The sequence below is a fragment of the Mauremys mutica genome, chromosome 2, assembly GCF_020497125.1.
Source record: "Mauremys mutica isolate MM-2020 ecotype Southern chromosome 2, ASM2049712v1, whole genome shotgun sequence".
Taxonomy (NCBI): domain Eukaryota; kingdom Metazoa; phylum Chordata; order Testudines; family Geoemydidae; genus Mauremys; species Mauremys mutica.
The window spans coordinates 43,412,595-43,484,683 of record NC_059073.1 but is presented as its reverse complement, the minus strand read 5'-3'; positions in this window follow the sequence as shown (position 1 = coordinate 43,484,683).

Sequence of the window (72,089 nt, the reverse complement as noted above, 5' to 3'; positions counted from 1 at the left end):
GAGCTGCATCCAAACAAGCAGGAATGGTAATGGCTGTCAATAGAGCTCTTGACAATATCTTTAAAGTGAAAGAACTGAGTAAACATTTGTTGCATGTTCTCTGTTAGATGTCTATTAAAGTTTTATCCATCTCTTCCACAGCTGCACAGTAATGGACAGAGCAGGCATTCATGATATATATGTTTACTGCCTTTAGTCTGGGAGATGCCACTATAATGCTTCTAAATCTGTTTGATGTGTAAGATTAAATAAGACATCAATGTTCAGCAAACTTTGCGGACTTCGCAAATACCCAGGTACACCAGCATTGTTTATCATATGCTGTACTAATTTTTATTGACACTGTGGGGAGATGATCCTTTAAAATAGAGGCTTACTGTTTTTGCATCAGCTGGAGTAATTTTTTAATGTTAAACTAAAACCTTTAAAAAGGCCTCTCTTAAATGTTGATTATACAGTCAAATTAAATGACAGATTTCCCTTCCCTCCCCCACCCAAACTCAAATCCCTTTTTGTTTCCTCTCTGGAAAAAAATATTAGCACAGTTTAAAATAATTGTAGGATAAGATCTAAAATTGAAAATAGACTTGGAATTCTTTTAAATGACACTGCCCTAATAGTCTGGGAAATACACAAATGAGATGTCAACTCCCGATAAGCATCAGCCAGATTTACAGAGGCGATTTGCATAAGAAACATTTACAAATGTGGAAAGACAGCATTTCATATTATATATACTGTGAGTAGAGCGATCACTTGATCTTAAATTTAAAAAAAATAGCAAACTCTCGCTTTTCATGGGCTCTGCAAAAAGATGGATGCTGCCGTTAATTACCAGCATTCTAACCTATTTAAAATTGACTAAGGTGCTATAAAAGTTTGCTTTTTTGAGAAATCTCTTTTTTACAAATCAATCTGGTCTAAAGTGGTTTGAGCATGGGACAATAAGCCAAGAACTCCTGAGTTTTGATGCTGACTCTGTCACTGTCTTGCTGTGTGGTCTTGGCAATCCCTAAACCCAGACCGGCTCTCTGGTTTTCATTCATCCAAACCTGAAAGGGGTCTATTTTTTACATTTGGATGTGGCCAAAACCTTGGCAAATCATCGGTTCTCCCGAGATTTCTGCCACCTTTGGGCCTTGACCTGATGGTAACAGCTGATCTTCAGAGTGCAGCTTGTGAGTTCTCAGAATCATCTTAACCTCAGCCCTAGATCTGATTCACCCTTGACATTGAACTCTATCCCAAATGTGAATGAGAGCTGAATACCAACACCTCGGCCCACCTTTCCTATCCAGCCAGAGTTTGGGATGAAAACTGTGTACAGCTTGTTGGTTTGATACAGATTTAACTGCAAACCAGACAAAATGTAGGAACTGTGGAGAATTTCCTATTTGTTCAAAAATAGGCCTGCACCGAACCTCTGCAAACTGAAATTGTTGAATTTTCCAGTTCTTCTCTGCAACTCCTAGGGAAAAGCCACCCAAAAAAAAAAGTTGAAATGTTTTACTTACAAACCCCCCTATACAGTACACTAGAAGTGAAGTGAGCTAGAACATCTCAGTGTTTAGAAAGAGGGGAAATATGTTCACTTTGAAGTTTTCCTCAGGGGTGAGAGTTAGTATAATAAAAATATGTGCAATAAGTTTAATAAAGTGTCAATTTTGACTTTATCCAAAGGTAATAGCCATGTTTTCTCATTACTGCAGGAGCTGAGCTCTGCCACAATGAACAGGGAGACAGTTATGCAAATAAAAATAGGTCTCACCCTTGTCCATCATGCAGTACAGCAATTGAAATCAAGGATATACTTTCTCTCTACTTCTGTTCTCTGTGGTTACTGAACTTTTAGCACATATAATGAAGAATCATCCCTCACAAAGCACTTAAGGGTTAGTCATATATCACAGGATTTCCCACTATATCCTATTTTTATTACTAACTCATCCTGCTTTTATTTCATTTTTTTTTACTACGCACAATTAATGACAACGAGAACTTGTCTGGATGTAAAGTTAATGTTAAATTCTGAAGTGGTGCCGATGATTGAAGGAAGACTATTTCCTGCTAACTTACATTTAAAACTACCAAATATATCAATTATGTGCCTTTTCACATGCCAATCCATGGCTCTTCACTTGATATATGATATTAATTGCATCTCTTTGCTGAAGGGGAATCACATCAGAATTTGGCTACAGGAAACTAGTCTTTGCACTTTAAGGTGAAACTAAAACTGTATTTTAAAACAAATCATCACCTTGAATTATGTTTGTCAAACATTTCCTTTTGGAGACTGCTTCAAACATTGTCATAATTAACGTAGCTATGTGCAAGTTAGCCAAACTTAAGTAGTAAGAGCCAATTTACTTATTCTTTGTACTGAGGCTTTTCTTTGTAATAAGCTTCATGGCTGGGCTTGTTCTCACTCACTGCTGTGTAGCTTGTAAGTTAGCAGTAGAGTGAAATTGGTGTCCAGTGTGCCTAACCAGAAGTGTCAAGCACCAAAAATCTGGCCTTTCATTTGCCTTCAGGAAAGAGATCATGTTGCTATGAATCCAAATCATGATTTATTTATACAATGTACAGCAACTCTCACAATTAAAGAAAACCCCACAAGTGATTTGCTCCCTTTTTTCCCTCCCTTTTAAAGCGCACCAACTTTGTGGTATCACTGCAGCAACTCATGAATAATGTATGAAATGAAAATACCTCCTGCAGAGAGACTATATAGACAGTGCTTTGCAGTTGTCGTATCTCTGTACTATTTGCATCTCACTAAAATATATCTAGAGAAGCCTTACAGGACTAAAAGTGTGCCTCTGCCTTTCTACTTCTGGACAAGATTTTAGAGCTACCAAACTTTAAAAACATCCTAGCCCTTAATAATTTGCTTTATGCTTTATATAAAACCCAAAGCTTGATGTACAATTCTATAAGACAAATAACAGGATTGAAAATTAAAATTGGCAGCAAAGATTCTTTTCCAGTTTACTCTTTAGTGAAGATCATGAAGTAATTTTTTTCCTGGGTGAATCAATATATGTTCCAGAGATGAGGGGACAGACCCACCACTGAAATAAGGTAAGAGCAATTCCATTGCTGTCAGTGGAATTGTGCCCACTTTCTCCAACAGTGAATTTGACTCAGGAGTATGTCACTGCAGGAAAGGTCTAGTTCCCATTATTATTGAGTTTTAAATTCAGAGCAAATTAAATAGCCAGCCAATTTGCATCTTAAAGGATGATTTGGAACATAAGTAGAAGGGAGATCAGAGAAACTTGATGTAACAAGTCCTTTGAAAGTTTCTTAATGTCAGTGAATAAAAAGAACTTATAAATCAATACACGACTTTTCTAGACACCAATATGAAGTCGTTAAATTAGGAGTGATATGCTGCAAAGCTGGCATATTTGCAAGAATTCAAGCTATTGCATTCTGGTTACTTTGTATCTGGGAAAAGATACAGTTGCATGCTCTGTAAAGCAAAAACTTACAATACTCTTACATCAACAAAACAAGAGCGTTCACAAGAGGTTCCAAATCATTCCATCAGAGTAACAATTTCGTCCTGACAGTGTCGCACAAATGGCTTAGACAAAACCCTCTCTCCCTGTGTTTAGGTAGGCTAGGGAGGTGCCTGAGCTTTCTTGAACTGGGTACCGAAAGCTTTATTTTGTTACTGCTTGGCTGAGGAAGAGTGGACAGTACCCACTACTGTCTTCCTGTGTAATGCATGAAAATAAAAAAATCTGCCAGACAGACCAAGGGGTCTCAACATTTTCCTTTCTGAGGCCCCCCCATGAAGATTTAGACCCCCCCCCATCTGGGATGCCACCTGATGTACTGGGGTTTAACTGAGACTCTCCTGCTCCACCAGCCTGGATTCCCGCTCCCTGTTTTGCTCTCCGGCCTCTTGCAACACACACCACAGGTAGGGCCACACCCAGCTGCAAACGGACTGAAGTCAGCTCTGTGTGAGAGGGCTCCCCCAGCACTCACGTGCACACCCCTTTTGGGTGATAAACCCAAAAATATATTGTCTTGCACTGTATAGAAAAATCTCATAAAAAACTACCAAAGCTCATAAAAATTCACCCTCTTCCTCACTGTGAAGAGAGATGTGCATGACTTCTTGCCCCCCCATTAGAAATTACATAAACTGGGTTTAATAATAAATAAAACAAATTTTATTAACTATAAAAGGCAGATGTTAAGTGCTTACAGAGATAGCAAACAGAACTAAGCAGATTATTAAGCAAATGAAATAAAACTCACTAACTAAGCTTGATTCACTAAAGAAACTGGCTACAAATAGTAATTTCTCACCCTAAATATTGTCTGATTACAGAAAGTCTTGAAAGGCAACTGCACTGGCCTGCAGCTTGAGACTTCAGGTATATTACTCACAAGCCAGACACCCTTCCAGCTTGGGCTCAACCTTCCCCCCCCCCCCAGTTCAGTTCTTGCTTCAAGGTATTTTTCAGTGTCTCTTTGGGTGGGGAGGCAGAGGAGAACCTCAATGATGTCTCTCCCTGGTCTTATATAGCTTTTGGGTATGGCGGGAACCCTTTGTCTTCCAGTGGAAAAACACTGGCATTCCAAGGGGTGGGGGTCCAGTATCAGATGACCCAGACCCATGTCTCTGCAGGGCTCTGGCAGCCATTACTCTCAGGCTGCCTGGAGCACCCACAGGAAGACTAAGCCCTTTCACAGTCCATTGTCTTTGCTAATGGGCCATAAGCCCTATCTGGCTTTTCATTGTTATACCAGCAGGGGTAGTTGTGGGTGACACCCGGGGTGAAAGTAGAAATAGGGACTTACCAGTACGGGGCTGGGTTGGGGCTGGCTCTGGCCCCTGGAAGGGGCGGGGCCTCGGGCAGAAGGGGTGGGGATGGAGGGGGGTCAGAGACAGCCCTGGCCCGCCCTGTACTGGGGTAGCAGCAGTAGCCGGGGGCTTCCGCAGCAGTTTAAAGGGCCCAGGGATTGGCTGCCGCTACCCCCCTGGGCCCTTTAAACCTCTGCTGGAGCCCCCGGCTGCTGCTGCTGCTGCTACCCCAGGGCTCTGGCAGCAGGGCTCCGGGGGCTATTTAAAGGGCCCAGGACTCCCCTGCTTCTACTGCCCCGGCCCTTTAAATAGGCCCCGGAGCTCTGGGGTAGCGGCAGCAGGGCTCTGGCAGCTCTTTAAAGGGCCCAGGGCAGTAGAGGCAGCGGGAGCCTCAGCCCTTTAAATAACCCCCGGAGCCCCACCACCGCTACCCCAGGGCTCCGGCAGTGGGGCTCTGGCAGCAATTTAAAGGGCTGGGGCTCCAGCTGCTGCTGGGAGCCTCCGGCCCTTTCAATTGCTTCCTGGGGAAGCCGGTCCGCCCTAGCTTCAGTATAACTGCAGGTTTTGTTGAGAAAATGTTTCACGTTGCATTTCTAGTTGGCAATGTATTAAAACAAGACTTAGATCTTGAATACGCATAGCCGGTATAGCTGTATTGGCTGCCATATTCAGATGGCCAAACTATTAGTCCTTGTCTCCACAAAAACTTGCACTAGTTTAAATTAAACCAGTGTAACTTTCTTGTGTAGACAAGCCCTTAGACAAAGTGCCTTCTAGTTGGATGTTTGCAGCCTATGGAACTGTCTGGACATTTACAGAAAAGAAAAGTATGTGTTTGATCTAGGAACATTGTCTGATAATACTGGCTATGTCTGCACTGCACATTCCCTATGGCGATGTGTAGAGTAGATACACTAGATGCCCCCCAGCACAGATATAAATAACAGCATAGATGGTGAGGCACTACTTAGGTGAGTATAGTAAAGACACTCCTGAACCCTGTGGGTGTGGCCTCTAAATGGCTCCCCTTTCTACACTACTGTTTTTAGCAGTGTAGCATCTTGTTGCCTTCCCACTGCTGGTGCATTGATGCATCTATACACTGCAATGTGGATGCAACCTGCTTTTCACTGTGGCATATAGCTACACATACCCTATGTGCCGCAGATAGTCATGTGCAGTGTAGACGTAGCCACTGAGACAACTGTATTATTCACAAATAGCAAACAAACAGTTTCTGGCAGCGCTGAGCATAGAGTCATTGAAGAGGGATCACATGACATGAGAGGAACAGGAGAATTTTTTCAAAGCTTCTCTTCCCACCCTATTTATCTAAACCCTTTACGAAAACGTATTGTAATGTGAGCAGCCAAACAAATGTGTGTCCAGATGCCCTGCATTTCAAAGGTACCGAAATGATGCATTAAATGAGCCAGTAAAGTGTAATTAGTTAGGACTGGAGAAGAGCTGACAGCTTTGTGTGGTTTCAAGAGGACGCACTTACAACTGTCTATGCAACATATGAAATGGAAAAGCTTTGCAGAGCTCAGGGAGAATATCTAGACAGTATTTGCTGCATGAAGAGCGACCCGCTCTAACTCTCAATGGCAAATATGAACTTACTGGCTGCGTGCCAAGGGATTTATTTTTTCAGTTGGAGAGGTGCCGTTTTCACTCCCCATGTGGGCATAGTGACAGCAATTGTCCCTTCCATTAGTTGTAAGAGAAATGGTGTCATCACTGTCATAATAGATCATCTGTTAAAAATATAGACAGTACAGACAGTACAGAGGTTGGCCCCTCCTAATCTGAATAATTTACCTCACCAACATTTCTCTTTTGGCACTATGGAATCAGTCTCCCATGACCGACTTCACATCCAGGGAAGTTTGGCAATTGGACACCATCATTCAAGATTGGCCCATAATTTAGATTTTGTGAAACAAGTTTTAAAAAAGCCTAACCCAGTAAAATACTTGCATTGTTGTTTTGAAACAGCAAAGTTTTTAAAGAGACAAGGTAGGTGAGGTGGTAATTTTTTTTGGGACCAATTTCTGTTCTAATATCCTGGGACCAGCACAGCTACAACAACACAGCAAACAAAGTTTTTAAAGAAACTTTTCCCTGCCACCTAAATAACACCCCATCCTGCACAAAGGAAAACTCCTCAAACACACTGGGCTGAGAAGACCTCGTCAATCAGAAGACTCAGGAGAGTTGCCAAGTACAGTGAAACCTTCTTAGTTTTACTGTATGACAGTTCATGATGTTTATAGCAAAGTACAAGGAAAGTACTATATAGTTCTAAGGCAGCAGTGAGCGAGCTGCATTTCTGGTTATAGCAAAAAGATATTCTGGGCAAGAACTGATTGAGCTTGTTAATGGGTATTATAGTGGTCTGCACTCTTTGGATTCTGTGAGAATAGACATTGAACATGGAAAAGAGGTATTAAAAGGCACAGTAGTCTTCACTTTCAAACACTGGCCTACATAGGATTGCCACCTTGGTAACTGCTGGTAACTGGACCCTTGAGGGCCTGCCCCTGCCCCGCATCTTCCCTTGAGGCCATGCCCCTTGTCTGCCTTTTCCCCCCAGACCCCACCCCCATTGTTCACTCCTATTCCCCCCTCCTCCCATTGCATATTGGATCATCTCCACCTCTCTTCCCCCCCCCCCCACCAACTGGGCTCCCTCTGCTTCGGCGCTGGGATGGGAGCTGCTGCAGCTTGGCAAGGAGCCTTCCTGCAGGCAGGAGGTGGCTCCAGCTGAGCAGGGACTGGCATGAATTAATGGCCTGGCACCTTCTCCCACTCTACGGTAACCAGAATTTTGGTGTCTGGTCAGTACATCTGGCCAGACACTGCTAGGTTCCCTTTTCGACTGGACTTTCCAGTTGAAAACCAGGCACCTAGCAGCTCTAAATGGCACCCAGACACAGAAGCCAAAACTGAACTGACCGGATAAAACCCAGATGGGTGACAACCCTAGGCCTATATTGACATGTACATAAGAATATAAGAATGGCCATATTGGGTCAGACCAAAGGTCCATCCAGCCCAGTATCCTGTCTGCCAACAGTGGCCAATGCCAGGTGCCCCAGAGGCAGTGAACCTAACAGGTAATGAGCAAGTGATCTCTCTCCTGCCATCCATCTCCACCTTCTGACAAACAGAGGCTAGGGACACCATTCCTTACCCATCCTGGCTAATAGCCCTAATAGCTAATAGCCTTAACCTTCATGAAAAGTTCTCTTTTAAACCATGTTATAGTCCTAGCCTTCACAACCTTCCCAGGCAAGGAGTTCCACAGGTTAACTGTGTGCTGTGTGAAGAAGAACTTCCTTTTATTTGTTTTAAACCTGCTGCCCATTAATTTCATTTGGTGGCCCCTTGTTCTGATATTATGGGAATAAGTAAATAACTTTTCCTTATTCACTTTCTCTACACCACTCATGATTTTATATACCTCTATCATATCCCCCCTTAGTCTCCTCTTTTCCAAGTTGAAAAGTCTTAGCCTCTTTAATCTCTCCTCATATGGGACCTATTCCAAACCCCTAATCATTTTAGTTGCCCTTCTCTGAACTTTTTCTAATGCCAGTATATCTTTTTTGAGATGAGGAGTCCACATCTGTACTCAGTATTCAAGATGTGGGCATACCATGGATTTATATAAAGGCAATAAGATATTCTCCGTCTTATTCTCTATCCCTTTTTGAATGATTCCTAAGTTCCTGTTTGTTTTTTTGACTGCCGCTGCACACTGCATGGATGTCTTCAGAGAACTATCCATGATGACTTCAAGATAAGATATAAATAAGATCTCTTTTCTGATTAGTTGTAGCTAAATTAGCCCCAATCATATTGTATGGATAGTTGGGGTTATCTTTTCCAATATGCATTACTTTACATTTATCCACATTAAATTTCATTTGCCATTTTGTTGCCCAATCACTTAGTTTTGTGAGATCGTTTTGAAGTTCTCCACAGTCTGCTTTGGTCTTAACTATCTTGAGCAGTTTATTATCGTCTGCAAACTTTGCCACCTCACTGTTTATCCCTTTCTTCAGATCATTTATGAATAAGTTGAATAGAATTGGTTCTAGGACTGACCCTTGGGGAACCCACTAGTTACCCCTCTCCATTCTGAAAATTTATCGTTTATTCCTACCCTTTGTTCCCTGACTTTTAACCAGTTCTCAGTCCATGAAAGGATCTTCCCTTTTATCCCCTGACACCTTAATTTACATAACAGCCTTTGGTGAGGGACCTTGTCAAAGGCTTTCTGGAAATCTAAGTACACTATGTCCACTGGATCCCCCTTGTCCATATATTTGTTGACTCCTTTAAAGAACTCTAATAGATTAGTAAGACATGATTTCCCTTTACAGAAACCTTGTTGACTTTTGCCCAACAATTTATGTTCTTCTATGTGCCTGACAATTTTATTCTTTACTATTGTTTCAACTAATTTGCCCACTACTGACATTAGACTTACCAGGCTGTAATTGCCGGGATCACCTCTAGAGCCCTTTCTAAATATTGATGTTACATTAGCTATCTTCCAGTTATTGGGTACAGAAGCTGATTTAAAGGACAGGTTACAAACCATAGTTAATAGTTCCGCCATTTGAGTTCTTTCAGAACTCTTGGGTGAATGCCATCTGGTCCCTGGGACAAAAGAGATGTAGTTACAAAGGCCACCAATTGCACAACTTTCAATGATTCTAAAACATCAAAATGTTGTATTTTTAATAAATATAATTAGCTCTTCTCAACTGCAACAAAATGGAGCCACCATCGATGGACTGATTTCTTGGAAGTGTCAATGTAGAGAGAATGTAGCAGCAAACACAGAGACATTTGTAGGAGAAGCAATTAAATGGGTCTTTGAGGCTGGCACCACAGACCGAGAGAGGGGAGTTGTGAGCAGAGACAAGAGGAGATATTAAGGGAAGAGAAAACAGTTTATTTGTACATTTGATGTATTTCACCAAAGCTATAGACTCTGATATTCTGTTTAAGTTGAATAGGTTCCTATCCTGTATTTCTCCTTTTCACTTTAAAATCAAGATGGCGTTGTGCACTATAAAACAGTGTTTGACAACAGCCACATAGTCATATAGACTGGTAGGATGATACCTTCACCTACTGCCTTTTATGAGAGTTTCCTTTTGACCGCAATGTTGGCTTTGTTTCCCAATCAAGTATATTTAGCATCAGCTACATATAAGCTTTAAAACTGAATACTCACTTGAGCAATACTGACACCAATATGAAAATAGGAGAGCAACTAAAGTGAGTGATTATAGTGTTTCATATTTTAGGACCTGATTCTGCTTTGGCAGAAACAGACACATGGGATCTAATCATGTGAGAACCTGCAAGGTGCTGAGTAGCGCTAGATTACATTTTTGTGGCAAAAAATACAATTTTTCAGGGCACAAAAACTATCTGTGAATTTAGGTCAAATTTGGCAAAAACTTTTGGCTGAAAAAAATTGAAAAATGTGGCATGGTTTTTTTGGCTATTTTGAAATGAAATATTTTGGCTTTTTGTTGTGATGTGGCATTTCCTTTTGAAATTAGTTAACTTTTTAAAAAGGGGGGTGAAAATGACCCCAGAAGAAATGAAAAATGGGGAAAAAAATCATTTTAGCTTAAATGAGATGTTTTGTTTGGCATGAATCAGAAAATGTTTGGTAGTTTTTTGTTTTGGCGAGAAAAACTGAAAAAATTCACTTTGGGTTCAAACCAAACCCACAATTCTTTGATTTTTTTTGGTGTGGCCCCTAAATAAAAAAATCAGTTGTTCACTCCCCTCTAGTGCTGAGTACCTCCAGCATCCAATACAGCTCTTCAGGCAGGAACTGGCCATAGTATGTGTTTTTACACAGTTACCACAACAGGGCCCCAATTTGGTTGGATCCTCTTATAAGATAACTAGTAATAATCCTTAAACCACAGCACCCAAACCCCACCCTTCCTCTAACGCAGGCCTCCAGAATTCAGTAGTTCTCAAAATCCTTGAAATATTCAAAACTTTTGAAGTACCCAACTGGTTTCCTTTAAACTATTCTTTGTTTTGTTTTGTATCAGAAGCATTTACTGAGCTCTACAAAACAAGCTAATGTTGAACTTTCTCACATTATTCTTGCTTCAATTATCCTTGTGCAATTTTTCTGAATAAACCAGATGGGGAAGTTTGTAGAGAGATATCAAGTGCTCTCCCTCTTCTCTCTCTTTGTGTGTAAAGTTTATAATTTTTACAGACACACACAAATCCTAGCTCTTAACTAAACTAAACTAAAATACTTCAGGGAAGAAGCCACAACTATTTTGTATGTCTATGAGGCACCTAACACAATTTTGGGTACTGTAACATTATTAAATGTGTGTGTGTGTGTGTGTAAATTCCACTCATAAAATTTAACATGAATGTAATGTTGATGAAGGAGAAAGCATACAAAGGATAAAATTGACTGATCAACCTTAACTGTGGCTATGTGTATAAATTTGTCAAATAATAGTCTTTCATACAAAAAATGATTTATTATAATCATATTTATATGTACCATGTTATGATATAGCCTATGCTTATAAATTGAAATGAAAATTTGAGGTTAATCCTATTTTCCTAGTTTGACTTCAGTGAAAGTTTTGCCTATGGGAACATTAGCTGAGTAACAGCCTCGGGATAAGTCCTTTTATTTTTAAAGAAAAACAAAATGAAGCGTGTGATCCAAGGGGGCGCAGGCTCGTGAGGCAGTCTCTAGTGTGTAGTTCAGCACCCTGAAACCAAAACCCTCTGGCAACACAAGCACCGGCTTGCAGGCCTCTGCAGGCCTCATTCTCTCTGTGCAGACTAGTGATAGTTGTACACTGACCCCATAGTCCTCAGAGCGCTCCCTGCAATGTCCAGACCTTAACCACGAACATTCACAGAAGTTATCAGGTGTTCTAACCCCAAGGGGTCAGAGTACACATTAGCTTGTTTGATTCAGCTGAGGATCAACTCCTGTATAACAGCACTGAGATATATTTATAATGAAAACAGACAGGTTTCTTGTCAAAGGCTAAGATTTAAGAGATACTGAGTTAGGTTAATAATGTAAACAGAAATGGTTACATATAATGCAAAAAGTATAACCTAGAGTCTAAACTCAACTTTAACAGGCTAAACCCTTGTCTAAAGTAGTTTATTCCACCTAAAGCAATCTCCAAGCATCTCCATCCAGATGGCTGGGATCCTTCATTCATGAATGCAAGAAGTGCTGGCCTTTTTGCTTCCTTGGTGAAGGATAAGGGAATGTCCTTTTGCCTTCTCTTTATATCACCCCAAATTCATTCTTTTGTCTTGAGTCAGGATGACACCCGCCCTGCCCCCCACCCCCCGGTTTATTCCCTGGTGTGCTGACTCCATGTTGCCTACACATCCTTGTGTTGACTTTGTATGCAAAAGAAGCTTCCATTGTGTTGGCCTACAATGCTTAATTGACATGTGAACCGAGGCAAACAGATGAATATACATCTTTTGTCAAAAAGCTGTTTGAGAACCTTGCTTTGATTCAGATTTGAAAACATATTTTCCACTATACAGACATAACTCCTTACATAGTGTCAGTACATAATTTCACAACAATATTAATGACCAGCATGATCCTGACTTTCATTTAAAATCTCCCATGACAGTCTTTATGGATAAATACTATGAAAGCAGCGTGCTAGGTGTAGTGAGTTGGTCAGGCCTGATAAGAGTTGCTGTTATAGAACAGCGAATCCTTTACCAGGTGATATGGTGGAGTTCTTAGGGTCACAAAACCTTATTTTGTTTAAAAAAAATCAACCAACTTTGTGTGAACTAGCACAAGGAGAACTGGATAGGAGGATGGTATAATCAAATACTGGATATCTACCGCTGGTTTTAACACTATTTCCAGGAAGAGATGGGGTGCCGTGATGTACAATAACAGCCTCCGATGATGTACTTTGTGTCCTATGCAGTGCATGTGTGTAATGTGAAATTGTTATGGAATGTCCTTGTAGGAAAAAATATCTGAATTCCCATGCATCAGACCGACTCATTATCTCCTCATATGGGGATTATTGCTCTCCAATCAACACAAATCCCTTTTCAGTTGGAAATTTCCATGTGTTCTTCATAACCAGATTTTGATTTTATTTAAGTTATTGTTCATAGGAAACGAGGTTTGTTCATAGGAAAGTTTTCCCATTAGGGAAATACTCCTGCAAGGAGGAAAGGGATGATGTACAATAAACTGAAACTTGTATCAACTCATATTCTTGTGGGAGAACAGCTGAGTTCAGCCCCACATACTTTGTCTTATACCCACATGCACAATTTTCTTTTAAATGGGTAATGTGTGACAGCTAGTGTTGGTTGAAATTTTTGTCTGAAACACATTTTCAAAGAAACACGTCTTTTTCTTCCCCAAAGAGAAACATTCAGGAAAAGTCTCTGTTCTCTTCTTGCCCACCCCCCACCAAGTTTCTGGTTTTTTAATCAAACTCGAATTTCAATATTTTCAAATTTTGTTTCTTGAGTTTTTAAAAAAAAACCTTCCCTTTTCTCACTGAATGCAATCAGTTGAGTGATGTTTAGGCGATTTTTGTTGTTTGATCAGTTCTCTTCCTTTCTCTTCATTTCCTCACTCCCTACCCCACCCCCACCACCAGTTGCAACTTTTCAAAAGCTGAGGAAGTTTTTGAAAGGTTAGAGTGGCAAAGAAAAGGTGAGGAATGTGTGTGGGGGAGAGAGAGAGAGACGACAGTCCTGGATCTCATTCATTCTACTTCATTCAATAGAAGAAAAGTGTGGGGGGGTGTAACCCAAAAAACTGAAATTTCAAAATTTCTCAAAATGTTTTGCAAAAGTGTTAAGTTTCTTCAAAAATGTCCACTCTTTCCCAGCCAGCTCTAGTGACAACCTATTGAGAGGCAGTAGCTAGATTGATGAAAGAATTCTTCCTTTGACCTAGCACTGGCTACACCTGGGGTTAGGTCAACTTAACTACATCGCACTGGGGCTTGGCGTTTTTCACACCCCTGAGCAACATAGCTGGGTTGACATAACTTTTTAGTGTAGACCAGGCCTAGGACAATGTGAGTTAAAGGGCATAGGGTGAAATCCTTATCCTATTCAAGTCAATGAGGCTTCAAACCTTTCTCCCAAGAGCTGTGACAATATTCTCCAAGGCTGAATGGTGCTGCATTATTAAGAAGTGCCAGTAGATGTTTGAAATTTGCAGTCTCCAAGAACTCCACATTGCTTCCCACTCACACCCCTCTGTCCCTTCCCTCCCCACAACACTCACAGATCTATATCTGCACAGGGATGGAAAAGTTCAAGATTTCCCTAGCAGGTCTTCTGCATTGTTTAGAAGCTAAATAGATGAAAACAACATAAGGTGAAAACAACACGCTGGCCCAGAAAGTTTCCATTTTTTTCATGGGATAAGCATAGCTGCCCACTGCATACATCATCCTTCTGTTTCTGCAGATGATATTTATTTCCGTGTGTTGACTAATGGGGGAGGCATGGCTGCAGCTTGTACCCATTTGCTCTTAAAAGTTGAGAAGCAGCTTCCACTCTATTGTTAGTAAATGTCTTCAGAAATAATAGGACAGATCAGAGAAAAAGACAGGATGTTGTGTGGAAGGTCAGACTGAGTCTGAGCCTGTGGAAGTGTATGGAATGGAGGGAGGACACAAGGAGATTTCCCATTCTTTTCATCTCACAAACCCCTGTGCTCCTGGAGAGCCAGGATTGCCACAATTGCTGCCAACAGTGGCCACGGGACACTTGCCCCAGCCGATGCTGCTGTGTGGAAGGGAGCCACCAAGAGGAGTCTCAATGAGGTACTAGAGGGGAACCATGGTGAGTACAGGGGTGCTGTCTGGGTCAAGGGATGGCAGGGTTCATGAGTCGAGGAGGGAGAGGGTATGAAATGAACAGATTTGGGAGGGATGGAGGGGGAGAGAGTGTGGAGAGTATTGCAGGGAATGTTGTGAGCACTGCAGAGGTGGGCATTTTTTGAAGGAGCCCCTTGTTAAAATGTTGGCTGCATGTCAATGAGGCACTCTGACCCAAGGAATGGAGGTGCCTGGGAGAGCTTTGTGGACAAGTTACTCTTTTAGTTAATTTTGTACTTGGTGCCCAGATATCTGATATTCACATGAGAAATAGATGGAGTGCTATGGGCTGGGCATTACAATAAGGAAGGAGGCATAAGAGGTTAGGATGGGTTTTGTGGTTTACACAGATGAGTGAGATTGTATCCTGTTCCCACATCTGTTGCATTTTTCCTGTCTGATCTCTGGAAGTCACTTAACCTCTTTGTGCCTGCCTTTCCCCTTCTGTTAGAAGAAGATGGTAATACTTGCCTCACAAGGGTGTTGTCACATTTTATTCATGAATGTTTGCAATGTGTTTTGAGATACTTGGAAGGGTGGTTCTCTAGAAAGGCAAACGATATTCATTATGCTGTCTGTAGAGTGCCAAGCACACTTGTTGCTATATAAATAGTAATAATGATGGTTATTATTACAGACTGCCTAGAAGCTTAGGTTACTGTTGCCCAGCAGAAAGGTTTACAAGAAAGTTTTGTCCTGGAGAATAGCTGAGAAGTAACTAAATCATAATTTGTCCTACATAAATTTTCACCTCATAATGTACAGTTGTATGTTGCTATTTAAGGATTTATTTTAACAAAACTATTAAACTTGTACATTCCTCTTAAAATGCAGCCAACTCTTTTGGGGGCAGCCATAAGAGAAGAGTCAATCTCCACCCCACATTCCCACCAGGGATTTTTAGGGGAGCCTGCAAGTAGTGCCCCTTTCCCTGCCACAACCTGATGTAGCTAGAAATATCGCTGTAACACAGAAATGTATGTTCCTTCTGGTAGCGCTTTAGACTTCATCACAAGCCTCCTGCTGACATATATCCAAGGGGATGCTGGTGGTTGAGACTTGAGTGATGCTACCCTGAATGCAGCCTTAAATGAAATAAAGTGAGGGAATGCCTGGCCGGCTGTTGTAAGAATGCAGTTGTAGATCTTCTCGCCCCAATTTAAACACTGGTGATAGCTCAGTGCATTGTGATCTGTGAAACCACTTAGTGACCCGGCTAAGGGGTGTCTTGATTACAGCCTATACGCAACTACGTGGGGAATAAATATTCGATAATGGGCTCTTCTCTCTATCAAGGAAAGATATAACATGATCCAATGGCTGGAAGTTGAAACTAGACAAATTCAAACTGAAATGAAGGTGTACATTTTTAACAGTGAAGGTAATTAACCATTGGAACAATTTACTCGGGGTCATGGTGGATTCTCCATCACTGGCAATTCTTAAATGAAGATTGAATATTTTTTCTAAAAGACTTGTCCTAGGAATTGTTGTGGGGAAGTTTTATGGCCTGTGTTATACAGGAGACCAGACTAGATGATCACAATGGTCCCTTTTGGCCTAAGAATCTATGAATTTTAGATTTGCCAGTTCAAATCCAGGAAGGGTACTAGATTGACATCTTTGGATGCTGAAGTCTTCACTGATACAGAACAGGTGTGGCCATGTAATCTTCTCTACACTAACTCACCTGTGTGTTTCTCCCTGGCCTAATGAGACCAGCTCTGGGCAAGAGGCTAGTTCAGTCTACATACTCATACAATCTCTCCAGCAAAAGTGCAAAGAAAATTGCTAATTGCTAACGGTGGTGATGCTTTTGGCAATGGGTTCCTCAGGAAAGGCAGGATATCACTTTGTTTAAAATTAGCGTAATCTTTACCTACTGCTGCTAACTTGAGCTCAGCAAAAATTTGTGTCAATTTTGTCTATTATTTTCAGATGTCATCCCAGTCTTCTGATACGAACACACATCCAGCAGGAACTGAATTGAGTCTATCAGCTCATTTCATGTAGGTCACCAAACAGCAATCAGTTGGCAGTGATTTTTGGTGACTACCAGCCTAAGCTGCATTTCTGCTGGCAAGCTGTGGCAGCTTAGATGTGAGGAGCTCTCTCTCTATTTACTGTGCTGGCCAATTCCCCTCTGTCTAGACAACTTTTACCCCTTGGCACTTTTAGCAATAATACGGGTGTTAGCCCTAGTGTCCTGGCCAAATTCTGGTTTGGATAATTCTGCATACCTACATTCCCCATGTAATTTCAGTTAGACTCTGTATTTCCAACTTCCCTTCCAGCTGTGTTATGCTGTCAGATTCCACTCCAGAGGTGACTGTATTTCAGTGATGGATAAAATAATTCCTATGTAACATACATACAGGGCCTAGATTTTGTTCCATTGATGTTAATGGTCAATGGATCAGGTTCATAGTTTGCAAAGTGCTTTGAGAGCCTTCATGCTAAAAGGTGCTATGGAAATGAATGCTACCCAACAGTTTCATACAGAAAGCAAAAAATAATACTGGCTCCATCTGAAATGACAAGGCAACATACGCAGGGTCAGCAGAAAATAATTATTAAATGAGATGTATGTCTGGGACTCTGAAGCCTATTGTGCTCCCTATTCTTGTTAAAGGTTCAAAAAAAGCTGTAAATAAAATAAATAACAAGTCTCCTCAGTACTATACAGAGTGTTCTCTAGCCATTCTTCTGTCAGTTTTGTGGCTTGTGCACCATTTTTTGTCCCTGTGTTCTGATTCCTTTCATCTTAGAGGACACAAATTGTTCCTAATTTGTAAATAGTGACCAGTGTGATAAAGATCACAAAATCACTGTCCATTAAGAATTGCACTGCAATAAAAGATAAGTAAAATTTCAGGCCTGACAATACTGCCCTTTCGATTCATTGCTACCAAGCACCTGACAAGCACTGTCCAGTCCCTAGCTTCTGTTGAACTTATATGAATAGCAGAGTGTTCCATTGTTGGCCACTATAATTGAAAACTTGTTTAACAGCCTTTTTTTTTTTTAATGATATGATCCTCCTTTTGAAAGTTAGCTCTGTTGGCAACTTCTGTCTGAATTCTGTGGGATAGTATTTGGCAAATCACATGCTGACATGTTTATCTTGTTAGCTGTCAAGAAGAGTAAGTATGAGAGCTGAATGCTATCATTCAGCTTGACTGGAGAAATAGCTACCACTCATGAAATCTGACAGAATAAATATATTTTACAAACATGATTTGTCAAATTCATATTAATCCTTTGTGCAGATCCTGTCATGACTGACCTTAAATAGACCTGTGTTTATTGGCAACGTAGTGCTTAGACCACGTCTACACCAGCGAGCTCACAGCAGCACAGCTCTACCGATGCAGCTACGCTGCTGTAAGCTCGCTCGTGTAGCCGCTCTACGGCCGATGGAAGAGAGCTCTCCCAGCGACATAATAAACCACCTCAATGAGCAGTGGTAGCTATGTCAGTAGGAGAAACTCTCCAGCCAACACAAAGTGGTGCACAGTGCCACTTATGCCAGCGAAACTTATGTCACTCGGGGTGGGGAGGGGGTTAAACCCCTGAGCAACATAAGTTTTGCTGACATAAGTGACAGTGTAGACATGGCCCTAGTTTACCACTTTGTTCAGTGAGTCTATGCCAGGGGTCGGCAACCGGTGGCTCGCGGCTCGCCAGGGTAAGCACCCTGGCGGGCCGGCCCGGTTTGTTTATCTGCCGCGTCGGCAAGTTCGGCCAATCGCGGCTCCCACTGGCCGCGGTTCGCGGTCCCAGGCCAATGCGGGAGGCAGGAAGCGGCGCGAGCCGAGGGATGTTCTGGCCGCGGCTTCCTGCCTCCCGCATTGGCCTGGGACCACGAACCGCGGCCAGTGGGAGCCGCGATCGGCCGAACTTGCCGACGCGGCAGATAAACAAACCGGGCCGTCCCGCCAGGGTGCTTACCCTGGCGAGCCGCGAGCCACCGGTTGCCGACCCCTGGTCTATGCGATAAAGAAACAAAGTGACGTTGCCTGTTCAGAAGTGTTTGAGTTGGCTGCTGCACAGAAGGCTTGTTTTTAGGCTTTAACACAAATCCAATAAAAAGCAATGCAAGCAGTGCAAGGAAATGATGGCATTTGCACACTCCTGCCGACCTTCCAGGCAGTCCTTCAGGAAACCCTCTCCTGTGTTCAAACAGTGTGAGAAAATAGAAAGCAAACTGAACCTAAAATGTCTCATGGCACAAATATTTTAGTGTATTAAAAGACCTCAGCATTAAGAAATGCCTAAAACAGCAACACAGTTTCCTGCTTGACCTACGCTGGACTGGCCAGAGGCAGATTTTGATAACATACTGATTTGTAGTTTTCCAGGATCAAGACTAGAGGGGGGTTGTCTGTCCAGCTCCATCCCCACCAATATCAAAGCACTTCATTCCCATAAAAAAAATCAAACTTTGGACCATTTCCACTGCAGTATTTACAGAAAAGTATGTGTGTGGGGTGTGTGTGTGTGTGGGGGGGAGAAGTAGACTGAAGTTTTCCCAATCCCTGGTTTGTTTTTTGTCTTTGCTTGGGTGGTGGCCTCTTGTTTACGCAGCACAGGCATGTGCCATTCCACAGGAGGAATTTGCAAAGGGGTGACTTGAAAAGTTCAGTGCAAAATGTACGCATCATTGGGTAAGGCACTTAAAGGGTTAGCTCTGTGTTTGGAGGCTGATCATCTCTGGTGGGTAGGGGAAGGAAGTTAGATCCAGGGCCGGTGCAACCATTTAGGTGACCTAGGCGGTCGCCTAGGGCGCTGGGATTTGGGGAGGCGCCATTTTCTTCGGCAGCGACCGCAGCGGCCGGATCTTCGGCCACCCCGGTCACCATTGGCATTTAGGCAGAGGGAGCTGGGGCAGGGGAGCACGGGGAGAGCCACCTGCAGCAAGTGGGGGGGGGGGCGGTACGCAGGGGAACTCCCCGCCCCAGCTCACCCCTGCCCTGCCTCCTCCCCGAGCACGCCGTGGCCACGTCACTTATCCCGCCTCCCAGGCTTTTGGCACCTAAGCTGATTGGTGCCGCAAGCCTGGGAGGTGGGAGAAGTGAAGCAGCCACGGTGTGCTTGGGAAGGAGGCAGGGCAGGGGTGAGCTGCTTCACTTCTCCCGCCTCCCAGGCTTGCGGTGCCAATCAGTTTAGGCACCAGAAGCCTGGGAGGTGGGAGAAGTGAAGCAGTGACAGCATGCTCATGCGCAGAGCAGGGGTGAGCTGGGGTGGGGGGTTGCCTCGGGCGGAGGGTGTGGGGTGGGGAGCTGCCGCAAGGGGGGTGCCTCAGGGCGGAGGGGGGGAGCTGCCGCAGGGTGGAGGCAGGTGCAAGGTGGAAGTTTTGCCTAGGGCACGAAACATCCTTGCACCGGCCCTGGTTAGGTCTGTACAGTAGGCTAGCTGGAAGAAATGGATGTTCTAGGAAGACAGAGTAGAGTCACAAAGTGTCCAGACAAAAAATGCTGTAAATAAATCAATGTGATACTTTAGCCTTTTACATTATTTTTAAAGCAAGGATCAGAGCTCAGCAATCCAGGTTTTTTTAATGACAAAGAGAATCAACTTTGTCTCAGAGCTTCCCACTAGATTTCATATATGTTATTACAAATAAATTATGTTAAAAGAAAGTTAAGCTTGGGAAGCCAAATACTTAAAAGTTAGGAAATGTCAGATTCAAAGTTGTCTGTGCAACCTTAATTAAGCCCCTCTTGTGCATATGCATTATGATACAGTCTTTAATTACATGGTCACATGCTGGTTTTTACTAGACACTATTCAAGTCCTGCTCTGAAGACAGAATTATTAATTTCCTTATCGGCTTTTCTAAGGTGCTCGGCACTATAGTACCTGAGTGCCCCACAGACATTAATTGATTTATCTTCACATCATGCCTGTGAATGATGGGAAACTGAGGCACAGAGTGAGAGAAGGTCAAAAGTACCTTTTGGATGCCCAGTTTTGAGTTATTGTCTCATTGGTTTTTTGGTGCTCCCCTGTCTGAATCCATCTGTTGTCTCTTATCTTACACTTAGACTGTAAGTTCTTCAGGGAGGGACTGTCTTTTCTTCTGTGTTGTTCTGTACAGTGCCTAGCACACTGGGCCCTGGGCCCAGAGTGGGACTCCTAGGTGCTACAGTAGTAAAAATAATTAATAATAACGAGACACCTAGAACCTGATTTTTCAGAGGCATCATATAGCACTTCAGTTGCAGTTGTGAGAGCTCAGGACTTCTGCAAATCAAAACCCCAGGGCCTCAAGTCAGGTGATGATGATGATGATGGGTGATCACTCGTTACTGAGTCTGATCATCTTCCATGGGAGTTATGGGTCCTCAGGTGGCTAATAAGGCCAATCCTTGAACCACAAGTTCTACTACAATGAGGGCAGATGTTTTCAGGCTCAGCAAGAGGCTGTTGACCATGACTGGAGACCAGACTCTCCTTCCTCCTGCACCTCTTGTCCTCTTCGGCTTGTCGGCAAGCAAGTTCAAAATGCAAGGGACCATCATGTAGGACTTCATTCCATTTTAAGCGGTCCTGGGTAAGTGTCTCCCATTTTTTTTAGATTGTCCTTCAGCAAGTCCTTATAACACTTCCATTGTCCACCCACGTTATGGTACCCTTCTTTCAGCTGAGAGAACAGGGCCTGTTTTGGGAGGCGATGGTCTGGCATCTGACCAACGTGACCAGTCCAGTGGACTTGCTGATGGATGATCATTGCCTCAGTACTGGTGGTCTTTGCCTCTTTCAGAACACTAATATTGGTGCACCTGTCTTCCCATTTGATCTTCAGAATCTTATGAAGGCAGCGTTGATGGTGCTTCTCAAGGACTTTCAAGTGGTGTCTATAGGTTGTCCAAGTTTCGGACCCATACAACAGTGTTGGAAGAATAACGGTTTGATAAACAAGAAGCTTGGTATCTGTTTGAATGTCGTGATCTTCAAAGACCCTGTGCTGTAAACGAGAAAAGGCTACACTGGCACAGCTTAGGCGATGTTGAATTTCTGCATCAATATCTGCCTTGGATGAAAGATGACTTCCGAGGTAGAGGAAATGATAGACATTCTCCAGTGCCACTCCATTGATTTTGATAGATGGCATGTAATATCTCATTTGGAGAGGACTGATAGAGCACTTTAGTCTTCTTGATATTAAGAGTGCGACCAAGACATGTGTAAGCATCGGCAAGCACATTCAAGCTAGTTTGAAGATCTTTCTCAGAGTGGGCAAAGATTGCATTGCATACTGAAGTTCCACAATAGATGTTGTGGAAATCTTACTCTTGGCTTTCAGCCTGCTAAGCCTGAAAAGCTTCCCATCCATTCTGTATGTGATTTCAATGCCAGCTGTAAACTTCCCAGCAATTAGGTAAAGAATGACAGCAATAAAAACCGCAAACATGGTTGGAGTGATGATATAGCCCTGTTTGACTCCTGTTTGTACTTTGAAAGGTTCATTCCGGGAGCCAGTGCTGCTCAGAACAGTCACTTTCATATTATCCTGAAGCAATTTTGGGACACTGCTGTATTTATCAGGACATCCAATCTTAGAGAGTACAGTCCAGAGGGCATGGCGAGTCAAAGGCTTTAGTTAGATCAATAAAAGCCATGTACAGTGGTTGGTTTTGCTCCTGACACTTTTCTTGCAGCTGCCATGCTGTGAAGATCATATCTGCAGTTCCATGACATGGTTGGAAACCACTCTGTGACTCTGGTAAAATTTCTTCTGACAGGGGCAGAAGGTGGATTGCAAGGATCCATGCCAGAACTTTGCCTGCAGTGGCTAGGAGGGAGATACCACGATAATTTCCACAATCCACTTTATCCCCTTTCTTGAAAAGGGTGACAATCGGCATCCCTCATTTCACTGGGTATCTCCTCCTTTATCCAGATTTTAAGCATGAGCAGGTAAAGCTGCTGAATTAGCTCTGGTTCACTGTTTTTGAAGATTTCAGCAGGGATCCCATCTAGACCTGCTGCCTTCTTGTTCTTCATCTGCATGGTGGCATTGTGCACCTCATACAAATTGGGAGGGTCTCCGAGCTTGTCCCTAAATGGCCATTGAGGGATTTGCTCAAGGACTTTATCTACAACCATAGAATTATGGTTAAGGAGATCTTCAAAATGTTCTTTTCAGTGAAGATTGATGGCTTCATTGTCCTTCAGAAGTGGGTTCTGTCCTTAAAGTGAAGAGGATTCATAACATGACAAATTGGCCCATAAACAGCCTTGGTGGCACTAAAGAAATGACATGTATTGTGGATGTCCATGAGCTGTTGGAGTTCCTGTGCTTTCTCAGTCCACCATTTATTCTTAAGTTCTCTGGTTTTATGTTGTACTTCCACCCTCGCCTTGGCATGGGCTTCTCTCTTTATATTACAATTTATGTCATTCTGCCAAGCACAAAATGCCATTCTCTTCTCATTGATGAGTTGCTCAATTTCAGCATCATTCTCATCAAACCAGTCCTGATGTTTTCTGGTGTGGTAGCCTATGGTTTCCTCACAGGCATTGATGATTACTGCTTTCAACTGGCTCCAATGTTCTTCAATTTCTTCTGGAAACTCTGATGGGAGCTTTTCTTCTAAGACTGCTTGGAAGTGGTCACGCTTAACAGGGTCCTTCAAATCTTGAACCTTCAGTTTGTGTTTGACCTGCTTCTTTTGCAGCATCCATTTGGGAGCAATCTTAATTTTCATTGTGGATCGAATAAGGCAATGATCAGTCCAACAGTCATCAGCACTTGTCATTGCTCTTGTGAGAAGTATGTCACTACGATCTTGGGTATGAACTGTGATGTAGTCGAGGAGATGCCAGTGCTTTGACTGTGGGGGTCTCCAAGATGTTTTGAACTTTTCCTTTTGTCGGAAAAGGGTGTTCGTAATAACAAGGTCATATTCGGCACACTTGGTCAGGAGCAGAATTCCATTTGATTTACTTTTGCCAACTCCTTCTTTCCCGATTTGTTCGTTTCCACAGGTCTGAGTCTCATCCAACGCGTGCATTGAAATCCCCCAGAAGGATGATCTTGTCTGCTGTAGGAGTCTCTGATAAAAAGGTTTCCAACTGAGAATAAAAATCTTCCTTTACATTCTCATCGGCATCCAGTGTTGGTGCATAGGCACTCACAATAGTTGCCTGTTGATTTTTGGTGAGCTCAGTCGGAGTGTCATAAATCGCTCATTGATGCCAACTGGTACCTCAGAGAGGCACCTTATGAGCTTGTTCTTTATAGCAAAGCCCACTTCATGCAATCAAGGTTCATCTATAGATTTTCCCTTCCAGAAGTAGGTGTATCCTCCTTTCTCCTCCCTCACCTGTCCTTCATCAGCTCTTCTAGTTTCGGACAAAGCAGCAATATCGATGTTAAACCGACTCAATTCACGAGCAATCATGGCTGTAGGTCACTCTGGTCAGTCACTGTTTGAGTTGTCCATCAGGGTACATACGTTCCAAGTTCCAAAGTTGAAAAGTTTCTTACATTTTCGACCGCTGAGATGGTGATCCTGCTAGATGCGGCTATCCAGCCAGGAGAAACAGAGGCAAGACTATTTTTAGGGTACCGATACACTGAAGGACACACAACTATTGACCATCTATGAAAAGTTTGGTTTAAGCAATTTACCCAACATAACATAGGAACTCTGTGGCAGAGTCAGGGATAGAATATGGTTCTCAAGGCAGCATTCAGGTGCCTTAACCAGGAGACCATCCTCTTCCTTCCTACAATTCCCTGCTTCATTCACCACACATTTTCCAACATCCGCAACAAATGAGGCGGAGGTCCTACTCTCAACACCTTCCTTTACTACACAACCCTGATTCATCCTCAGAGCTCAGTCTGTCCTGTGCACTGAATGAGAGGGGAGTCCTGTAGGAAAAAAATAGTATCTGTTCATGTAATTAAAGACTGTATCATAGCTCACAGGAGGGCAGAATTAAGGTTGCATAGACAGCCATAATTCAGGCATTTCCTACTTCCCTTGACTTTTGCAATCTCAATATTCTTTAAATATAGTTGTTTTGTATTTAATAATATATAGTAAAAGAGGGGGAAATCCTCCATGCTGTTCTGACTATAGTATCCATAAAGCACGTAGAGCTGAGAGGAGTTCAGAAATACCGTATAGGTTTGCACCCTTAATTAACTAAAGCCCCCCAAGCAAAGACACTATATCTTGCATCCGTATGTTTTAAAACAGAGTGATATAATGTACAAGGTTTCTTCAGGAGGTGACATGTTGATTACAGACTGTCCCTCACTTTCCTACTGACTGGAAAAGGTAGCTAGTAAAATTAGTTTAACTCGGCTTGTGATTTGCAAGACCGAACAGCACCTGTAATTTCACATCCTTCAAACCAGCTTTTATATCTCATGACATAAATGCTAGACCCATGTGTGACACTGAATGGGCTAATGGCAGGAAACTCTGACAGGTTGAGTTATGCCAGAAGACTGCCAAGTAGCATGGGGTTCAAGTGAAAGAACACGTTGTACTGGGAGAAACTTGACAGGAGAAGCCATTTTGTAAGCTGAACTGGCACTGATGTATCTGGCACTGCCTGAAAACCGTTCAGTATTCAGTCCAAATCAGAGGCTTCACATGAAATAAACAGTAAAGACAATACTTTCACAAGGGGCTTCATAACTAACATGTTCTTTCTTCTCTTTGAACATGATGACATTTATTCACTTTTAATATCAGGTTATACACATGGGAAAACCCACCCTTATTTCAATGGTGCTTTGTTTATGATTAGCATGTACATCTGACAATAAGACTAGATTTTTAAAATGTATCTTTTCTTTTTTTTCCTTTCTTACTATCAGGGATCTTAGAAACTTCTCTAGAGCGATAAAGCCAGCTCACAGCCGCTTCAAAGAGCTTCATAACTTCCTAACCATTCTAAGCTTTTAGTTTTTAATATTAAAATCAGCAAAATAATTTAAAAAAATTCTTGGGTTTGATGTTTGGTTCTCTTCTATCCCTGTTCTCTCAGGTTTGCTACACCAGCTTGGATCAGTGTCCAGGGACATATCCTGCATCCAGCACTGGCTAACATGCATTGCTCCAAAGGACAATGAACTGCTATACACACATACACAATCACCTCACCAATTCTGCAATACTGTACATGGGTGGAGAATGCCTTTCTGATCCTGGTAGCAGTCACCATACACTTGTATATGAGACTGGGATAGCCTTATTTTACCCAGGTGACTGACTGAACATGCTTCTTAAAATCACCCAGTGCAGCTATTCTAGCCTCCCAGACAATTAACCACAACTTGAAAAGGAAGGGAAGGGGAAATCCCACCCTTATTCAACAATTATTTTCCTAATGTACTTTATTCTTTAAAGTCCTTTGTAGAAGGATGATAAATAATTGATCCCATCAGCAATGATGCATTAATATAACCATCTTATTAATAGTCATAACAAAAAACTCCCAGGTAATTACAAACTTACTGTAATAGTCTAACATTAAAAGAAAACCAAGAGGGAGGATGATTGTTGTGGCGAAGACACTGGCTGAGCTCAAATCCTGGCTCTGCCACAGACTTCAGTGTGATATTGGGTGAATCACATGGCCTCTCTATGCCTTAGTTCCCAATCTCTTTAAAAAGATTGGGAATGTAATTTTTTTTGGTCTTCTCTATATCAGTTCTTTGGGGCAAGGATTCTCTCTCTCTCTCTCTCTCTCTAAGTTCGTACAATGACTAACACAATGGGCCATGGTCTTGGTGTGGCCAGTATGTGCTCCCATAATACAATAATCAGCTGTGGTGTTTTTTTCTCTTTATCCCTGCAGAGTAAGGGGGTCACTTTAAAAAAAGTTCATATTTACATACTGGGTCACCCACCTGTCTCTGAGACAGATTTGTAAAGGGTTGAGCTCTCTTAACTCCCTTTGAAAGTGCCCAGGCACTCTCAGAAAGGGTTTGGCACCTTGCAGCATTGAGCGCTCCATAGGAAGTAGGGCTGAAAAGCAGACAGAAGAGCCTGTCTCAGATACCTGCTGTTCCTGTTAACAATTGCTGAGATTCTCAGTAACTTTCTAGTTCTTTGAACTGCTCTGTCAGTGCTGAAACTGCATCATCTTCTTCCCAAAAGAAACTGCAGAATCCTCATCTAACTGTGGGGTCCAGCACATTTCAGAAAGAAGCAGTTGCCATGGTCTGTCGCATTTATCTGGCTACCAAGTAGATGCTGCTTGCCAAAAATCTATTTAAAATGTACTGTAATTAGGCAATTGTACAAAAGCAAATGGTGTTGGTTTTTTTTTAAAAAAACCCTGCTGGAATATAATGGTTCTTAACAGGGTAGTTACTGTTTAGTGTTACACTCTTGCTTATTTAGCTGAATTTGGAGTCTGAGTCTGTAAAATCTGCTTTGGCAAGTCATATTAATCCATCTGCTGCCATGAAATTATAACAACTCCACTATCTAAAAACTTTGGGATATTTTCATTGAAAATCTGGTACAAGACAAAGTAATCAGTTGACTTTCTATTTGTTCCAGATTTGAGGGGCTAAGACCAACATTTTCACCAGTGGTCTCTGATTTTGAGTGCCTCCATTTTTAATGCCTAGCTTCTCATAGACTCATAGACTTTAAGGTCAGAAGGGACCATTATGATCATCTAGTCTGACCTCCTGCACAATGCAGGCCACAGAATCTCATGGTTAGAAACCTTCGTCTAATTTCAAGTCTAAACTTCCTAGTGTCCAGTTTATATCCATTTGTTCTTGTGTCCACATTGGTACTAAGCTTAAATAATTCCTCTCCCTCCCTAATATTTATCCCTCTGATATATTTATAAAGAGCAATCATGTCCCCCCTCAACCTTCTACTATTGTACAAAACTATACAAAGTGTTGACAAAAATGTGATACCCCCTCAGGTCTGATGTTCAGGGGCACTGAATATGCACAGCTCTTATTGGAAACAATGGGAGATTCAGGTGCTTATCTCTAGAAAAACCAGGCCTGAGAAGTCTCAAGTTGGGCAACCAAAAACTGAATAATCCAAAATCAGTGTCTTCTTTTGCAAACATGGCTTGTTGGTGCTGGCCCTTGCTACCACTGAAGTTAATGACAAAATTCAGACCAATTTCAGTAGGAGCAGGACTGGATTCTAATAGCCTGGAAATTGAATGGTGAACTGACGCAAATAAAATAAGAAATAAGCTTAACACTTGTAGGCGAATCTGAACGTCACTTAGCTATGGGGGAGTTTGATCCAGAACCAAACATTGTGGGTCCGGTCTATTTGTAGCTGGAACTGAATCTGTGATAAACCACCTGGGATGGGCTTCATGTCTCTTTATTTACTCAATGGTTAGGAATCAGCACATCAACTTGAGATGGCCTCAGGAAATGGTATATAAATTAGCCAGAGGCTAAAACTCTGGTGATGTGTTTTATCGACTCCTATGTGGCAGACAGAAGAGGCTGGGGTGCCCAAAGGAGAGATTCTGTATTTGCTGCTCTATCCCCATCACAAGGTCTTATAGCTGAAACTGATGCAACTTTATAGTGGGAAGTCCTGGTACCTAAACATAGCTAAGAGCAGTTCATTAGACACAACCATATTTGTTAGCTATTAAGGCTTCAGAAACTAAACCAATTGCTTTAATCTTTCATGCTATCAATTTTAATGGAAGCTTTTTTACAAGAAAAAAGTACCCACCCCAGCACCCCATTAAGATTTTCAGAATTTCAAACTGCACCCACTTCAAAAGGATTGAGAGATCCATTATCTTAATTTGTTCCCTGCTGTGCTCTCCTAACTTTTTCTTGTGTACAGGATACAGATCATGTTATTCTTGAGGTTTGGCAATGATGTTGGTATTTCCTTTCAGGATAGAAAAAAAAAGCAACATTTTATTTCTGATATAGCCCAGACAGCACCGGCCCAGAGATAAGAATGTATTTACTTGGAAATAACATTTTGCCTCTTAATATATAAATACCGCCATTTTGTTTCTAGCTTAAACTCTACATAGTGGCTGATGGGAAAAAATGCATTTCTTACACATATGATGATGCTTTTCTTGTTGAACCCTGTAGTTCCTGGACTGGGTAATTTGAGCATGCTTATGGGAGAAAATATTGTCATTTAAGTGCCCTATCAAATTGGTTGGTTGAGTTTTTTAACTGGTGCCGATTCATCTCTTAATGACACCAGTATTAAACCAGTGTATACAACACTAGTGTTAGGCTCTGCAGGTCTTAAATGCAGGCACATGGGGGTTCTGGAAACTAGCACACTCCAGTCATCCACCTGGCAGCTCATAGACAGCAGCTAGACCGGGGTCCATGAAGCCCAACTGCAACACTAGCCCTGCCCCTACACTCTGATTAGGAGAGCTCTAAGCTCCTGATTGGCTGCACCCTATTTAAGACAAAGGAGGAATCAGGAAGTTGTGTGCATAACTGGGCTCCACCCTGCCACAGATTATTTGCCTGGTGTTTACCTGTTCCTGTCTTCTGATCCAGACTTCCTGGTATCCTGTCTAGTCCTGACACTTTGTAACTGCCTCCTGGTTCCAACCCTCTGAGTCCATCAACAGATCCTGATCTCCTGTTATCCTGACTTGGCCTGATTCCTAGTAGCTGAATTTTGAGTCCTGACCTCTGGTATATCTCTCAGCTCTGATCTCCTAGAGTTCCAATCCGACCTTATTCATGGTAATTAGCTCCTAACCCTGCTCTTGGATTATGCAGATGTGTTTGAAACAAAGAATGTGGAAAACCTCCCCCCACATTGAGCCTACATGTGCCCCATAGAATTACAGCCAGAGCAAAGTGCCACTGAGGCGCCATGTCTGCACCTGAACTGGCTATGCTCCAGGTATACCTTCTGAAGAATCTGCCCTGCGGGCCTAGCTGCAAATTGACATTCCTGGCTGGTGACCTAGTCCTTTTTGTTAAGAAAAAAGATGGCAAGCTCCAATTCTGTATCACTTACCATGCCCTAAATCAAATAACAGTAAGGAACTGGTAACTGCTGCCCCTGATTCCCAAGATACTGGATTACGTGGGAGCTGCCAGTATATTGACTAAATTGGACTTCTGGGGAGTCTATGTGACGTTATTGATATAATCTGGGACCATACAGAACATGGTTGCAACCAAGGTCCTGTAGTGGCACCAAATCTTATGTAAAGGGGGTCATATAAGATGTCTATGACCAGGTTATGGGTTGCTGGTTCTGATTATGCTGTCTATATGTATGTATCATTTTGTAGTTGAAGTTATGAGTATTGGCTCTATACTGTCTGTATTTCAAATTTGTGCTTGTGCTTCTGGGTGACATCCCAGACAAGTTGGTGTCAGCCCTGCCTAGCCTGCTTGATGGCCCATTAAGGACCATCAGCTATACAATTGACCCATTGAGAGAAGGCAGATACGCCTTGTAACTCAGCAGGGTGTGCAGGAACTTGCCCGTGTGACTGCACGGGCAAGTTCCATTTTGCTGTAATTTTCCACAGTAAGAACAAAGAAGTGTTCTTACACCTGGAAGAGACTATAAAAGGCTGATGCCGCATCTCCATCTTGTCTTCAATCCTGCTTCTTATCTCTGGAGGAACTTGGCTACAAACTGAAGCTCTGAATGACCCATCCCAGCAGGGGATGTACTCCAGAGACTTCATTTGAACCTGCAGTTTATTCCATCACTGCTACAAGCCTGAACCAAGAACTTTGCCATTGCTGTATGTAATTGATTTCATTTAACCAATTCTAGCTCTCATCTCTATCTTTTTCCTTTTATGAATAAACCTTTAGATTTTAGATTCTAAAGGATTGGCAACAGCGTGATTTGTGGATAAGATCTGATGTGTATATTGACCTGGGTCTGGGGCTTGACTCTTTGGGATCAAGAGAACCTTTTTCCTTTATTGGGGTGTTGGTTTTCATAACCATTTATCCCCAGGACGAGTGGCACTGGTGGTGATACTGGGAAACTCGAGTGTCTAAGGGAATTGCTTGTGTGACTTGTGGTTAGCCAGTGGGGTGAGACCAAAGTCCTCTTTGTCTGGCTGGTTTGGTTTGCCTTAGAGGTGGAAAAACCCCAGCCTTGGGCTGTAACTGCCCTGTTTTAAGCGATTTGTCCTGAATTGGCACTCTCAGTTGGGTCCCGCCAGAACCGCATCGTTACAGCCCATAACCTTGTGTGCATTAGGGAAGATGTTGAATGGAAGACTGCCTTCTGAATGTGCTATGGTCATTTTGAATAACTGGTGATGCTGTTCAGCCTGACCTATGCCCTGGCTACCTTCCAACACTTCATAAAGAATGTGTTTCAGGACACATTGGACCACTACATAGCAGATGACATCCTGGTCTTTTCAGACAATCTTGAGCAGCACATTGGTCATGTTTGAGTGGTCCTTGAGTGTTTATCGTAACATGGAGTGTATGCTAAACATGAGAAATACATGTTTGACTCCCACAGAATTTCTGGGCTTTATTCTGATCCTCCAGGGAATCAAGATGGAACCACACAAGATCCAGGCCATCCATGACTGGATCATCCCCCCGCATGACCTGAAACCTGCAATTTGTATTGGCTTTGCCAATTTTTATTGGTGGTTTATCCCACAGTGCTCAAAGCAAACTGGACCCCTCACTGCTCTGCTCTGGAAGAATGCGCAGTTCCAGTGGTACCCCAAAATCAAGCATACATTTTATCAGCTGAAACTCACCTTTGTCACTATATCCATACTGGCCACCCAGATGCCATACAAGCCTTTCTTGTAGAAGCTCATGCCGCTAGTAAGGCAATTGGGAACATATACTCCCAGTGACATGGACCCAAACAAATACTACACCCATGTGCCTATTATTTGTGGAAGTTTGCCCATGTTGAACTGAATTATGAGAGACTGGTAAGGAGCTCTTAGCCATGAAGGTGGCCTTTGAGGAATGGCATGGAAGGGGCTCACTATCTGGTTTAAGTATACACTGATTTAAAAACCCTGGAATATCTGTGCAGGGAGAAGGCATTAAATCAATGGCAGCTCCGAGGGGCTTTATTCTTCACTATCACATATCATGCTGGAACCAGAACTGGCAAGGCTGACATTTTGTCCTGAAACTTTGATACTGAACCCTGTGACCTAGCCAGGAACTGGCCCATATTCTCAAGCTCTGCAACTTCCTGAATGCTGCTTTTAATCAGGACCCAGTCACACTGCTCTATTCTGCCACTGCCTTAAGAATTCCACCTGACAAACGAGCTGCCATTGACAGGAAACCACACAATACTCAGGAAGAGGTCACTTTCGTGAATAACCACATTTACGTTCCTCTGGGTCAGGTGAGAATGGCAACCTTACAGCCATGTCATAACTCTCTCCTGGTAGGACATCCATGTTGCTCTAAGCCTCAGAAACTGATGTCCGGTCTTCCTTTGTGGCCCCAAATGTGCCCGGCACCTTCATTACATCCTGCAATAGATGCGCTTGAGGCAAGATACCGTGCCACAAACCCTGCAGTCTACTTCAGCCTCTAGACACCCTGTCCTGATCCTGGACTGCTATTGCATTTGATTTTATCATGGAGCTTCCAGGGTTTAATGAGTTTATGACCATCTTAATGGCATCCAAATGGCCCACTTCATTCATTGTAATGGCCTTCGCTTTGCTGAACAGACAGCCCAGCTGGGGATTAGCCATGTGGATTAGTCTTCAAGGCCTACCAGATTGTGTCACCTCTGATTGAGGGTCACAATTGGCCCAATTCTGGTGCAGGGAACTATGTCTTCGGGGTCCAGACAGACAGTGATGACTCATGTCTGCTGATAGTGAGGGGCACAATGTAAAGGGGGGACAAGTGACTGCCCCATGTGTTGCCACTGGGAGGAACTTCCAGAGTCACCATCATGGGCCAGAGCAGCTAATTTCATCAGCACCGGCCACAGGAGCAGGAAGCATGTGCCTCTGGGTCAGGCCAGGGAGATGCACAGCACTACAGCGTCTCCCGGGAGCTCCCAAATCCTTGTGGACACCTCAGCAGGGGAGGCATGGGATGCAGGCAATGCCCTACCTCTCATCAAGCAGAGGCCAGGAAACCCGCTTCCAGACACTTCCCCAGCGATCTCCCACCCTGCACCCAGCCCAGTGCCACCAAGCTCTCCCATCTGGGTTGTGCTGCCTCTGTGCAGTAGCTGCCTGAGATAGAGCCCAGCGGGGAAGCAATAGCAGCCCGTCCCCTCCATTCCCCACCCAAAATGTGCCAGAGAGGAGGAGGGTCCTTGTCCCCAGCAGCTGGGCCTGCACGCCAAGCTCCTCCCCACTCTCTGGGTTTCAGAACCTGGGCTTCCACTTGAGCCCAAATGTCTGCACTGCTATTTTTAGCCCTGCAAGTCTAAGACAATTGACCTGGGCTTTGAGACTCAGTGCTGTGCGTTTTTCTTTGCAGTGTAGACATACCCAGAAGAGCTGAAATAGGCAGGCAAGCCCAGTGCCAAGGAAGATCATAGACTCATAGCATCATAGGACTGGAAGGGACCTCGAGAGGTCATCTAGTCCCGTCCCCTGCACTCCTGGCAGGACTAAATGTTATCTAGACCATCCAAACATCCTGGTTACTGAAGCTATAAGGAACAGTCAGCGAAGTCAACTACTTTGTATATTACAGCATTAGCCAGTTAGTGTTTTCTCCAAGTGTGACCTAATTTTTGGAATTTCTACTCTGGCAGCAATGCCTCTAGACATCAGCACCTCATAAGCAGTGGTACACACTGGAGAGAGGGTTGCCACCCTAACAAAAGGTGCAGAAGCACCCTCTGGGAACGGGCTTAACTCCAATTCATCTTCCCTCACCCTTTGCACAAGGGGAAGGTCATAAAACCAACTGAAGCTCAAGCTGGGGATTTTTTCCTTTCTCTATTTAAATTTCCTCTTATAAACAATACCTTCTCACCTACATGGATAAAACTTGAGGAAGAACGCTCATTAAGAGTTGTCTTCTGTTTCTTTGGGTTTTAGTTTTGCCCGTGATCCATGGAATAATCTGAGTTGTCATGGTTCCACCTCCTGTCATGCAAGCTTAGCAGTAAAGTTAAAAACACCTGGTCTCCTGATTTTATATCCCAGTGCAGCAACACAGTGTGACTTTGCTTATTCTTGTCATAGCATTAGGGTAATACATGATGATAGGTCAGAACATGCTGATGCGTTTTTGTCATGGATAGATGCAACCACCTGATGTGAAGAGTCTAAAAGTGATTATTTTGTGCTCTGTGACAAATGGCATTACACTCTTATCCTGAGGCTGGGAAAGCAGGTAAAATGCATGAGTTGCCTACAGGTCACCAAACACCTGCTGGTTGAAAGATGCTGAACAGATTCAACCCATATAAATACATTTTCCTTGGCAATCATCATCTTTAGTGAGCCACTGATAGTTTCATTGTGCTAAAGAGTGTGCTCTAGAAACCACGCTATATTTTAGCTCTGAAGTAAAGGCATATTTTAGTCGGTTTTAGCCCCTGACATCTGATTCTTCAGGGGGCCCAGAGTTAGAAAGTCAAACAAACCAGAGCATAATCCTTTCTTCGAAGATGTTGGGTTGTGGTAAATGGAAAAAGTGTGGTCTGCAATATATATGTACTCACTTGGCCAAGTTCTACATTTTGTCAGAGTCAGCAATGTCGGGGGGAAATTGTGATCTCTTTAAACTGTGCACTGTATTTTCAGCAACTACTTGTAGCAGTGTCCTGGGTATTATTTAGTGCCAAAGCCCCCAACAGATTCAATGAATGGGGATAGTCAACCTTTATATTTGTAGGAATGAATTAACATAAGTATTAGGAATCAGGGCTTGCGGCAGAGCCAGTTTCCAGGGAACCTAATGAGTGCAGCTGGCCTGTAGTAGGCTGCCTGACTGGCTACACTGCCTGATTGGTTGGAAGAGTCAGCAGACCAGCTCTGAAGCCCACCAGAAGGGGGTTGGCAGCTGCTCAAAGCGTTTGCCTACTGCTGCGATAGCTTCTGTGCTTGCTTGTTACCCACCTTTTTCCAACCTTTCTCCTCTCTTGTCTCACTCCAGGTAAGTCAGCTCTGACTTTCAGCTCTGATTCCTGACCTCTGACTTTGGTTCTGACCTGTGGCTCTGGCATCTGGCCTTTGACTCTGGGTCTGACTGTCAACTCCAATTCCTGGCTATCAATTCCTTCTCCAACTACTGCTAGGCCTGACTCCTGCTCCAACAACAAGGCCTGTTTGCCCAGGTCCCAGTCTCTGATGATATGATTTTCATCAATGACTAAAAAATGTCTAGCTTTGTCACACTTTGTTTGCCGCGTTGGAATAAAAGCCTGACTAAATTAATTGCTAATTGCTCTCTGAGGGGCAGGGGAGCAATGAGAAATATATTTGGCTTTGTAATTTTTCAGAAGAAAATGGTGTCAGTAAAGCACTAAACAGATGTAGCACATCTGTATATACGGACCAAATGTTACAGCTTGTTGTAGCTTGTTTGCAGAATATCCAGGTCTTACATTACCAAGTCCTGTTTCTGCTCCCATGAATGGGGAAAACACTGGTTTTGTATGTCTCTCCATTTTAGCTTCTGCTTGGTTAGTTGTATCACAAGATATGAAATAAGCGAGGTAGAATCCAACAATGCAATGTGTAGAAATTATCACATTGCACAGACTAGAAGAAAACTATACTGCATGTTTTTGACCCCTGAGAAGTGGGGAGAAAATCATAGTAACCATTCTACAGTAAACACCCTAACCTAGTTCTGACCTTTTCTATGTACAGTGGTGGGCGTTATTGCAACTAACAAATGTATGCTAAAATATAGATGTCTTTCCCTTCTTTTGGGAAATAATACCCTATTCACTTCCTAATTCAACTCAACTACAAGATACTAATAAAACAAGTCCCCAGCGCTAAGTGTATAGTATTCCTGAACAGGTTTGGGTTTGTTCTTAGCTCTTATGTGAGTGGAGTAATCCAAAGAGACTATTAGCTTTATAACCAAGAGCTAAAATGTGGGTAAATGAAGCATTACCTTATGGCTTAAGGAAAGGTTACCTTACCCACATAATTACGAGAATTGTTGACCCTAATATGAACACTGCTGCAAAGATGTGCTGATTAGAAGTGGTTATCAGCAGACACTCTGTAATGTTTACTGTAAGAGCACGCTGAACCTTTCATAAGCAGAGGTGCTGTGGTTTAAAAAAATACTTAATTTTAAAAGTGTCACACTTGTTTTGAAAATATTGCTGTTTACTTCTCCAGTGGGGGCAGCAGCATTGTCTCTAGTTCACAAATTAACATTTCCGCTATTCAAAAGCCAATATCTCTGATTGCACTAACAGATTATGAGGTGTGACTAATAAATTCATATTGATTTTAATCTATACCTTGGTATTTTCACCAACACTTTTTTATTCAGAAAATTCAGTCTGCAAAGGCCTTTGACTTTTGAAGATACAACAGAAGGGAGTGCATGACAATTTGAAAATCGTATCGCCTTTGCAGTGTCAGGCGGAATAGAGACACACACTTCCTGGATACATTCTATATGCATCTTTAAAGATGAATGTATGTAAAGTGTGTGTCAAGAGCTTTTTAAAGTCTCTGTTTATAACCAGCACCACTTCTTAGAGTTATAGGCATAGAGTTCAAGGTCAGAAGGGACCATCAGATCATGTAGTCTGACTTCATGTCACTCACAGGGCAACACCCAAACCTCACACGCTAAACCCGAGAGCCAAAATTGGTCCAAATTATTACATCCTAAGACTATGTGCCACAGACAGAGAATAGGAAGAATCAAGATGCACCAATGCCCAAGGCCCCTATAATGACAGGAAATTAAGTGAGATATATATATAGATGATCCCAGCAAGTGACCCTGACCACAAGCTGTAGGGGAAGGCTAAACCCTTCGGTCACTGCCAATCTGACAAGGGGCAAAATTCCTTCCCAGCCCTATGGGGATCACTTAGACCCTGAGCATGTGAGTAGGAACCAGCCAACCAAGCACTTGACAGAGAGAAAGTTGGGTGCCACCTTAGAGCCTTAGTGAACCCCCCCCTCCAGCTCTGGCCATCCCTGATGCTTCAAAGGTAGGAGACAAAAACAAATAAACAAAATACCAGAATACATGGGGAGGGGAGGGGAATCCCTTCCTGACCCTGCAGGTGACTAGCTTTAGCCTCGAAGCATCAGACTTCAGAAACAAGATATAAACTCCTAAGCCCTGGCCCCTGCATCATCACTGTCATGAATAGTTAGTTAAGGGGTCCCATTTCAGCGAGTAGCTGTGGATATTATGGGTCCTTTCCCAAAGAAGACCCCCAGAGGAAAGCAGTACATACTGACTTTTGTGGACTTTGCTACCAGATGGCTGGAAGCAGTAGCTCTAGGCAACACCAGGGCTAAAACTGTGTGCCAGGCCTTAACTGACATTTTTACCAGGGTGGGTTGGCCCTCTGAAATTCTTACAGATTCGGGAACAAATTTCCTATCAGGGACCATGAAAGACCTGTGGGAAACTCATGGGGTGCACCACTTGGTGGCCACCCCGTACCACCACCAAACTAATGGTCTAGTGGAAAGGTTTAATGGAACTTTGGGGGCCATGGTCCATAAATTCGTAAATGAACATTCCAATAACTGGGATCTAGTGTTACAGCAGTTGCTGTTTGCCTACAGGGCTGTTCCACATCCCAGTTTAGGATTCTCACCATTCGAGCTGGTGTATGGCCATGAGGTTAAGGGGCCATTACAGCTGGTGAAGCAGCAATGGGAGGGGTTTACGCCTCCTCCAGGAACTAACATTCTGGACTTTGTAAGCAACCTTCAAAACACCCTCTGAGACTCTTGGGCCCTTGCTCGAGAGAACTTAAAGGATGCTCAAGCGGAGCAAAAGGTCTGGTATGATAGACACACCAGAGAGCGTTCCTTCAAGGTTGGAGACCAGGTCATGGTCTTGAAGGCGCAACAGGCCCATAAGATGGAAGCGTTCTGGGAAGGACCATACATGGTCCAGGAGCGCCTGGGAGCTGTTAACTACCTCATAGCATTCCCTGATTCCTCTTTAAAGCCTAAAGTGTTTCATGTTAACTCTCTAAAGCCCTTTTACCCCAGAGAAGTACAGGTCTGTCAGTTTACAGTCCAGGAAGGAGATGACACCGAGTGGCCTGAAGGTGTCTACTACGAAGGTAAAAGAAATGGTGGTGTGGAAGAGGTGACCCTCTCCACAACCCTGCAATGTCTACAGCGGCAACAGATCAAGGAGCTGTGCGCACACTTCGACACCTTGTTCTCAGCCAACCCAGGACGGACTGAGCAAACCTGCCACTCCATTGACACAGGTAATGCTCACCCGATTAGAACCCCACCCTACCGGGTGTCACCTCATGCCAAAGTTGCTATTAAACAGGAGATTGACAACATGTTGGAGATGGGTATCATCCGCCCTTCTACCAGTGCATGGGCATCTCCAGTCGTTCTGGTTCCCAAACCAGATGGGGACATACGCTTTTGCGTGGACTACTGTAAGCTAAATGCTGTAACTCGTCCAGACAACTATCCAATGCCACGCACTGATGAGCTATTGGAAAAGTTGGGACGTGCCCAGTTCATCTCTACCATTGACTTAACCAAGGGGTACTGGCAAGTACCACTAGATGAACCCGCCAAGGAAAAATCTGCCTTCATCACCCATGCAGGGGTGTATGAATTTAATGTGCTTCCGTTCGGACTGCGGAATGCACCTCCCACCTTCCAAAGGCTGGTGGATGGCCTACTAGCGGGATTGGGAGACTGTGCAGTTGCATACCTCGATGATGTGGCCATTTTTTCCGATTCATGGCCCGAACACCTAGAACATTTGAAAATGGTTTTTGAGTGCATCAGGCAGGCAGGACTAACTGTTAAGGCCAAAAAGTGTCAAATAGGCCAAAACAGAGTGACTTACCTAGGACACCAGGTGGGTCAAGGAACCATCAACCCCCTACAGGCCAAGGTGGAGGCTATCCAACAGTGGCCTGTCCCAAGGTCAAAGAAACAGGTCCAATCCTTCTTAGGTTTGGCCGGATATTACAGACGATTTGTACCACACTACAGCCAAATCGCTGCCCCACTAACTAATCTGACCAGGAAAACCCAGCCAAATGCAGTTAAGTGGACTGATGAGTGTCAGAAAGCCTTTACCCAGCTTAAGGCGATGCTCATGTCTGACCCTGTATTAAGGGCCCCGGACTTTGACAAACCCTTCCTAGTTACCACCGATGCATCTGAACGTGGGGTAGGAGCGGTACTAATGCAGGAAGGACCGGATCACAACTTCCATCCTGTCATGTTTCTCAGCAAGAAACTGTCTGAGAGGGAAAGCCACTGGTCCATCAGTGAAAAAGAATGTTACGCCATTGTGTATGCCCTGGAAAAGCTACACCCATACGTTTGGGGCCGGCAGTTCCAGCTACAAACTGACCATGCTGCGCTAAAGTGGCTTCACACCAACAAGGGAAACAACAAGAAACTTCTCCGCTGGAGCTTAGCTCTCCAAGACTTTGACTTTGACATTCAACACATTTCAGGAGCTTCCAACAAAGTTGCTGATGCACTCTCTCGTGAAAGTTTCCCAGAATCAAGTGGCTAAAAAGTGTTCTTAACATGCTTTCATGCTTAGTAGTCTATGTAATAGTACATGTCTTTTATTACTCTGTTTGTTTTACAGTTCTAGGAGGAAATCACCGCCAGTGGATCCCACTGTGGCGATTTGGGGGGCGTGTCATGAATAGTTAGTTAAGGGTTAAGTTTCCACCTGTAAAGGGTTAACACATAGTACCTGGTGAACACCTGACCTGAGGACCAATCAGGGAAGAGAATTTAAAATTCCTAGGAGGGAACTTTTTCTCTCTGTTTCTGTGTGTGTTGTTCTTAGCCGTTTGGAGTTACAAGGGTCCAGATGTATTAATCAAGTCTTCTACAAGTTTCCACCTTTCTGAACTAATTTCTTCTAGTCAAGATAGTGAGTATTAAGCCTGGTCTACACTAGGCGTTTAAATCGGTTTTAGGAGCGTAAAACCGATTTAATGCCACAACCGTCCACACTAGGAGGCACCTTATATCGATTTTAATGGCTCTTTAAACCGGTTTCTGTACTCCTCCCTAACGAGAGGAGTAACGCTAGTATCGGTATTACCATATCGGATTAGGGTTAGTGTGACTGCTGATCGACGGTATTGGCCTCCGGGCGGTATCCCACAGTGCACCAGTGACCGCTCTGGACAGCATTCTGAACTCGGATGCACTGGCCAGGTAGACAGGAAAAGCCCCGCGAAGTTTTGAAATTCATTTCCTGCTTCCCCAGCGTGGAGATCTCATCAGCACAGGTGACCACGCACAGCTCATCAGCACAGTTAACAATGCAGTCTCCTGAGAATCGTAAAAGAGCCCCAGCATGGACTGCATGGGAGATACTGGATCTGATCGCTATCTGGGGAGAGGATTCAGTGCTAACAGAACTGCGTTCCAAAAGACGAAATGAAAAAGTATTTGAAAGAATTTCTAAGGCTATGATGGATAAAGGCCACAGCAGGGACTCAGTGCAGTGCAGAGTGAAAGTTAAGGAGCTCAGACAAGCCTACCAGAAAACCAAAGAAGCAAACGGAAGGTCCGGGGCAGGTCGAAAAACATGCCGCTTCTATGCTGAGCTGCATGCAATTTTAGGGGGCTGCGCCACAAGTACCCCACCCCTGATCGTGGATTCCGAGGTGGGGGTTGTAATCTCTGCCATGGCTGAGGATTATGCAGACGGGGAAGATGAAGATGAAGAAGAGGAGGAAGACCTAGCAGAGAGCACACAGCACTCCGTGAGCCCCAGCAGCCAGGAGCTTTTTATCACCCTGACGGAATTACCCTCCTCCCAGCCCTCACAAGCCACTATCCCAGACAATGACGCCATGGAAGGGAGCTCTGGTGAGTGTACCTTTGCAAATAGCAAACATTGTTTTTTAAGCAAGCCTTTTTTAATGATTGATTTGCCCTGAGGACTTGGGATGCATTCGCAGACAGTATAGTTACTTAGAAAAGTTTGTTAACATGTCCGGGGATTGAGAGGAAATCCTCCAGGGACATCTCGATGAAGCGCTCCTGTAGGTACTCCAGAAGCCTTTGCAGAAGGTTTCTGGGCAAGGCAGCCTTGTTCCGCCCACCATGGTAGGACACTTTACCACGCCATGCATGTAGCAAGTAATCAGGTATCATTGCGTGGCAAAGCATAGCAGCGTATGGTCCCGGTGACTGCTGGCATTCAAGAAGCATCCGCTCTTTATCTTGTTCTGTTATCCTCAGCAAAGTGATATCGTTCAGGATAACCTGGTTAAAAATCAGGAATTTAAGTAAGGGGGGTGGCCATTTTTCTACTGGGTTCGTGGACTGCATCAGCTTAAAAAAAAAACTTTCCTGCACGTAGCGAAGCGGGGGGAGGGGAGGAGTGAAATGCCGATGATCTTTTCTGTGTTTGGTCACCGGCGATCTTCCCCAAGCTACCAGACACGCAGTGGGTGGGGGGGTGGGAAGGTTGTTGATTAGCAGGGAGCTAGCGTGGTATTAGCCATGCGTTGGGGGGGAGGGGGTAAATCACTACAGAAGCCGAAAGACAGTGGCTTACCATGGCCGCATGCAAGCTGAATTCTGATGCCTGGACCTGTGTCTGTGAGATCTGTAACTCCAGAGCTGCAAGCACTCACTATTAAGATGAAAAATGCGACCTTGTAGGGAAATCACATGTGCTAGGTGAATAGTGCTGTTCACTGTGAAAGAGTATAACCATTGTTCTGTAAAATGTATCTTTCTAAATATTTATCTCCCTCATGCAGCTGCAAATTTTTCAACCATCCCTCCTCCATCCCAAAGGCTAGCACAGATAAGGCGGAGGAAAAAGAAGACGCGAGATGAGATGTTCTCGGATATTATGGAAGTTACACGCAACGAAAGAGCTCATCTGAATGAGTGGAAGGACGTGGTATCAAATTACAGGAAAGAGGCCAGTGAACGTGAGGACAGGAGGGATGAACGTGAGGACAGGAGGGACAACCGAGATGAGAGGTGGCGGCAGGAAGACCGGCAGGAAAATCAGCGGTGGTGGCAGGAAGATCAGCGGTGGCGGGATGCAACTCTGGGGCTGCTGCGTGATCAAACTGACATGCTCCGGCGTCTGGTGGAGCTTCAGGAACGGCAGCAGGATCACAGAGTGCCGCTGCAGCCCCTGTATAACCACCCTCAACCCTCACCATGTTCAACATCCTCCTCACCCAGACGTGTAAGAACGCGTGGGGGGAGGCTCCGTGCACCTGCCCACTCCACCCCCGTGGACAGCCCAACCAGAAGGATGTCGTTACTGTGAATTTTTTTTAATGGCCTTCTCCATCCCTCCTATCCTCCTCCCAAACCACACCCTTACTTCTCTCCCTCTTTTTATAATGAATCAATAAAGAATTCATGCTTTTTAAATGAGAGTGACTTTATTTGCATAAGTAAGCTGTACTCGAAGGGGGAGGGGGAGTTGCTTACAGGGACTGAGTCAATCAAGGGGGTTGGGTGTTCATCAACAAACACAGCAGTCACACTGTACCCTGGCCATTGATGAAGCTCGTTTTCAAAGCTTCTCTGATGCACACCGCTTCCTGGTGTGCTCTTCTAATCTCCCTGGTGTCTGGCTGCGCGTAATCAGCGGCCAGGTGATTTGCCTCAGCCTCCCACCCCGCCATAAAGGTCTCCCCCTTACTCTCACAGAGATTGTGGAGAATACAGCAAGCAGTAATAACATAGGGGACATTGGTTTGGCTGAGGTCTGAGCGAGTCAGTAATGTCCGCCAGCGCGCCTTTAAACGGCCAAATGCACATTCCACCACCATTCTGCACTTGCTCAGCCTGTAATTGAACAGATCCTGACCACTGTCCAGGCTGCCTGTGTATGGCTTCATGAGCCATGGCATCAAGGGGTAGGCTGGGTCCCCCAGGATAACGACAGGCATTTCAACATCCCCAACTGTTATTTTCTGGTCTGGGAAGTAATTCCCTTGCTGCAGCCGTTTAAACAGAGTAGTGCTTCTGAAGACACGAGCGTCATGAACCCTCCCTGGCCATCCCACGTCGATGTTTGTGAAACGTCCCTTGTGATCTACCAGTGCTTGCAGCACCATTGAAAAGTACCCCTTCCGGTTTACGTACTGGGTGCCCTGGCGCTGCAGTGCCAAGATAGGGATATGGGTTCCATCTATCGCCCCCCCACAGTTAGGGAATCCCAGTGCAGCAAAGCCATCCACTATGGCCTGCACGTTTCCCAGAGTCACAACCTTTCGTAGCAGCAGCTTAGTGATTGCTTTGGCTACTTGCATCACAGCAGCCCCCACAGTAGATTTTCCAACTCCAAATTGATTCCCGACTGACCGGTAGCTGTCTGGCGTTGCAAGCTTCCACAGGGCTATCGCCACTTGCTTCTCTACTGTGAGGGCTGCTCTCATCTTGGTATTATGGCGTTTCAGGGCAGGGGCAAGCAAGTCACAAAGTTCCATGAAAGTGCCCTTTCGCATGCGAAAGTTTCACAGCCACTGGGAATCGTCCCACACCTGCAACACAATGCGGTCCCACCAGTCAGTGCTTGTTTCCCGGGCCCAAAATCGGCGTTCAATGGATAGAATCTGCCCCATTACCATCAGGATCTCCAAAGCGCAGGGGCCCGCGGTTTGAGAGAATTCTGTGTCTACGTCCTCATCACTGTCATCGCTGCGCTGCCGTATCCGCCTCCTCCTCACCTCGGATTGAAGGTCCTGGTTCACCATAGACTGCACGAGAGTGCGCGAGGTGTTTAAAACATTCACGATTGCGGTATTGAGCTGAGCAGGGTCCATGCTTGCTGTGCTATGGCGTCTGCACAGTTCACCAAGCAAAAAAGGCGTGAAATGGTTGTCTGCTGCTCAGGGAGGGAGGGGTGAGGCTGTACCCAGAACCACCCGCGACAATGATTTTTGCCCCATCAGGCACTGGGATCTCAACCCGGAAATGCCAAGGGGCGGGGGAGGCTGCGGGAACTATGGGATAGCTACGGGATAGCTACCCACAGTGCAACGCTCCAGAAATCGACGCTAGCCTCGGACCGTGGACGCACACCACCGATTTAATGTGTTTAGTGTGGCTGCGCGCACTCGATTTTATAAAATCTGTTTTACAAAACCGGTTTATGCAAATTCGGAATAGTCCTGTAGTGTAGACGTACCCTTAGAAAGATACTTTGTGTCCTCATCTAATAATCCTATGTTTGCAATTCTGTGCGTTTGTTATTGATTATTCTTAATTCTGCCTGTATTGTTTGTACTGAGAAGGAGAGAGGATTCTCTCCAGAACTTAGCAAGGTTATACCCTATGAGTGTCCAGCTTGGACTCATAGAGATTCTGAATTTTCTTGTTTTTCTTTTAATAAATTCTTTCTATAAAGATTTGATTAAATCCCTCTACTGTGGATACAGGGGGAGGGGGCTAAGAAACTCTCTCTCGGTGGTGAGACAAGCTTATCTCTGGGCAGAGAGGGGAGGGGGGAGGTTTCTCTCTCTGTGAGTTGATCTGTGTTTCCCCAGGGAACGTCTCTGGAAAGAGGAGGGGGGGAAAACAGGGGTGTCTCGGCCCACGTGAATCGACCGAGTGGTGGCAGCAAAAAGGGGACCTACCCTAGGATTTTAGGGTGGGGGGATACATGCGGGTCCCCACATTGGAACCCAACAGTTCCAAGTGGGGGTGAGACCTATGACAATCACAAGCAACCCCATCCTACAATACTATTCACAAATTTGTCCATCTCTCTCTTAAAACTAATTAAGTCGTTTGCCCCCACAGTTCCAGTTGGGAGGCTGTTGCAGAACCTCATGCCTCGGGTGGTTAGAAACAGTCTTCTAGTTTCAAGCTTGAATTTTTTCATGGCCAATTTATATCCATTTGTTCTTGTGCCAACATAGTCGTTTAATTTTACCCATCCTGGTGTTTATACCCCTAATGTATAGAGAACAAGCAATCATATCCCCTATCAGCATTAATTTTACTAGGCTAAAGCAGCCAAGCTCTTCCAGTCTCATCTCATAAGACAGGCCCTCCATTTCCCTGATTATCCTAGTATCTCTTCTCTACACCAGTTCCAGTTTGAATCCATCTTTCTTGAACATGGGTGACCAGAACTGTACACAGTATTCTAGATGAGGTCTTACCGGTGCCTTGTACAATGGCATTAGTACTTCTCTATCTTTATTGAAAATGCTTTGCCTGATACATCCTAGGATTGTGTTTGCCTTTTGGGCAGCTGCATCACACTGGTGGCTCATAGTTGTCCTGTGATAGACCAAGAGATCCAGGTCTCTCTCCACCTCCGTTGTTTCCAACTAATGAGCCTGCAGCTTATAGCAGAAATTTGTATTATAAGACCATAAGTGAATGGCCTTGCACTTTGTACTATTGAATTTCATCTCATTTCTGTCATGTCAGTCTTCAAGGTCATTCAGATCTTCCTGAATAATATTCCGATCCTCCTCCATTTTGACAATGCCTCCCAATGTGGTTTCATAACCCCTTTTCATTAACACACTCTTATTAGTTTTTTTAATAAGATTGGTCCCAAGACCAATCCTTGAGAAACTCCACTAGTAACCTCTCTCTAGTCCGAAAGTTCACCTTTCAGCTAAACCTGTTGCCTTCTCCCCTTTAGCTTGTTCTTTCCCCACCTTACAATTATTTATTAATCCCCATCTACTTTAATTTAATTAATAATTTCCCATATGGATGTAGTACCAAGTCAAATGCTTTACTGAAATTCAAGCATATTGGATCTACTATATTTCCCTTACCTAAAAAATCAATTACTTTCTCAAAGAAGAAAATCAGGTTAGTCTGCCACAATCTACCTTTGGTAAACCCATGTTGCATTACATCTCCTTTTTCTGTTTGCCTCTGAATTTAATTATTCTTTCCTTCACAATTTGTTCTAAAGCCTTGTGTACTACTGAGATCAGACTAAGGGTCTATACTTGTCTAGATCACTTTTTGCCTTTTCTTAAATACAGATATGATGTTAGGTATTCTTCATCCATATGGAACTACCTCTGACTAGATAGAATTGTTATAAATCCTCGCAAATGAAGTAGCAGTCTCATGCACCAGTTCTTTCAGTAGTCTGGGATGGGAATTATCTGGTTTCCCCCCCAAAGTGAGTGCATTAAGTTCATTTTCGTCCACTTCAGATGTGGTAATTTCCATTTCTGTACTTTCATTTCCATCAGCCATGCTGCCTTCATGTTTGTGTTCAATCTTATCAATCTTATTGAAAATCGAGGCAAGATATTCATTTAGTGTGAAGGCCATACTTAGGGTATGTTTATACTACCCGCCAGATCAGCAGGTAGTGTTCGATGTATCGGGGATCGATTTATTGCGTCTCGTCTGGACACGATAAATCGATCCGCTAATCGACACCCGTACTCCACCTCAGCAGGAGAAGTAAGCGGAGTCGACGGGGGATCCGCGGCAGTCGACTCGCCGCCATGAGGACGGCCAAGTAAGTCGAACTAAGATACTTCAACTTCAGCTACACAAATAGTGTAGCTGAAGTTGCATATCTTAGTTCGAACACCCCCCCCAGCCCAGGCCTTAGATTATTTTTAATCTCCTCCCATCCATATTGCACAGTGGCCAGTCTTCATTCTTCCAAGAACTAAGTCAGCTTGACTTTTAGAAATTCCTTTTTGAGGTGGTTATTCATCCTATTGGGTCTGGATCCTTTCCCTTCAAGTTTTCCCCCCTTACTTGGGATGCAAATTGCAGCTAGTTTTTTTATACTTGATTTAAAGAAATTCTAAGCATCCTCCACATATAAGTCCTTGAGTTCTTCAGTCTAGTTGATTTCTTTAACTAATTCCCTTAATTCCTCAAAGTCAATCTAAAACTGTAGTTAACAACCTGGTTTTGGCTAGCCTTCCATTTAATTTACACTGAATCAACTCATAAGCTCTCATTCCAAGGCTATTTCCTACAACCAGTTCTTCCATGCATGATGTCCTCACCATTTACCAAATCCAAGTCTAAAACTTCATTACCTCTCATTGATTCAATGACTATTAGATGAAGAAAGCTGCCTTCTTTCATGTCCAGGAACAATTGGGGCCCTCCCAGCATTAGTGGCATTTAATCTCCAATCTACATCCAGAAAATTATAGTTTCCCATTATGACACAATTCCCAGTAGCATACGCACTGACTCCATGGGTGCTCTGGGGCTGGAGCACCCACAGAAAAGAAATAGTGGGCACTGAGCACCCTCCAGCCACCTGGCTGATCAGCTGTTTGTCCACCCGCCGCCAATCAGCTGTTTGGAAGGCCCCACTGATCAGCTGTTTGGCAGCAGGCAGGAGACGCTCAGGGGAGAGGGGCAGAGTTGGGGTGGGACAAGGTAGAGCAAAGGCGGGGCTTAGGGGGAAGGGATGAGGGTGGAGCACCCATCTGGGAAAATTAGAGTTGGTGCCTGTGCCCAGTAGTACTTATCTCTCTAGCAATATGGAAGAGATACACATCAGAGTCCAGTTATGGAGTTCTATAGCAGATCCCAACACTATCCTAGTACAAATTCATTTATAATCCTTCCCCAAAGCTATTTTGACCTAAACCGATTCAGTTTTGTCCATTCTATCATTTAGTTCTTCACAATTTATTGAATCATTGAGTTACAATGCTACCCCATCACCTTTCCCTTTATTTCTCTCTCTCTCTCTCCTAAGAGCATATACTCTTCAATACCTGTATTACGATCATGAGTGCTATTCCATCATGTTTCTATAACCCCTGTCTGGTTTGACCTCCTGCACCAGTAATTCCAGTTCCACCTTTTTATTGCCCAGGCTTCTTGTATTTGTCTACAAGCATCTCATGTGTTTCCCTTGGATCTCACCCAGTTTTCTAGCTGGATTAGGTATAGTCTTTTCACTAACTGTGACCCCCTACCTGACTACTACTCCAATCACTATTTTACTTTCTTTATCATTGCTGTCTAGATTCTTATCTTCTGGTGCTCTTTTATCCCTTACTGTATCTTCATTTAGCTGATGTTCGTCCTCCTTGAAACAGAATATTTTGATCTTTTTTTCTGAAATGAAACATTGTTGAAATCAATCTGTTCCTGCAGAACATTTTGACTTTGTAGACTCAGCATTTTCTGATGGAAAATTGCTGTGTAGGAAATTTTTCAACCAGCTTAACTCCTGACTTTATGCAGGGCGAACAATTAGTGAGTATGTTGATGCATAAAGCTTTGCAGAGGTTGCCACACTAGGATCAGTGAACAAGACCCATCATCACACATGTGACATGGCTGCTTGTAACTTGTCAGAAGTGTTCCGGTGAGTACTTTTGTGTGAGGCTCAAAGACTTCTTACACTGCTAGATCATTTCACCAGACCTCACTTCTGATGGCCTGACTGCCTGTCCAGAATGGTGATAAGTTACATTTACTAAAAACAGCATCCCTGAGGGATCCCTTCTCTTAGATCAATCAGAGTGCTGCATGAGTAAAGGGCAGAGCAAGGGCTCTAGGATTAGGCCCTGGGAAATCATACACTTAGGCCTTTGTTCTGCAAAGGAAACCAGTTATTTTCTGCTGGCCAAATGTACTTTGTTTTACCCTTTATTGGCACCATCTTCAGAGAGCTCAAGGTATGACCGGAAATGGAACCACTCGCTACTGACACATTCAAAGCTCAGGTGTCAGGGAAGAAAACATTCCATTTAGTCTCATCTTGTTGTGTTTGCCGACTTCTTAGAGACGTTTTCCCCAAAGATCAGCAAAGTCCTGTGGGGGGGAAGTATATCCAGGCATTGGCACCGCGATTACAGTTAATTCATAATGAAATGAATGGAAGGTTGCTGTAAGTGTTGAATCCCAAGTTTTGGGCATGGGTCTTCATCCAGAAAATGTTTGCAAGCAGAATGCGGCCTGGAAACATTGGGGAAAAAAAAGGAAACATGAAAAACCATTTCCTGTTTTCCTTTTTGTCTTTCTTCTATTGGAAAGTAACTAAGGGCCTGATTCAAAGCCCACTGAAGTGAATAGACTTTGGATCATGAATGCATGATAGACCTAGGCCAACAGCCAGTGGCCAATCCTCCTCCGCCTCCTCTCTATATGAGCTTCTCAGGAGAAGGAGGCTAGTCTGGTAGCCCTATCCCCTAAAAGAACTGGGGAAGGGACGTTAGTGGGGAACATTTCTAAGCAATATGTAAAGACACTTCTGAGTGCAAGAGAATTGTGGGAGCTGGAACTATAGTTTGAAGAGTGAGGCATCTCCACTATCACTGATACAAAGAAGAGGGAGCTGGAGGTGGGGATGGTCAGCTAGTATCTCTGAAAGGCCTGAGAAATTGTTTTTGGGGCCCCTTCCAGTCTCCACTACCCTTCCAGTCCTCACTCACAAGTGCCCTGGGAGGAGAGGTCAGGATAAAGTTCTAATTTCTACTTCTGAACCACAGAAGCAAAGATTGACCTTTTTTGTGGATCTGGTTTGAGCTGAAATTCAGAAAATGTATCTAGCTCGAGTGTGATCAGATACAAAGTTCCAGTTTGGGCCTGTATCTAATTAAATGTGAGCAAGCAGATGGTTGAAAATAGTCTTGTGATTCATGCATAATGGACAAGAAGTGATCCAACCAATAGCCATCTTTGTATTTACAATGCAAGCTGAAAAAATTTAAGAATATGATGGACAGAACTGCAGCAATTACCCAGACAAATGATGACACATTTGCAGAAATCCCAGCAGTCAAATTGTATTAAAAGAATAAAAGCATTAGCTTTACTGGGGTTTTGTTGAGAGAGAACACTATTTCAAATAACATCTAGAAAACAAAGGAATGATCATTGACAGACGGTATTCCGGGGATGCCCATTGAATTAGTGTTCGTGTTGAAATGATCTTTCTGCTGATTTTCCTCAGCTGGCTACAAAAAAATTCAAATGGCATTTCCAGGAACTGCAAATTGCACGTCAGACTGATGCTCAGGTCCCAAATCAGTGATTAAAAGATATTTGTGTGTGCCAGGAAATGAAAATCTTTTTTTTCTATCTTTGAGAAACACAATAAGCTAGTTGTTTTTGTGACTGTTAAAAGTAACTTGCATGAAAATGTAGCTTGCAAAGCTTGCTGCAGAATTGACAGAGAAACATTAACAAAAGCACATACTCTCAAGTGGATTAAAGTGCCACAGAAACTGCTAGATGTAACGTAGTCAAGAAGGCTAATGGCTGGTTCTTCAGATTGTAGGACCAAGGTTGTAAATATCTGATTCTTTTACCAGTTCAGTTGTGAGAGGTAGCTTAATCTAGTGGATTGAACAAATGAGGAGGATAAGGAGCCAGGAACTCCTGGAGTTTTAATCCTAGCTCTGACACTGACTTGTTGTGTGGCCTTGGGCAAATCATGGAACTTTTCTAGCCTTGCCTATAGTAACTAAATTACACTGCAGTGGAAACAGCAATGGAGACAGGACTTGGACATTTTAATCACTGTGATGTTTAACTCTATGGCTAGACCATTCAGGAGCCACTCTGTGGTCTGTGAACGGGGTTAGATGATGTGTTAGTAGAGATGCTAGAGCCCTATTTACACTACACCAGTGGAACTGCACCATCACAGGATGGCTCTGAAGTTAGTTAATGCTGATGCAGCGGTATCTCAGTTTTCCAATCTGTAATACTACTTCTCTATCGAGCTCTTCATTTGCCACTGCTCTATGTTTTGAAAACAAAGTGCCTAGCAGGATTATTAACCAGGTAGGTAGCTCTCTGTTTACAAAATAATAAGCACAGCACTGTTTACCAGCAGATAAAGAACAAAGGGGGGCAATACATGGGATGTAATCAATTAGGGCCTGTTTCTGCCGCTCTTACTGTGTTGAATAATGATGAGCACTTTCTTCCTCAAGTAGCCAGGTTGACTTGTCCCAGCATACCCTGCCTGTATCTGCCACAAGGATACCAGGGGTCTAGTTAGAATGGAATTGCAGTTAGATCAATTGTGTTTAGTGGTGGTACACAGCTAATTCCCTCCTCTGTAACAGGAAATACTGATCTCATGCACCTCTCAGGGTATGTCTACACTATGGGATTATTCCGATTTTACATAAACCGGTTTTTAAAAACAGATTGTATAAAGTCGAGTGCACGCGGCCACACTAAGCACATTAATTTGGCAGTGTGCGTCCATGTACCGAGGCTAGTGTCGATTTCCAGAGCATTGCATTGTGGGTAGCTATCCCATAGCTATCCCGTAGTTCCCGCAGTCTCCCCTGCCCATTAGAATTCTGGGTTGAGATCACAATGCATGATGGAGCAAAAACAGGGTCGTGGGTGATTCTGGGTAAATGTCGTCACTCAATCCTTCCTCCGTGAAAGCAACGGCAGACAATCATTTCGCGCCCTTTTTCTCTGGATCGCCCTGGCAGACGCCATAGCATGGTAACCATGGAGCCCATTTAGCCTTTTTTCACTGTCACCGTATGTGTACTGGATGATGCTGACAGACGCAGTACTGCACTGCTACACAGCAGCATTCATTTGCCTTTGCAAGGTAGCAGAGACAGTTACCAGCCCTATTGCACCATCTGCTGCTTTGGAAATTGGCGATGACGGTTACGTGTCATATTGTACCGTCTGCTGCTGTCATGGGTGCTCCTGGCTGGCCTCGCTGAGGTCGGCCGGGGGTGCATGGACAAAAATGGGAATGACTTCCCAGGTCATTCCCTTCTTTATGTTTTATCTAAAAACAGAGTCAGTCCTGCCTAGAATATGGGGCAAGTCTACTAGAGAACCAGAGAGCACAGCCGCTCCGGGTCAGAGCCCCAGATATCCCGCAGAAATGATGAGCTGCATGCCATTCTAGGGGGTGCCCCTGCAACAACCCCACCCATTGCTTCCCTCCTCCGACACCCCTCCGGGGCTACCGTGGCAGTTATCCCCCCATTTGTGTGATGAAGTAATAAAGAATGCAGGAATAAGAAACACTGACTTTTTAGTGAGATAAAATGAGGGGGAGGCAGCCTCCAGCTGCTATGATATTCCAGGCAGGACATCTCCATTACTCATTAAAGGGTGGGGGGGAAGAGGAGCACAGCCTCCCACTGCTATGATAATCCAGAATCTTCATTAGACATGAAAAGGGGGGAGGGAGAGGAGCTCAGCCTCCAGCTACTACGATGAGGACGGTTACCAGCCCTATTGCACCATCTGCCAGGACTGAATCTCCAGGACACAAAGCTTAAAGAAGGGAATGACTGGGAGTCATTCCCATTTTTGCCCAGGCGCCCCCGGCCGACCTCACCGAGGCCAGCCAGCAGCACTCACAGGATGATGACGAGGATGGCTATCAGTCATTTTGTACCATACCGTCTGCCGGTGGGGAGGGGATGCTGCTGTTTAGTGCTGCAGCACCCCGTCTACCAGCAGCATCCAGTAGACATACGGTGACATTGAAAAGAGGCGAGAAATGATTTTTCCCCCTTTTCTTTGACGGGGGGAGAGGGGGAGGTAAATTGACGACATATTCCCTGAACCACTGGCGACAATGTTTTTGACCCTTCAGGCATTTGGAGCTCAGCCAAGAATGCAAATGCTTTTCGGAGACTGCAGGAACTGTGGGATAGCTGGAGTCCTCAGTCCCCCCTCCCTCCCTCCATGACCGTCCATTTGATTCTTTGGCTTTCCGTTACACTTGTCACACAGCACTGTGCCGAGTCCCTGCTGTGGCCTCCGTCTATCATAGCCTGGAGATTTTTTCAAATGCTTTGGCATTTCGTCTTCTGGAACGGAGCTCTGATAGAACAGATTTTCTCCCCATACAGCAATCAGATCCAGTATCTCCTGTACGGTCCATGCTGGAGCTCTTTTTGGATTTGGGACTGCATGGCCACCCGTGCTGATCAGCGCTCCACGCTGGGCAAGCAGGAAATGAAATTCAAAAGTTCGCGGGGCTTTTCCTGTCTACCTGGCCAGTGCATCTGAGTTCAGATTGCTTTCCAGAGCGGTCACAATGGTGCACTGTGGGATACCACCCAGAGGCCAATACCGTCGAATTGCGGCCACACTAACCCTAATCCAACATGGCAATACCGACTTCAGCGCTACTCCTCTCATCGGGGAGGAGTACAGAAATCGGTTTTAAGAGCCCTTTATATCGATATAAAGGGCTTTGTTGTATGGACGGGTGCAGGGTTAAATCGGTTTAACGCTGCTAAATTCGGTATAAATGCGTAGTATAGACCAGGCCTCAGACTTGGTAATGACAGGATGAGCTAAGGGTGAGGCCTTAATTGTGAAGTGCCTTGCTTTTCAGGCTTTATTACCACTTTTAATGTTAACATAGATTTTGTTGCTTAATTAGGGTTGCCAAGTTTCTAATCACACAAAACCGAACACCCCTGCCCCCTTTTCTGCCCCTTCCCAGAGGCCCTGCCCCTTCGCCGAGGCCCCACTCTCACTCGCTCCATCCCCACACTCTCCTGTTGCTCACTCTCCCACACCCTCACTCACTTTCACCGGGCTGGGGCAGGAGGTTGGGGTATGGGAGGGGAGTGAGGGCTCCTGCTGGTAGTGTGGGCTCTGGGGTGGGGCCGGGGATGAGGTGTTTGGGGTGTGGGAGAGGGCTCTGAGCTGGGGCAGGGGGTTGGGGTGAGGGCTCTGGGTGGGGCCAAAAATGAGGGGTTCAGGGTGCAGGAGAGGGCTCTGAGCTGGGATAGGGGGTTGGGGTGCTGGGAGGTGAGGATAATGGCTGGGGGTGCAGGCTCTGGGGTGGGGCTGGGGATGAGGGGCTTGGGGTGCAGGGCTCCAGGCTGGGATTGAGGGGTTCAGAATGGGGGGGTTGCAGGCTCTGGCTAGGGGTGTGGGCTCTGGGATGGGGTTGGAGGTGAGGGGTTTGGGGTGCAGGAGGGGGCTGGGGCAGGGGGTTGGGGTGTGAGTGCGATGTGGTCTCTGGGAGGGAATTTGGGTGCAGGAGGGGAAACTGGGCTGGTTGCAGGGGGTGGCAGTTCGGGGTCCTGGCAATGCTTACCGTGGCTGCCAGGTCCCTGCAGCCCCTAGATGCATGGGCAGCCAGGGAGGCTCCGCACACTGCCTTCGCACCCGCAGTCACCACCTCTGCAGCTCCCATTGGTCACGATTCCCAGCCAATGGGAGGTGCAGAGCTGGCCCTCAGGGCGGGGGCAGGCCACGGAGCCTCCTCTGTCAGCCATGAGTCTAGGGGCTGCAGGGACATGATGGGCGTTTCCGGGAGCCGCATGGAGCTAGGACAGACAGGGACCTGCCTTAGCTCCAGGCCTCCGGTGTCACCAACCAGACTGGAGACACCAAGTCCCTTTTTGACCAGGCATTCTGGTTGAAAGCCAGGGGTGGGATAGCTCAGAGGTTTGAGCATTGGCCCGCTAAACCCAGGGTTGTGAGTTCAATCCTTGAGGGGGCCGCTTAGGGATCTGGGGTAAAAATCAGTACTTAGTCCTGCTAATGAAGGCAGGGGGCTGGACTCAATTACTGTTCAAGGTCCCTTCCAATTTGAGGAGATAGGTATATCTCTAATTTGGGGGGGGGGGAACCCTATGCTTAATAATTATAGGGCTTACTTCATCTATATGGATACATCATTTTTCTGATGCAGCCTGTTGTTCTGTACGTAAACATACTACTTGGTTGGGAATGTTATGCTGCCATCAGAAGTGTAATAAACCAGAATGAAACTCTTTTGCAAACTTTGCAGTTTTATTGTAATCTTGATTTCCTTTCAATCTCCCAGCAAACTAATTTGCATAACACTGATTGCCTGCTTTCTCCAGGCATCCGTGGCTGCTCTTCTCTTTGCTAAGTGAAAGGTCTTTTCAGAGCACTATGTACATTTTAGATGTGTGAAGCCCTTTTACTTCTTGTATTTTATTTTCTTCTGGGAGTTAATATATGACTTATAGTAAAGGTAGCAAGATTGAAAAGCTACAAAAGAATCCCAGACATGCTGTGGGTTATGTACTGTTGAAAATACAGTCTCCCAGGATCCAGAAATGGAGGCCAAATTCAGTCCCTGTGTAACTATATTGACTTCAATGGCCTTAAACCAGAGATGAATTGTGCCAACTAACAGGCAAAAAGGCTGAGATGTTGATAAAGCTGAAAAGCCAGCAGGTGACTATCAGCTAGCTTGAAGGAGAGAGGGAAAAATCAGTGTCCAGTTGCTAGGTGACAGATTTCTAGCTGGCAGTTCTCTGTTCTTAAAAGGCCAACACTGTGTTTTTGTTTTGGAAAACAGGATTAAATTTTGCAAATCAGAATACTTGCACACAGACTTCACTCTGATTTTATTTGTCTGCTGATTGATGAATCGATAGGCTGTCAGCTTCATGGTATTTGACTTTGCAGCCCACCCTCACCCCTCCTACACAGTATCCACAGTTACAGAACAGCAAGCCTTTCATAACATATAGAATTGAGTTTCTAAGGCAGGCCAGGGCCTCCCGGGGGGTGGGGGAGGGGGCAAGTGGGGCAATTTGTCCCAGGCCCTGGGCTCTGCAGGGGCCCCCACGAGAATGGCTGAGGCTCCCTCCCCAGCCCCAGCCCGACCCGACCCCGTCTCCACCCCTCTCCCGGAGCCTCAGCGCATCCAGGAGCATCCCTGGACAGCTGCAGTGTGGCTCTGGCAGGGCCCCTGAGCTCCTCCCTACTCAAAGCCATGCGGTAAGGGGACGGGGCTGCGAGCTCCCTCCGCTCAGCCTGGAGCTCGCAGCCCCACCTCCTTACCACACGGCGCTGAGTGGGGAGGGGCTCAGCCCCCAGCAGGGCCACGCTGTGGCTGTCCAGGGATGCTCCTGGATGTGCTGAGGCTCCAGGTGAGGGGGGAGCTGGGGCCGGGGCCGGGGCTGGGGCCAGGGGGGTTGGATAAGGGGCAGGAAGTCCCAGAGACAGTCAGGGGACAGGGAGGGGGCAGAGGTTGGGGGGTGGAGGCGGTCAGGGTACAGGGAACGGGGGAGGGTTGGATCGTGGGTGTTCTGGGGGTCTGTCAGGACTCAGGGAGGGGGGTGGATAGGGGTCGGAGCAGTCAGGGGACAGGGAGCAGGGGTGGGGTCCCAGGTTGGGGATGGGGGTTGGGGTCTCTGGGGGACGGTGAGGGGACAAGGAGCAGGATGGGTCGGGGATTCTGAGGGGAGCGGGCAGTCGGGGGGGCAGGAAGTGGGTGGGGGTCGGATAGGGGGCAGGGCCAGGCTGTTCAGGAGGCACAGTCTTCCCTACCCTAAAGCTCATTCAGCAGTTTGAGGCTTGCAGAAGAGCCAAGCTGTTAGCTTTTCCATTAGGGCTACCATCCCTATCACTTCTCAAATGCCAAATTATAGTCTATATTTAATTTCAGTGCCATAGGGAGATTCATGTCAGGGGAGGGTAGCTTCATTTAAAATTAGCCACTGGGAGAGGGATCACGTGAGAAGAGTAATATCCTTCCTAACCCTACCAAGGGAGACTCCCTTCCCCTGCATTCCCTGAGGCTCCAGAGGGGTTAATTCAGTGGTTCTCAAACTTTTATACTGGTGACCTATTTCACATAGCAAGCCTCTGAGTGTGACCCCCCCCCCCCTTATAAATTAAAAACACTTTTTTTATATATTTAAAACTTTTATAAATGCTGGAGGCAAAGAGGGGTTTGAGGTGGAGGCTGACAGCTTGTTATCCCCAGTAATAACCTCGTGACCCTGAGGGGTCCCGACCCCCAGTTTCAGAACCCCTGGGTTAATTTAATTTTAGCACCCTGTGTCCATTCACACGCATGTGCTATTTTGAGCATTTCAGTTTTCACAACATAGGCTCATCCCAGATTCTGGAACAAGCTCAAATGCTCAGTTCGTGGAGTATGTACATAAGCTATACTAAAGACAAACCCACAGTAACCGTCTCCAGTTTGTGAGGGACCTCATGGAGCCAGTCTCTAGGAAACAGATAAATGCATGGAGGTGAAGTCCATTAATGGCTATTAGCCAGGATGGGTAAGGAATGGTGTCCCTAGCCTCTGTTTGTCAGAGGGTGGAGATGGATGGCAGGAGAGAGATCACGTGATCATTACCTGTTAGGTTTACTCCCTCTGGGGCACTTGGCATTGGCCATTGTCGGTAGACAGGATACTGGGTTGGATGGACCTTTGGTTTGACCCAGTATGGCTGTTCTTATGTTCTAAGCTAAATGAACCCAAAGTTATGGAGACAGATATGAGTCAAGGAAGCCAGCAGAGTATCAGAAACCTGGAAAAATCTGACTGGATGGGCTCAGGCATTTGGTCACAAGCTGAGGTGGTTCACAAGTTTGGGATTTTTTTTAAGCAGAATTTTTTTATTGTTTCTTTAAACAATGAAACACAGCAAGCAGCAAATATTTGGCCACATACTTCTGAAACCCCAAACCATATTCAGGTTTTGGCAGACTAATTTCAGCTTTTCAATTAAAAAAAACACAATAGATTTTGAAGGAAAGCACACATTGTCCGTGATTTTTTTCTGCTTTTTAAAAACCCCTAGTTTTTGATCCAGAAAAAGTTTTGACGGAAAATATTTGTCCAACCCTTTTAATGAGCTTTAGTGCCTTTTAGCACTAGCTGATGCTGGGAACCAGTGATACCTTGTAAAGAAGTTTTCTCAAAACTGGGTTTGTGCCAAGATGCAGAAGGTTTATTTTTCCCAGGGCTGCCCATGGGGCGGGAGCAAGTGGGGCAATTTGTGCCAGGCCCCGCAGGGGCCCCCAGGAGAATATAGTATTGTATAGTATTGAAATTTTTTTTATGGAAGGGGCCCCTGAAATTGCTTTGCCCCAGGCCCCCTGAATCCTCTGGGCGGCCCTGAGGCAGGCCAAATTCTGCCCATTGACTTCAGTTTTCAAGAGGGGAGAAATTGATCCAAATTATGTTTTTTTTCTCTCTCTCTCTCTCTCTCTCTCTCTCTCTCTCTTCTCCTATCAAGATATGGTAACTTCCCTTCTCTCTACTAATTTGAGAGTAGTTGTGAATTTCTTGGACATTATTCCAGATGCTGGAAATGGACACTGGTAGCTTCAGTCTTCAACAAAATGAAGAAGCTTAGAAAGCACAACCGATGAGGAAAGGCTGAAAGAATTGGCATGGTTGGCCAAGAAAAGAGAAGATTGAGTGGGGAGGGCCCACGTAGCCAAATATGGAAAAAGATTTTTTAAAGACTATGGTGATCAATTGTTCTCCATGTTCACTGAGAGTAAGGCCTGGTCTACACTAGGATCTTAAATCGAATTTAGCAGCGTTAATTCGAACTAATCGCTCAACCGTCCACACCAGGAAGCCATTTAATTCGAACTAGGGGGCTCCTTAGTTCGAATTTGGTACTCCACCCCGACAGGTGGAGTAACGCTAAATTCGCACTTGCTAGCTCGAATTAGGCTAGGTGTGGATGCAAATCGAACTTAGTAGCTCCAGGAGCTATCCCACAGTGCACCACTCTGTTGACGCTCTGGACAGCAGTCCGAGCTTGGATGTTCTGAGCAGCCACACAGGAAATGACCCAGGAAAATTTGAAATCCTTTTCCTGTCTGGACAGTTAGAATCTCATTTCTTGCTTTGACATCGGGGCGAGCTCCGCGGCACCTGCAACGATGCAGAGCTCTCCAGCAGAGGAGTCAGCCCAATGCAAGAATAGAAAGAGATCCCCAGCATGGACAGACCGGGAAGTCCAGGATCTGATCGCTGTGTGGGGCGAGGAGTCTGTGCTGTCGGAGCTGCGCTCCAACAAGCGTAATGCAAAGACCTTCGAGAAGGTCTCCCAAGCCATGACACAGAAAGGATACAGCCGGGATGCGATGCAGTGCCGCGTGAAAGTCAAGGACCTGAGGCAAGGCTATCAAAAAGTCAGAGCGGCAAACGGACGCTCCGGAGCACAGCCCCAGACATGCCGCTTCTACGAGGCACTGCATGCCATTCTCGGTGGGTCTGCCACCACTGTCCCACCAGTGACTGTGGACTCAGTGGATGGCATAGTGAGCCAGGACAGTTCCTACTCGATGTTCGCCGATGGGCAAGACGACAAAGGGTCCATGGAGGAAGGCGCAGGCGACAGCGAACACAATGCCCCTTTCCCTGACAGCCAGGATCTCTTCATCACCCTCACAGAGATCTCCTACCAACCCTCACCGGCCGTGAACCCGGACTCAGAGTCAGGGGAAGGATCAGGCGGTAAGTCGTATAAACAAGAAAATATTTATTTGCTCGAAAACATGTATACCAAAAATATAAATTCTATCTATAAATACTATATCTAAAAGTTTTTAAAGGGAAACTAAACGAACAGTAGGTCTACACAGATTGGGATGGAACAATAGTCCTCCATGGACAATTCCACAAATGCTTCAAACAGTTCCTCAAATACCCTCCGCAGGAGGTTTCGAGGAAGAGGTGCCTTATTTGGTCCTCCGGTGAAGCTCACTCTTCCACGCCACGACATCCTCAGATACAGGGGAACCATCGCCTCTACCAGCATGGCCGCGTAGGGTCCCGGTCGGTGAAGTGCTTCCCTTAACATCCTTTCTTTCTGCACTCGAGAGACACGCCTCAGGGTAATCTCGTTACTGAAGTGCTGCATCTAATTAGGGCAATTAGCGAATAGTTACTGTTCTTAATGGTTTACTTATACTTTGCATAACAAAGCCCCGCGCTTAGCAGCCACGTGCTGTAGGCCACACAGGAAAAGCATACATTGATCTTTCCCCTGCAGTGTCGGGAGTGGCTGCAAAAGGGTCATAGTATCTGATTTCCAGATTGCCTTTAGCACGACGGCACAGCTATCCGTTAACTGATAAGCATAATGTACTGTAAGGCTTACCAGGACTCTCTGCTAGAGGGATTCTGCTATCTCTCCCGACTTCTCCGCTCTCCTGTGCAATGGCGCAGCCAATCAGAGCGTAGGCCAAAATGTTGTGCTTCTCTGGAGACCACGTGACACTTGTTGTCCGGTACGGTCTTCTTCATAGAAATTGACTAGACGGTGTTCACTGTTCGCCAAAATGTATCTGTACAAGGAAATCACTAACTTTCCCCATCACACAGCTTCGGCTCCTTCCCGGACTGCCCCGGCATCCCCCTCGCAGAGACTGGCAATGATTAGACGGCGAAAGAAGAAGACTAGGGACGACATGTTCGCTGAACTGATGGCCTGCTCCCGAGCAGAGGCTGCAGAGCAGAAACACTGGAGGGAGACCCTATGTGAGCAGCATCGCACACTCATGGAACGTGAGGATAGGTGGCGGCAGGAAGACCAGCAGACCACCCAAACGCTGCTTGGTCTCATGAAGGAACAAACGGACACGCTTCGTCGCCTTGTTGATGTCCTGCAGGACCGCAGGCTGGAGGACAGGGCCCCCCTGCAGTGTCTCTGCAATCGCCCTCCCCAGCCAAGAAGTCCTGGCCCCCCCTCACCCAAAAGTACAAGACGGAGGGGTGGTAGAGGCCGTGAGAACTGTCACTGAACCAGAGCAGAGCGGCCGTGTACCCCGCACTTCTCACGTTAGAAATTTGTAGAAGTGCTTCCCTTATAGGCTCAGCCAGTCCCAAATCCAAGGTTCATCCCCCCACTGTTTATTAGATTAATAAAAGATGTTTGCTGTTAATCACTGTTTCCGTCATGTCTTTCCTGTGAGAGGATTTTTCGGTGTATGGGGTGGACAGGGGTTTCATACTTGCACGGTATAGCCTACAGTACCAGGGTACAGACTTGGGGAAAGGATCAACTGCGGGGCACACACACACTGCAGTCAGTAGGCACCAGGGTCATTCTGTGTTGTGTATGCTGCCCCTGATCATTTCGTAATGTGTATGCTTGTCCAGGGTCCTAGCGCCTGCCACGCCATTACTGTGAAGGCAGGCTGCCCTTACGATGCACTTGCAACGGATCCACGAGCCTATCCGCTGCCCTGAGCCCCAACAAGAGCCCTCATCCACGGACAGATAGTCACCCTTCTCCCACACCCATCACCCCTTCCCACGCAGAAACCCGCAGCCCACTGCCGTCATCCAAACCCCTATGCAAAGAAGGCACCACTCGCCCCTTCCTGCAAACCCTCCCCTTCATGCAGAACCACTGTCATCCGTCCCCCACCCCAGAGACCTATGTAGGAGCAGGAGGATGTCAGTCCTCTATGGAGGAAGCGGTCTGTACGTCAGTGCACACCATGCCCAGCACAGTATGCGTCCATGTCTCAACACCAGAACAGAAATGCAAAGTAAAAGAAAGATTTATTAATAATGAGTGTAACAATTAATTTGCTTAAAAACGTGCTTTGGAAGTGGGGACACTTGGAGAACGCGGCATGTAGCCGCAGATCCAAATCGACACAAACTGACACAGGCCCAGGGTCAGTTTCTCTTGAAAGCAAGTGGAGAGTCATAGGTTACCCTGCTCTCCGAGGAAACTTGCTTTCAAAGCCTCCCGGATACAGAGCGCTTCCCGCTGGGATATTCTCTCGGCACGGGTGTCTGGCTGAGCGTAAACTGCAGCCAGGCGATTTGCCTCAACCTCCCATCCGGACAAAAAGGCCTCGCCCTTGCTCTCACACAGATTGTGCAGCACACAGCATGCAGCAATAACTACGGGGATATTCTTTTCGCTGATGTCCGAGCGAGTGAGTAAGCTCCGCCATCTCCCCTTGAGACGTCCGAAAGCACACTCCACCACCATTCTGCACTTGCTCAGCCGGTAGTTGAAGAGTTCCTTCTCTCTGTCCAGGGCGCCTGTATAGGGCTTCATGAGCCAGGGCATTAGCGGGTAGGCTGGGTCCCCGAGGATCACTGTAGGCATCTGCACATCCCCAACCGTTATTTTGTGGTCCGGGAAGAAAGTACCTGCCTGGAGGAGTCTAAAGAGACCAGAGCTCCTGAACACACGCGCGTCATGAACCTTGCCCGCCCACCCGACGTTGATGTTGGTAAAACGTCCCCTATGGTCCACCAGTCCTTGCAGCACCATAGAAAAGTAGCCCTTTCGGTTAATGTAATCGCTGGCCTGGTGGGCCGGTGCCAGGATAGGGATGTGAGTCCCATCTATAGCCCCACCGCAGTTTGGGAATCCCATCGCGACGAAGCCATCTATGATGTCCTGGATGTTTCCCAGGGTCACCACCTTTGAGAGCAGTTGCTCAACGATTGCGTGGGCTACTTGCATCACAGCAACCCCCACGGTAGATTTGCCCACGCCAAAGTGGTTCGCTACTGACCGGTAGCTGTCTGGCGTGGCAAGTTTCCAGAGGGCTATGGCCACTCGCTTCTGCACACTCAGGGCTGCTCGCATCCGGGTGTCCTGGCGCTTCAGGGCAGGGGACAGCAAGTCACACAGTTCAAGGAAAGTGCCCTTACGCATCCTGAAGTTTCGCAGCCACTCTGTGTCATCCCAGACCTGCAGCACTATGCGGTCCCACCAGTCCGTGCTTGTTTCCCGGGCCCAGAATCTCCGTTCCACAGCATGAACTTGACCCATTGCCACCATGATCTCCACTGCCCGGCGTACCCTGCTTTCTGAGAGGTCTGCGCCACTCTCCTCACCGCGCTGCCGGAGCCTCCTCGCCCGATTTCTCAGCAGCTGACTGTTGCAGAGGTGGACGATAAGGTGCGAGGAGTTGACAACGGCCATAAGTGCAGCGATGATCGCAGCGGGCTCCATGCTCGCAGTGCTGTGGCGTCCGCGCTGTCACTGACCAGAAAAGTGCGCAAACAGATTTCCCGCCGGCGCTTTCAGGGAGGGAGGGCGTTTGTGAGTGACGGTTGAATGATGACAGTTACCCAAAACCACCCTCGACACATTTTTCCCCCAGCAGGCATTGCGAGCTCTACCCAGCATTCCAATGGGCAGCGGGGAGTGCGGGAACTGTGGGATAGCTTCCCACAGTGCACCGCTTCCAAAGTCGACGCTGGCCCCGTGAATGTGGACTCAGAAATTCGAATTAGTGTATTTAGTATGGATACACAAATTCGACTTCATAAGGTCGAATCCACAAATTCGAACTAAGTTGATTCGAAATAGTCTTGTAGTGTAGACAAGGCCTAAGACAAGAAGTAATCAGCTTAGTTTGCAGCAAACGAGATTTAGATTCGATATTAGGCAAAACTTTCTAAATCCAAGGATAGTTAAGTACCGGAATGGGTTACCTAAGAAAGTTGTGGAATCCCTGTCATTGGGGGCGTTTCAGAACTGGTTAGACAACCATCTATCAGGGATGGTATAAATAAATATTTAATCCTACCTGAGTGCAGGGGGATGGACTTGATCACCCCTTGAAGTCCATTTTACCTTATATTACTATGAAACAATATGTTCTAATAAACTCAGTGTCTTCTTTCCCCTTTGAAGTGTACTCTTCATGCCATTATTGAAATAATTTATGAAGATATTGTATAGAATCAGATCCAGGACAGATGCCCTTCTAGCTTGATTATGAACCATTGGTAACTACTCGCTAACTATGGTTTTCCAACCAGTTATGCACCCACCTTATAGAAGGTTTGTCTAGGCAATATTTCCCTAGGTTGCTTATGAGGTCATATGTAACAGTATCAAAAGTCTTACTGAAGTCAATATATATGACATCTAATGCTTCCCCCCCACATCTACAAGACTTGTTACCCTGTCAAAGAAGAATACTAGGCTTGCTTGACATTTTGTTTTTGACAAATCCATCTTGACTGTTACTTATCACCTTATGATCTTCTGGGTGCTTACCACTGTTTGATTATTTGCTCCATTATCTTTCTGGATATCAAAGTTAAGATAGCTGGTCTATAACTCCCTGGGTAGTCGTTATTCCCCTGTTTATAGATAGGTACTGTAGTTGCCCTTTTCCAGTCCTCTGGGATCTCTCCCATCCTCCATGAATCCTTAAACATAATTGCTAATGGTTCTGAAATCTCTTCAACCAGTTCCTTAAGTATGCTAGGATGTATTCTTGCAGCTTCTCTATTGGCTTTCCAGGGGGTTTCCAGTGTATTCTGTCCCTGCCCCAGACTCTAAGTAGGCTGGGAAATGATGTCTGGATGCTTTGAAGCCATTGTTGTTGTAGTTCATAAGGTAGGTCCCTTAGAAGCTCAGTCCAGCATTCCAGGAGCGGACAAAGTCCAAAAGGGTTACAATTAAATGGTCCCAGCACTGATGAGTAGTATCCAAGTATGCGCTGAAGATGCTGGCAGTGGGAAAACAGTATTACTAACCCTCGTGATTTTTATTATGAGTCTAGCAATATTTGATATTTTTCTTAAAGCCCCAGCTTATGGAGTCAAGTGATTCTATGGGAGTCTCAGCTGTCATTAAAAAAATTGTACATTTCTAGCCATCATGGTTGCAGAGAGGAGGTTGCAAATGTGACCCTAGTACCCAAAGTGACCCTCAAGACCTAAAAATCAGAAGGCAAATAAAAAGAAGCCAAAATGTATTGTTTGGTGGTGGTGGTTGTTTTTAAATAAAACTCATAATTTGAAGGTAATGGATCCTTCCAGCAGCCTTCTGGTGCTTGGAATGGGGATTTGAGTTAGAAAGAAAGGAAGTTCTTAAGATTAAATGAAATGAACATTTTCATTTTGAATCAAGTTGAAACCTCCTGCAGGAAAAACCAAAGAGAAATGCTGAATAAAAATGTTTCATTTTAAAATAATTTCTGAAGGGAAAAATGTCAGTTTTCCAAGAAGCTCTAGTTCCAAATCTTACAATATTATCACATGTATCTTGTTTATCCTGAACTCTTGTCTATAACAGGAATGATGTAAGCTCCTTCTTTTAGTTGTTAAAAGAGTGGTGTTTTTTTCCCGGACTATGCGCACATTAAGCACTTGTCTCTTTGCTCATGAGCAAAAGCCTTCACTTTGTATTCAAAATTCCCATTTGCCTGAGTAAGAACTGCAGGTTTAGGTACTGTAGGATAATATTTGGTGTGGGATTGATTCTGAGAGATAAAGTCCTACAACCAGTAACTCCATCTAGTACTGAAAACTTCTGCTAACAGTTCCTGAATTGAACCTTTTTATTGTGTTTCTCATCAAATGCAATAAATATGAGTGAGTTTCAGCTGAATCAGACCTTGTCCTCAACTTCTTACTGTAACAAAACCAACAGGCCTTCAATTTGAATTTTGGCAGCTTTAGTTCACCTACTACTTTTTTGTTGGATACAGCCAAACCATATGACTTAGCCTTTATTTACACCAAAGATTCTTAGTCCCCACTGTCCCTTTCACTTCCAGCTGAAGCTATAATCAGTGGTTGTGGAGGCCAGGACTTTTATTAGTGTAAATTAGATTGGTAAACCCAAAATATGCTATGAAAGCTGCATATTACTCTGTGTTTTTATCAAGGCATCCACAACTTTTTCCTCAACTGCTTTTTCCATTGGCGAACTCAGAGCCACTGAAAAAAATATGTCTACACAGTAACTAGACACCCGCGGCTGGCTTGTGCTAGCTGTCTCGGGCTCTCGTGGCTTGGACTGTGAGCTGTTTCATTGCTGTGTAGACTTCCAGGCTCAGGCTGAAGCAAGGAGGCTATCTATTGTACCAAAGCTACAATGGGTCATGGAAACTATCCTAAGAAACTTGCCATCAAAATGAATGAATCTCTTTAAGATTATTGTATCTGAAAATTCCAGAAAGATACCTACATATTTTTCTTTGCAAGGTAGCTGATTTATGAAAAGTTAATATGGTTTTCACTAATACAATCATATTTTGTGTATTTCAGAATACATATTTCAGAATACTCTGAAAGCACTTGGGGAGGGGAGGTCTACATAGTAGTACAAAAGATCATTGAATATAAAGCAAACATAATTAAGAACAACCACATAAAATTTCACACTACAAGAGCAAAGAGAGGGAGCCCACCATGTGGGGAGGGAAAATGTTAAATATGGGGGCCAGCAGCTTTCATAACTTTAAAAAAGAAGCCTGAGGGAGGAGTTTCCAGCTGTAGTTCAAAGTGGGGGAGAGATTTGCGTGATAGATAATGAGGGGCAGTGAGTTCTATACCCTCGTGAGTTCTATATCCACATGAGAGGAAGTGGTGGGATCCCTGAGAACAGATGGTGTCTGAGCATATACCCTTCAAGAAATTCAGTGAAAAGTCTCATGTATATAAATTAACTCACCTGTAGAGTAGGAAGTAAAATTTGCCTCCCTCCATGCCATTTGAATTCACCCCTGGTAGAAGGCAGGCAATGTTTGCACCCCAGGGACTGTGTGAGGAGAAGTCAGCTTTCAATTGCACTGGAGAGCTCTGCTTAGTGGCGTATGCACAGGAGTTGTGCTGAATCAGAGCATTCCCCGGGCATTCTGACTATATATCCCTGAACAGCAATTGTGTTAAGCTGTGCTGACTGGCTTCAAGCTTCCTAGAAGAGTCAAAGAAACCTTAGAACAATGCCGCCCACCTCCGGGGAGATTTTCCACCACCGGGTACCATACATTCTGGCTTATGCCAACAGCAGCCTATCACCAAACTGAATCAAGCCATGAAGAGGTAATGTAATAAAAACGCAAAGCTTTTTGGCTGCAATGGAATGATGACCTCAAATGATCACAGAATTACTAATGACCACTTTATTAGAACATCTATACACAATTCTAGGCCAGATGAGCATTTGTTTAATTTGATTGATTTGGTTTGTAACTTTGTACCATTTTCATTTATCAGCAAAGTGCAATACAGTTAATAGAGATTTCCTAAAGTGTGCATATGTCAATAGTCACGTGTGATGCTAACCTATGATGCAGACACCTGCATGGGCTCTCCTGCCACTCAAACCCTAATTGTGCAGGAGACATGCAGAAAGGGTGCCAGTGTATACCCTGTCTGCTGTGGATGAGATCTGTACTCTGGCTCTGATCCAGCTAAGCACTTAAACATATGCTTTATGTTAAACATATGAATAGTACCATTGACTTCAATAGGACTTCTTACATGCTTAAGTGCTTTGCTGGATCAGGTTCAGAAGGCTCAGCATCATGTAGGATCTAGTCTGAGATCCACATGGGCTATTGCTGACAATGGTGAAGGGGCGTGGCAGGGGCCTGTAAATCTAACACATTGAAGGCCGGGACCATTTCTCCCTCCCCTAGGATGGAGTAACACCTGCCCCTTTGTGCTCTGGCTTTGGGTTTAGGGTGGTTGAGTTTCACCTTCCCAGCTTTCTGACACATCATCTGCATCAAAGCTAATTAGCTGGACAGAGTAATACACCCATATTGATGTCATTCAGTGTATAAAGACGTTTGCTAATTCACTGGCATGAATAACCATTACCTTGCTCATAATGATAATTCGTTGCCCTTTATCATCTAGGAACAGAGAATTTAATTTCACTCGCTCTATTTCTGAAATGGAACTAAGATAGTTGATATTTGCCTGTGGTGGCAGGGGACTGGACTTGATGACCCAGGAGGTCCTATGCTCATTTTAAAAATCTGTTTAAATTTGCTTTAGCGATTCTTGATGAAAAGAAAATGGACAGTGAAGGAAAGATTCCCTTTCATTTGGATCCAGATGGAAGACTGGCGGATCTACTAAGTTTTGCTGAGCATAGTTCAATTCTCAAGACTTATGATACAATAAATGTATTTGTATATGTAATTTTTTATGCTGGTATGCCATTTTATTGCAGCAATAGATCAGAACCAGAGTTAATAGAAAAGCAAATAGCTATTGTTCTTCTACAGTGGAAAGCCAAGTGTAAGCAATCCCATAAGTGGTACTTGTATTTCCCACAGGTTGAATGCACAGCTTGACAGATTGCTTGACAAAACACCAAACAGCTCTCCTACAGCAGAGGAAGACTGTGATTGTGTTTAATTCATAAAATAATTTGTGACCCCAAGAAATAGCTGTTGTGATCACTGAGGTAATTGGAGCATGTTTTAACATAGGAAAGGCACAGTTCCCACACCTGTAGAAACATTTCAGTGGATAATTTGTTACGTGGGAGCTCCACTCATGCCGCTGACCTCTAACCTGCCGCATCCGGAGTTGGCCTCATGCAACAGTGGCCATGGAAGTATTGAAAAACTGGTAGACTTGTTGGTGAGCCAGAGACCTCCCAAAGATGGAATATTCAACTCCTTTCCAATCTTCTCTTTGCACTAGATGAGTTTGAGCACCCTGCTTCCTGAACATGGCACTTTCCTCCCAAGGAATGATGGAAAGAAGGCAGGAAGGCAGAGCTTCTCCAGAGCTGTGGTGCTCGGTTGCTTGACTTACTTTGATTGCAAACAGGGGTGACTCCAGGCACCAGCGCACCAAGCGTGTGCCTGGGGCGGCAAGCCGTGGGAGGCGGTCTGCTGGTCACTGTGAGGGCGGCAGTCAGGCTGCCTTCGGCGGCATGTCTGCGGGAGGTCCGCCCGTCCCACGGTTTTGGTGGCAATTCGGCAGTGGGTACACAGAAGGTGCGAGACCAGCAAACCTCCTGCAGGCATGCCGCCAAAAGCCGCCTGACTGCCGTGCTTGGGGTGGCAAAATACATAGAGCTGCCCCGATTGCAAACTCCCTTCTTCCTATTTCAAACTTTTAATTGTGGAAAAAAATACATTTGGGAGATAGCAGCTGGTATCCTGACACCACGACTACTCAGCCCTGAACTGTCCCCGATCAGCTGGGAAAATCCCATTCTCCCCTGGAGGGACATAAGTGAAGGCATCATCTTCCTCCCAGAAATTAGGCTCCAGTGAACCCACTACCATGTATAGTCATATCTAATAAAGGGGAGGAATCTCAGACTGTGCCTCAAAGGAGGGGGCATATCTGAGGTCTGTGGATGTCCCATGCTCTGGAACTGCACTACACTGTGTAAGAAGAGGATCTAACTGGGCTGTGGCACTCGGGGCAGTCCTCGTGTCTGCAGGGCAGCAACGTCAGAGTGTGGCCCTTTGGGTCACATGGCTTGGGCACTTCTAGAAAGTTCTTGCTGGAGGTGGGTGAATTATTTGTTCCCCCCACCCCAGCAAAACCACAACTAAAAAATGTGTGGGAATCAGCTACATAAAATCTGCCTAGCTCCCAGACCTGTGCTCAATCTAATGTGCCCTCCTGCCTTTAGTGGCTCACCCCTTCCTCTTTTTCCTCCCTTTGTACACTCCCCTGAAGGTGTGACATTTTGAGGGATTGTGGCTTTTTTGAGTGTGTGTAGATGTTTCAGTAAGAAACATTTCCAGTTGAAACATCTGTGAAAAAAAAATATTGAGGATACAAAATCTCATGAACCAAAGTGCTGAAAACTTTCCCTCAACTTTTGACACAACTAATGTTGCTGCAGGAAAATTAAAAGCTACAGTATATTTCATTGCATACACAATATGGCCACATTCATAGCAAACAGGACACAGAAGAGGGAGTGACTTGAGGCTGGTGGGTAGAACACCGCATGTCTACACTTAAAACATGGCATCAGTGAAGCTGCGTTACTGTAGCATTTTAATGAGGATGCACTAAACTGATGGGAGAAATCTCTCCTGTTGGCATAGTTAATCCACGTCCCCAAGTGGAGTCTGTGGGAGACATAGTGCTGTCTATACTGGGAGATTAGGTCAGTATAACTACATGGCACATGGGTGTGAAAAATCCATAGGTATACTGATATAGGTCTGTAGTGTGGATCAGATCTTAAGCTAGAGAGCTGTATTGCTGGAGGAATACATGCACCTTTTCTCTAGCCTGAGGCATCTTTGGAGACAGATTAATGGTGGGGACATGAAGGAAAGGCCAAATCTGGAAATCCTTCTCTCATCATATGATAATGGTAAAGAATCACAGAAGGAATTGCTTTCTTCCAACACTGAGCAAGGAACATGATTAGAATAAGGAAAACAATATTCGCCTTAAGGCCTGCCTCTCTCACGCTCTGCTTCACTGCAGAACTTCTGCTTAGAATGTTCCCAGCCCCTCCTGCCTGGCTTCTTACTACAATTGTAAAGCACCCGAGCACACACCCTTCCAGCTCTGAAGCGGAAATGACAGGCTTGTTTTTCCCATGCAGAGTTTTATAAACTTTTGACTTCTTGGCCTTCAGCACCTGTAGCTGATTCCTTCCATTTCTTAAAACAATCACTGACACCTGCTTAAACATCTGTCTCTTGAAGGCCACCTTCAGCTTAGTGCCATTATACAATTTCAGATTCTTGGCTTTAAGGCAATGGGCTGTGTAAGCCAAAGCAGAGACGCTATCATTTAAACAACTATTTATACTTACTGTAATTGCCATCTTGGAGTTTTCATTTTAGAGAGTATTTTGGAGGGTTTTTCCCTTGTATTTTGCCTTTTAAAACAAAACAAGGGAATTGTTATTATGCTGTGATAGTAAAGAGGATATTTGCAACCTGATATATAAAGCTCTAATGGAAAATATTTATCCCAAAGGGCCTTTCTTAAGTTGTCCAACCTTCAGAGGGAAGGTTAACACACCAGTCTTAATTTACTGCAGGGGCCACAGTCCTGTCAGAGGTCTTTAAAAATGCATGATCTTACGTAATACGTACAACAGCATGAAATGGAGTGCATACAGCTTTACCGTGAAGCTGCATGGAGTCTATAAGAGAGGATGTTTAAGGGCCAGCAGCCAGGCTGATCTGTTTCAGTGGGGTTTAATGTCTGCATGGTTCTGTTTACAAAAAAATGAAATCCCTAGCTTCCAATTTGAATGTCACTAATCATCTGCAACCTTAGTACAGCGTAGAAAAACATGAACTCTGTTCCCTCCTCATTTCCATCCCACTCCTCTTTTCCTTTCTCCTTTGAAATGCTTGCACTGCTTGCCAGTATAGTACTGCCTGATAACTGGCTGCCAGGCTGAGTTTTTCACAAGTTTGCCACGTTGCAGTGACAGGACCATGTCAGGGGCCAGATGCTTCAGAGTAAATAAATAGCACATCTGGGGCTTGGAAGTGGGCCAGCGCCATATTATGGAAAAAGCTGGTGAGGAAACATATCCAAAGAATACACAGCTGGAAACCATTAATTCTGGGAGAAAAGAAAAAGGAAAACACTGGAGAGAAAAATCTAGGATTACTAGTGTTTGAAATCTTGTGCATTGTAACTGCAAAGAAACAAGGGGCTCCGTTTATACAGCAGTTGAATTAATAGCATTCCTGAAAAATTGATAGTTTACAGTAATTGACCTCAAATAACATAAGGGCTGATCAGGGTGGGAGGCTTGACTCCTCGCTGTCTGGCTTTCTTGACTGTATTTGGTAACATCTTAGCTATGTGAATGCATGAACAAGACTGGTGGTGGGCCTGCAGCGTGGTGGTGATGGTGCAGTAGGGCTGCCCTTGTGGAGACTTGCTGTTGGGAAACACTGCAGGTTCCCAGGCCCCAGGGTGTGTCTGCCCTAGATGTGGGAAGTGTTAAGAATCTGAAAAGGAGGTGGATGCTCCCATTGCGTCATTAATACAGCAGTGGGAGTAGCACTCCCGATAGATGATTCATGCAACTGAATCAGCAGTGGCTGTGAAGGGGATGCTCCCACTCATTTTCTGAGCCAGAGGCTAAACATCACACTGATTTCACCAGAGGGGTGGCGGGAAGAACTTAAATAAGGGCAAACTGGTACAAAGCAGGAAAAACAGAAATAAAGACATGCATGGCTTTTCTGAAGGCCTTGAATTACAAGGAACATCTAAATAAAAATACTCTGGCTTTGGCGTGACCCTCAGTAATTATGTGAAACTGTGTTCCAAATGAAACATACATCATGCTGCAAAGCTTTCTCCTTTTGGTATGGGTACCAGTCTGAGCATTGGGTAGCTTAAGAACTACCAGTCTAATGCCATACAAGACACAGTCCATGTTCCTGAACTTCTAGTGTGGGATAACTGTGTAATAACTTTTTTACTGTAAGCTGCAGGCTAATTAGTGACTATTTCTCTCCCCCCCCCCACTCCCTCCCTCTCAGAACAAGATGACAATTGACTGCAGCTAGTAGCTAACCAGGCCAAGGTATCAGGTATTGTGTATGTAAAACAAAATACGGTAAGTGCTTGTATAATATTATGTTCACAATGAACTTGGAGGGAGAGGAGGAGTTAAATCTATCTACCTACCTATCTATCTATCTTCATTGCCAGCCTCCTTCTCTCTCTGGGACATACTAATTCAGATTTGTCATTGCCTAAATATAATATGTAGTGACGGGCATGAAACAAAGCCCCAGATCAAAACAGTCCCATCTGGGGAAGTTCAGATCCTTACCATTTCTCTGTA